The sequence below is a fragment of the Vitis vinifera genome, chromosome 8, assembly GCF_030704535.1.
Source record: "Vitis vinifera cultivar Pinot Noir 40024 chromosome 8, ASM3070453v1".
NCBI classification, from domain to species: domain Eukaryota; kingdom Viridiplantae; phylum Streptophyta; class Magnoliopsida; order Vitales; family Vitaceae; genus Vitis; species Vitis vinifera.
In genome coordinates, this window is record NC_081812.1 from 18,984,569 (window position 1) to 19,042,526 (window position 57,958).

General features: G+C 39.1%; 5 protein-coding genes across 9 annotated transcripts; 1 reads left to right on the forward strand and 4 right to left on the reverse strand.

Annotated features, from left to right (window-relative positions):
* The first annotated feature begins 8,571 nt into the window (after positions 1 to 8,571).
* LOC100256247 (trihelix transcription factor PTL) lies at positions 8,572 to 11,169 on the forward strand. The gene is made up of 2 exons (XM_002277271.5): positions 8,572 to 9,149; positions 9,617 to 11,169. The coding sequence occupies exons 1-2, from the start codon at positions 8,701 to 8,703 to the stop codon at positions 10,851 to 10,853; spliced, it is 1,686 nt and encodes a 561-aa protein (XP_002277307.2). The 5' UTR covers positions 8,572 to 8,700; the 3' UTR covers positions 10,854 to 11,169.
* A 4,048-nt stretch (positions 11,170 to 15,217) lies between these two features.
* Positions 15,218 to 18,739, reverse strand: LOC100245998 (fructose-bisphosphate aldolase cytoplasmic isozyme-like). Its single transcript, XM_002283345.4, has 3 exons — positions 17,977 to 18,739; positions 16,580 to 16,807; positions 15,218 to 16,308 (listed from the first exon to the last, which is right to left on the reverse strand). Exons 1-3 carry the CDS (start codon positions 18,002 to 18,004, stop codon positions 15,488 to 15,490), a joined length of 1,077 nt encoding a protein of 358 aa, XP_002283381.1. The 5' UTR covers positions 18,005 to 18,739; the 3' UTR covers positions 15,218 to 15,487.
* A 5,311-nt stretch (positions 18,740 to 24,050) lies between these two features.
* LOC100240905 (uncharacterized) lies at positions 24,051 to 31,332 on the reverse strand. 4 transcript variants are annotated; one of them, XM_010655744.3, is made up of 3 exons: positions 31,185 to 31,330; positions 24,502 to 25,170; positions 24,051 to 24,370 (listed from the first exon to the last, which is right to left on the reverse strand). In XM_010655744.3, the coding sequence occupies exons 1-3, from the start codon at positions 31,224 to 31,226 to the stop codon at positions 24,314 to 24,316; spliced, it is 768 nt and encodes a 255-aa protein (XP_010654046.1). In that variant the 5' UTR covers positions 31,227 to 31,330; the 3' UTR covers positions 24,051 to 24,313. The 4 variants fall into 4 exon arrangements, with proteins under 4 accessions (XP_010654046.1, XP_010654044.1, XP_059595170.1 ...); XM_010655742.3 differs by having other exon boundaries at positions 24,051 to 25,170; positions 31,185 to 31,332; XM_059739187.1 differs by lacking the exon at positions 31,185 to 31,330 and adding an exon at positions 26,053 to 26,222 and having other exon boundaries at positions 24,051 to 25,170.
* Positions 31,333 to 32,628: 1,296 nt separating this feature from the next.
* Positions 32,629 to 37,813, reverse strand: LOC100263161 (probable ribosome biogenesis protein RLP24). Of its 2 annotated transcripts, XM_010655741.3 has the most exons (6): positions 37,640 to 37,771; positions 36,830 to 36,921; positions 36,643 to 36,755; positions 33,363 to 33,476; positions 33,108 to 33,244; positions 32,629 to 33,030 (listed from the first exon to the last, which is right to left on the reverse strand). In XM_010655741.3, the coding sequence occupies exons 3-6, from the start codon at positions 36,721 to 36,723 to the stop codon at positions 32,856 to 32,858; spliced, it is 507 nt and encodes a 168-aa protein (XP_010654043.1). In that variant the 5' UTR covers positions 36,724 to 36,755; positions 36,830 to 36,921; positions 37,640 to 37,771; the 3' UTR covers positions 32,629 to 32,855. The 2 variants fall into 2 exon arrangements, with proteins under 2 accessions (XP_010654043.1, XP_002283418.1); XM_002283382.5 differs by lacking the exon at positions 36,830 to 36,921 and having other exon boundaries at positions 37,640 to 37,813.
* Positions 37,814 to 41,580: 3,767 nt separating this feature from the next.
* LOC100258024 (PAN domain-containing protein At5g03700) lies at positions 41,581 to 43,902 on the reverse strand. The gene has a single exon (XM_002283412.4). It carries the CDS (start codon positions 43,761 to 43,763, stop codon positions 42,306 to 42,308), a length of 1,458 nt encoding a protein of 485 aa, XP_002283448.1. The 5' UTR covers positions 43,764 to 43,902; the 3' UTR covers positions 41,581 to 42,305.
* Between the last annotated feature and the right edge of the window lie 14,056 nt (positions 43,903 to 57,958).

A 57,958-nucleotide genomic window follows, 5' to 3' on the forward strand; every position in this document is an offset into this window, starting at 1 on the left:
TGGGGCCAACATTCACCAACTATTATGGCAAGTTTGCCCTTTGTTACTTGCTATGCACCATCAATTTTAGGACAATCGATATTTTGTATTAAAATATTTATCGATATATTTTCGATATATCCATAAAATCAAATTATCAATACTAATTAACAATATTTTTATCCTCGACACCCTTTTAGTAAGAGAGTCCCTAGGACTAGGGTCAACCCTAAGATGGGCATCGCTCTTATAGGCGAACCAAACCCATGACTAGATACAAAGTGAGGATTCCTAGAAAGAGTATTGGTACCCTTGTGCCATACCTATGGACCGGACTGTTTAGACCTTAATAGAAGCCCAAGCCCACGAATCCCAAGTAAGTATATCTAGGTACGCCCTAGCCTATAAAAAAACGTTTAGGGATACCAAGGCCACGACACCTAGGCGAGCCAGAAGCGAGGTCTCGCCCAAAAAGATTGCACCAGTTGGCGCGCTTGGAGAAAAAATATATGACCAAAAAGTTGACGGTTATAATAAGCAAGACTGCAAGAACTAGCCCCTCCAACTCAGAGGGGAAAAAGTCTTGATCAACCAATGGATGTTTTGACACGATTACATGCCCCCTAAAAGGCTCTAGTTTCATAATTAGCGGCACCTCCATGAGATATTCGTATGCTGACACAATTGCCACCGACCCAATCAGGGTTGAGATTACATATAAAAGGCATTTAGGCCAGGGTAAGGATGTTCCTCTCCCCGCACGTTTTTCAACCTTCATCCTTTGAGCCTTGCTCCAATCAATTCTCATTGGTTTTCTTCCTTCCTATAGCACTTCCATTAAGTGGAGCCTGGAAGAGGCATTAGTTGAGGACACCCAACCATATTATCCGTCGGAGTTTACCTCGGTGCAGATGGACGATTCGTGTGGTCATCAGGTACCGTTTGGGTGTGGAGTTGCGCTCACCCATTAATCAACCAAAACCAACAATTTTCATCTTGGATTCTGAGTGTTGAATGCATGTTTTGAAAAACACAATTGAAGAAACGGTTGTGTATCAGGATAGAAGTTATGATAGAGGGTTTTGAATCATTACAGTGAAGGTGATGAATTCGGTATAGTGTCTTCTATCACTATCTGTTCTTGACCCCATGTGGCCTTCTTTTGCAGACATAGTTAGGGGCATCGAAGCTGTCTTTTTCTGGCTGTTCAGTGCACGAGGAGTGTCCATCTTATCGCTGTTTTACCTGCTCATATTTCATTGGGGGAATTTGGCTTGTATTCTTATGATCTTCTGATTCAAACGGATGGGTCAAACCAGACATATTCCTAATTACCTGGAAGCGAGAGAGTCAAAGAGCCCAGGCAAGTGGCATAAGAAAATACAATTCATACTACTACATTAAGCTATCTCCATTTATGCTCTGTCCAAAACATCCTTGTTGCTTTGAACTCACATTTATAACTGCTGTCATGTAGTCCCATTTGTTCAACTTTGCCTTTGCTACTTTTGATTGACCTTTTTAACTGCTCCTGTGCTGTGCCAGATCCCCACGTGGATAGTGAAGCATCGTCCTTGTAGCAATAAAGCCAAGAATGTGATGTGACTGGCCTTTTTTTTTTTACCCCTTTTTTTTGCTTAGTTTCTCAATTTCAATGTGTCTTGGCAGTGCAGTCTATTGAGACTTCCTTTTCCTGCTGTTGAACCCTTTGAATGGTAATTTTTCCTTCTCATGTTCTCTTTTCAATTCTTTGGTTGCGGGACCATGGTGGTAATTCTATTCGGTTTTTTCATATAACTAATGGATTTGTTGTACTGAATTGCAAATGGAAAACGCCCGTCAGAAAAATATTATACATTTACACCTTGGCGTAATGTGGTTTTGATTGTTTATGTTCTATTCTCTCCGAATTTATTTGTATTTTTCGGGATCAATTCTCAGGTATCTGCATAAGATACAGAGATGAACATCCAAATTTTACATGGCATCCACATTGCTTCTGGGCAAACACCCACAGAAATCACCCATTGCCTACGAGCATGATGTACATGGAGAGAAAGCAAGATTCATTTCCAAGAAAAACAAGTCTCTAGCATCTCATTGAATGGCTGCACCATAGTTGAAGCTTTCTCTTGAGACATAATAATATTCCAAGCCAGCAGCCTGCCTCATTGACCATTCAAATTGTCGGTCGAACTGCCTTTGCCTGCATTCTTTAGGATCCCAAATTCCTATGAAAAAATGGGGCCATATTTTGATGACATAACCTACATTGACCCAAAATCACACCTTGGAAATATTATCTTCATATCAAAGTATGGTTTTCATGCATTTAGTTAGACAGGAATTTTAGGTGGCAGTTCCCTTCCTGAGGAGAACTCCTGAAAGAGAGACCTCGTTACAGCCTTCAAAATTTTATCCATCTTTGAGAACACCTTGGTCCAAACAAACATTGTTTCTCAATCTCGTAATTTTATCTCCTCACAAGTAATAATTAAACCAACAAAAGGGAACTTTCTACATTTTTTTTTCAGTCACTTGGAGCCGGACATAACAAAAACTTGAACCTCTCCATAACATTCCTCAGAGGCTAGTTCGAGTGGAATCATGCCTTTCTAAAAAATATACTCATAATTATATTGGTACCCTAACTTAATCCTATGTTTAATTGGGTCTCCGATCTCCATCTGCGAGTGATTGTCATTTTGCAATAATAGTGATAGCGAAGATAGACTGCAAGTAAAAAGAAGCTTTGGTAGGTTTGTGATCTAGAAGTCCTAATGATTGGCTTTCGGGCAGTTAGAAGCACTTATTTTCCATTGATGAGTTTCTCTATTTTCTACATGATCAAATAGAAATAAATGCTATTTTAATTGTCCTACAGTTACCTCCTGTTTCCCCTGTCCTGGTCTCCATGACTGGTTGGCATATTGCTTACTGAATGACTGGTTGACGTGACTCTTTTTGTCCTGCAACCACAACCTTTTTTGTCATTTGGTTAACCCAAGTCAAGGAACCTTTATCCCTGTCAAATGGGTCAGTTTCACAATTACCCTCCAGCCAACATTCAGGTCCCCTTAAGAGTGCAATTCATAGAGAATTTTAGACACATTAACTAATGGCCACTGAACGCTCAGATTGACTGGCAACTGTCCGTAATAGTTGAAAAAGGAGCAAGTGCTTGAATTAGTGAGAGCAATTTCACCATGTCACTTCATTGAGGGCCTCTTTTTTCTCTGTCTTTCCCTTAAAATTCCCATGTATTTTTCCCCCTCCATACTCATTTCTATTTTCGTTGATCCTTAAAACATCTTCAACCTAGAATTTATTGCGCGTTCACTAGTTTTTGACGTATATGACAAAATCATATCTACAAATTGGGTTATTTCTTAGCAGCAGGTACTATATTACTTCCTGATTAATGTTTCTATTTCTAATACTACACTTGTCTTGCCCTTCATTTTGTCTGCACCTTCATTTAGGTTGTGTCCGAGTATGTTGAAAACATGATCTCTTTTGCAACTACCATATAAAATGCTTTCTATTTTTACAGAACTATGTTGATCTCACAACTCTCATGAAAGTGCATCTCCAATGGAGGGAGCACCCATTTGATTTATCATGTCTCTCTTCCTGGGGCCTGGGGCCATGTTCATTCAGTTGCCTGACATCATGTTTTTCATTGCTAAATCCCCATATATAGTCTTTGGCTTTCATCTGGATACGATGGTACAGTTTTTTGAGATAAAGACAAGGGCATTCCAAAAGTCCATTTGTTTTAATTTTCTGGTGGAATGACACTGAATGTTATTGTATATGATTGATTTAGAATCGCCTAGATGATATTATTGGCTAGAGTTGTTACTTATGGTTCAAAATGTGCTTGGCCGCTCTGGGCTTCATCCGTAAGGCCCAAAGCCTGTCTGATCCGACCCTGACCACTGCCTGCTTGAAAATATCAGGCTGAGCTTGGTGTACTGAATCTCAACGGAAAAAGGCAGGGAATTTTAGGGCTGCCAATGAAAGAACCAAGCTGAAGAATTGGTTTTTCTGAGCTTGGCTACCAGAATTAATGAGCTTCAAAATAAAATGGAGCTCAACTTATTTTCAAGGGAATAATTATTCTTAAAGAGGATCTGAACGCCCTCTGTTTGACTGAAAATTTTTATTAGGTCAAAAATGGAGAGATACTATTTACTTATTTCTTTTATGGTTTTGAATTTCTTTGTTGGATAAAGTGGGTTTTTAAATGGCTTTTGCATTTATGCCATTCCCATGGTCTTTTGGTTTTGTTTCACCCCTTCTGTTACAGGAGAGACCTACCACTTTTCATGAGTCATGAGCTTATGATATGTTCCTCAATTTCACTCCTATGTAACCAATACCAGGTCCGCTGTGCTGATTTTGATTTAGTGCCATACCAATCCAAACCCATACACCTCCAACCCCACCACTTACCCAGTTTCAAATCAATATGGGGAGTGGGATTCTTATGCTCTCTATTTTGTTCTTATTTGGCTTGGCCGGCTGGCAATGGATACTGTACTGCCAGGTCCAGCCAGGATAAAATCCCCCTTTTAGGCTTTGGATCTCAAAACAATGGGGGAAAGGATAAAAAGCAAATGAAAGTCAATACTTTTCTGTTTGATTGGGATGAAAATTAAGGTGAAAAAGTATGCATGGCAGAGGCTGATTGGGGAGGGGAAATTACTATACATTTTGAGACCCACCTTTTTTTTTTAAATAATAATAATAATAATAATAAAAGAAAAACCCAAGTAATGAAAATTGAAGAAATGGTGGAGGGAAATTTTGTTAGGGTCAAAAATGTATTTTGGTTTTACTTAATGTTGATTACTGTTTTCTGTCTCTAATCCTTATTATGATACTTTTTGAAAACCAAAATCATTCTTCATATTTTTCTTCTTCTCTCAGTGATGACAAGAAGCTTATTACACTGAAATATTATTGGAAAAAGGGCGTAATATCCAGCAAATGTGGTTGAATTGACCGGTTTTTGTGCTCAAATTAGTGACGAACACCTGTCTGCATTGGATAGGATTTGATGATTCGAACAAAGATACTTTACCAATAAAAAGATACTCCTTTCATTAGTACTTAAAAACTTTCTTAACTTTCTTATGTATCATGATTAAGCTTTTTTAGGTTGACAACTCACTCTCATATATCGATGAGACAACTTTTAAAAATGCAATCAACCAAAAAGGGAGGCCTGGTTGGAAAGCTCGGCGGTTTATGCCCTTGTGTTTTCCGGCCAGTAATCAAATCCCGGTTTGACTACTCCTGTCCTCTCCACTGTCTCTTTACTTAGTGCATCCATTGGCTTCGCTCGACACCCTCTTTTTTCATATCCCATAACCACTTGCCCAGACCCTTTATTTCATGTTATAATTATTGAACAATCCCCTCTTTGAGAGGCATCATTTTCATGCATATGGGGTCAGAACCCCCATCATCAAACCTTGGTCCCACAATGGATCTCGATGAATTGTGATCCTCCATCATCGGATGGTGACAACCATTCATCAATTGAATTTTAAAGATAACGAGTGATTGCAGTCCTTGAAAAATAAGCTTAGCTTTTTTACTCGGCTGGTATCCAGAATTCCTGCTGATGGACTCTTTATGAGTTGCTTTAAATTTAGAGACCTTTCATCTGTTTGTCCCATAAATCTTAGAGCGGCCCACCCCCCTGCAATTGCATGTCATATGTCATAAAATTGACATACATTCTTGGTATAAACCTAAACTTAACATAACATAACAATTGATAACATTTTTTGCAATTTTTACACATGATAATAATTGCAGAGGCTCAACTTTGGGGCCATCACAAAATTCACACATAAAGCATTTATGGGGATTTTATCAGGAGCAACAGTTTTATGTGTTGCTTTGGGTGCAGAATAGAACTGTGCAGTAGTACCATTGCTTCGCTGTACAGGTGCCGTCTGCCATTCATGTGGACATGGTTTTGGTTCGGACTCCCACATTTAATACTACTACTCAGGTCTTGGAAGGTAAATGATTTCACCGTTCACTTCAATAGTGGATGCTTACAAACCATCTCTGAGAGCTAAGTGCAATTTGGCAGGACGAGGGTATATATGATGGTGTCTATGTATATGTGCCATTTTGTTTTTGCCACATCTCGCATATAGAGTGAAGGTAAAAAGGAAAATTGGGGGCAAGAAAATGATTCACTTATTTCTATTTTTGTAATTTGAATTTTTATTTTTTTGGTTGAAGACTTGGAAGCGGGGGTGGGATTATTTACAGGTGCAAGACATGTCTGCAACCAGAAACTTGATATTGCCGCGTAGCGTAGAATGAAAAAGGGGAAGGGGGCTAGTTAAATATTATGACATAATGAGAGAATCTGAAGAAAGGAGTTGTCCATGGGATTGCAATGAAAACTTTTCATCAATTCCATTTCCATCTAATCCATCCATCCGTCCATTCGAAAACTCAACTCTCATCAGGAAATGATAGCCAGCTAACCGACCTCGGACCCCACCCACCCTGTAATATTGACTGTGAAAGACAAAACCTCACCTTGCTAAAGGGCCTCACCTTCTCTTACTAATAATTCAGTTTTTAAAGGATGCCACGTCAGGAGGGGGGTAGGGGGGGACTGGGGAGTAGGGTGGGGGGGTGCAGAGGTGTTGTGTAGCAGGGGTTGGCAGGGGGAAGCAGGAGGAGCAGAAGCAGCAGCAGCACCTGATCAGCGTGGATTATGGGCCACTCGTGCATCTTTTGTTGCATGGATGGAACGTTCTGCTCTTCCTCCTTCAAAAGCAAGCTATCAGATCTGATTTCAGTCCATCCCCTCCCTCAGTCCCACTCAGATTCTTCTCTCTATTACCCCTTCCCCCACTCTTACCCCCCTCTGTTCCCTCTGCCCCTCGGTTCCGATCCCCATACCCATCCTTACCACCCTCGCACCTAATTATCTCTTCATCATCACTCTCATCATTCTTTTTTTTATTCATAATTTACTATGTTTAGGCTCCCACTTTTTCTTTTTCTTTTTTCTTTTCTTTTCATTTTATTTATTTTTTTTTTAAAAAAATAATAATTATAAATAGAAATTTGCATGCTGTTATTAAAATAGAATAGACAAACAGGGTAAAAGAAGACGCACACTGCATACCCCTTTAGCGTAGCGAGAAAAAAGGATTACGGAATTAAAAGCTGAAAAGAACACGAGAAGTACTGCAGCCGTGATAAATGGAAAAGCCTAACATGTAGTATTTTATAGTACAACTCACTGTCACCCGTACGGACCGGGACCTATGCATGCATCACCGTCAATTCCCTGCGATCACATGTAGCAGATTCAACCCTTCTCTTCATCTTCATTATTCACCAATTCACCAATTCACCAATTCACCAATTCATTCTTATATACTATTTCTTTCTGTCTCTTTACCCATAATTATCCCTCTTTTTTGTATTATGTGATTGGCATAACCATTTCTATCCGCTGGCGGGAGGGTTTGTTATTTGTTTAGGGTCTTCTCTTACCCAAAACAACTATTATCATAGCCATACAGCACCAGTCTGTAGTCTTCCTTGATTAGCTTTGTCTTTTGCTGAAAATTGAGGCATTAAAACATAAGAGATAGTAACAATTCTAATTCACCCCCAAACCCTCCTTAAAATTGGAGAAACCTGACTTTTGAACTCTTTAAAGCAGAGGGATGACATTTTAATATGGTTGACCTTGACCCAAGGTTTTGGATGACATAGAAGGCAGATTGAGGTTCATTAAAAGGAGATATGTACCCAAAGGACATCCCTTTAATCAAAAGGATGTCCCATGTTTTCAAAACTGTTTATACAGGTAATGCATAGCATATACCCTAAAATCAATCCAATGCACCATGCTTTACAAAACAGAAGCAGCATGTTCTCAGAGTTAATGAATTTGGTCCGGGTGAACTGTGTTGGTTGCTAGAGAGGTGAAATAGTCCCAAACGGTGTAATATGAATATTTAGGAGTTTACCCCTCTCGTTTCTTCCTATAGCCCATACGTATATGAATATTTAGGAAAGAGGCTTTTTAGGCCAAGTTTGATCCCATTCCTCAGAAGGCAACCATCAAGTTAGGTTATGGTAGGGTGTTTGAATGGCGTGGCAAGCAGTGATGGGATGATTTGGTGGGGAAGATGTGATTGATTCCATATTGGATGGTATACGTAGAGATATATTGGATATCTGGAGACTGGATACAAGGATAGAGATAGAGCAGGATGTAGATAGGGAGGGAAGGAGGGAGAGGACGGTCAAAAAGGAAGGATCCTAGGCACTGTACACGCGTCAGCAAGGCACCACTCCTTGTACTCAATTCGTCGTCTTCTTTGCGACACGTGTCTCGGGTTTATTAGTCACTACGTCTACCTTGGCTACCGTCTCCAATCCTGTGTTGTGTTTTAAGGAGAGGAGGAGTATGTTAAATTTTAAAATAATAATAATTAAAAAAAATAAAAATAAAAATAAAAAAAAGGAAAAAACAAAGCAAGAGCGAGTTGTAGGAGAGTAGCAGTAGACTTTTGAACAAAAAAATGGGACCAATGTCCTGGGCATAAATTGGAGGTTTTTCGTGGACGACACGATCCGAGTCTAGCGCTCCTCCATCTTTTCTCTCTCTGTTAAAAGGAAAAAAGCTCTCATCTTTTTTTAGCCATTAGTCTTCATATGGCAATGGAAGATCATCATCACTATGGCATGGCTGATCTACGCCAGTTCATGAACACCAGACCCCATTTTCCGCCTATTCCACACCACCCAGACCTCTTCCCCGCCCATCATCACCACCGAACTCTCACTCCAGCTCAACCTTACGACTTGATGATGGTGGGTCGTCAAGTTACTCATGACATGATGTCTCGAGGCCTTCATGATTTTGTTACTGATTCTGCCGCTCCTCCTCCTACTACTACTGCGACCAACACCAACACTGTTGTGCCTACTTCCAATGCCACTCTCACTGGCTTAGATGCCGACGCCGCTTGCCTGGGAGGCGATGCCTCCACCGGAAGGTGGCCCAGACAAGAAACCCTCACCCTTCTTGAAATCAGATCTCGTCTTGATTCAAAATTCAAGGAGGCAAATCAAAAGGGTCCATTGTGGGATGAGGTTTCAAGGTATACCCTAATTCAACTTATTAGATTTTTTTTTTCTTTAAATTTTTGTGTCGGTTGAGGTTTTTTTTTTTTCTTCATCTTTTATTCAAACTTCTTTTTTCTTCATCTTTAGTTTCAACTTTTCAGTTCACTGGTTTTGAGTAAGAAAAAGTTGATTTTTTGGTACAAAAAATTGCTGAATATCTACTGCACTTAGTCCATCTTACACCCGTCGAGTTCAGTCTTCACTTTCTATGCAAAAAGAATAGGTTGCCTTTTGTATGCTAAGCTACACATTTACTGTGAAATATCTACAGAAGCCCCAAACAATCATCCTTGTTTTGATAGTTGCTAAGCAACAAAAGCACATAATATTAATTGTGCCTCTATGAAATCCTTTGTGGCTGCTTTATATTATTTTCTTAATTAGTTGGTTACTTCATTGATTTGTCTTATTTTTATTTATTTATTTTTTTTTTCTGTTGTAGGATAATGTCCGAAGAACACGGCTACCAAAGGAGTGGAAAGAAATGCAGAGAAAAGTTTGAGAACTTATATAAATATTACAAGAAGACCAAGGAAGGGAAGGCTGGAAGGCAAGATGGTAAGCACTATAGATTCTTCCGACAGCTTGAAGCCCTCTATGGAGACACCAGTAATGCGGTCTCAGTCCCAGAAAATCACCTTGCTGGAAGTAGTCTCACATTCCATACTGCAACCAACCTTAACATAGCCACACAGAATCAAGAAATCTTTCAAACCCCGAAGCTTTGTGATAGTCTTAGCCTCTCTAACTCCTCTGACTTTGATACTTCCTCTTCTGAAGATGATGATCACAATAATACTGGGCCGACGGAGAATGGTTCAACCGACAAGAAAAACAGGAGGAGTCGAAGGAGCTGGAAAGTGAAGATTAAGGACTTTATTGACTCACAGATGAGGAAGCTCATGGAGAAACAAGAGGCATGGTTGGAGAAAATGCTGAAGGCTCTTGAACATAAGGAACAAGAGAGGATATTAAGAGAGGAAGAATGGAGGAAACAGGAGGCGGCTAGGTTAGATAGAGAGCATAAGTTTTGGGCCACTCAGCGAGCATGGATTGAAGCTCGTGACGCTGCTCTGATGGACACCTTGCAAAAATTAACTGGTAGAGAGCTAAAGGTTCCATCTCCAGAGGAGCTAATGGCAACCCAACACCGAAATCCTGGGGAAAGGCAGAATGAGAATGGAAGTGAAACAGTGAGCAACTCCGTGAAGGGTGACAGCTGGCCAGAATCTGAGATTACAAGGCTAATGCAACTGAGAACCAACATGGAATCAAGGTTTCAGCAAGCTGGGTCTTCAGAAGAGGTTCTCTGGGAGGATATTGCAGGCAAGATGGCTTGCTTGGGGTATGATCGGAGTGCCATAATGTGCAAAGACAAATGGAATAGCATCAATAATTATCTTCTGAGAACCAAGGAGTGTAACAAGAAACGCAAGGAAAATTCTAGAAGTTGCACTTACTTTCTGAGCAATGAAACATTATACAATCAAGGAGGAGCCTACTGTGAAATCAGTGAGCCAGGCCCGGAGATGGCCAGACTTCAACCTAATGAGGGCTCCCCGCCTTCTAATTCTAATGCTGGCAGTGCAGTGCCTGATAGCTGCTTTCGCTTCCTGATGGCGGATGGGAATCTATGGGAGAATTATGCCTTGAAGCTCAACAAGGGAGACAACCAGTGAGTTAAAAACAAATGACAATTTCTGATCAGGAGGTATGTAAAGTGAGGGACAAGGTGGCTGACTTGTTGAGAGGCAAGGGATTTGATAATGCTTCTCTTTAGATGTGGGACATACTATGTCTAAGCAAGTAGCTGACTGAGAATTTATATATAGAGATTTGATGTTTAATGGGGTCTTAGGGGATGAACATTTCAGGAGGAAAAATAATGGATTTTTTCTCATGAGTTTAATAGGGAGAGGAGTCTCAATATTGATCTTCATTATGGGGTTTTCTGAAACTTTCTTTTTATGCCAAAATTTTCCTTTGTACATGCAACTGGTTTTATCTGTTTTTCTTCTTTTTTTTTCCCTCATTTTTATCTTCTCTAATTATCTGGGAAATACTAGGATTATTAACTTGTCTTTTTTTTTTGACTTTTAACTTACTGAATTACAGGTTAGCAACATGTTCATGTGTGAGTATATGTTTTAGATCTTTCTTATTTTAAATGAATTTGTAGTTGATTATGAGCAAGATTCGCTCTTTAAACTTATTGTTCCAGGACTCCCTAATTGCCCCTTCTATATTAATTAAACTCTGTCACTCTACTCTACTAGACTGCATGTTTTTGTTTTTAAGCATCATGCTAAAAATACATTTACTTTGGGGCTCTTTAGGTAAGTTTTCTCTATTTCCCAGTTGAAAAAGGACACATTGCAGCTGAAATTGGGCAGTAAAATTGATTTGGAAATTGAAGATCACAGTTTGGCTTCTCTGATGGGACTAACGTTTTAGGCAGTGCAATCAACGAGAATTTTCAGGCATTAACAAAACAAGAATGCCGGTCAAATAAGTACCAATTCCTTTATTTGAATTGATGGTAGGGACTGGGTAGCTCTTGAATTGACCATTATGAATGAGAAAATTAAATTTAGGTAAAGAAACAACCATGCTAAGCTCCCATGCAAAACTACAAGCCAACTTATATGTTCAGCGATGTTGAATTGTGATGCAGCAGGAGGACTTATACTGATCACCTTTACCCTTTCTTTCATGCCATTAAACAATGGTTTTGTTGCTAATATCATAAGAAACAAGAGAACCTAGTTGTCACTCACCAACAGAAGAGAAACCAAGAAAAGAAATATAGAAACACTACTTTTATGAGCCCTAAACCTTTCTTTTCCCTTTCGGTCCTAATCCTTTGAAACCCATCCTCAAACTAGCTAGAATAGTATTGATGAATGTCCTAAAACTAAAAGAGAAAGCACATATGTATATTCCTGATCACTTACTGCAGAAATATGACGCTTAACACAACATTTGCATCCCCACTGATCAAATGGAAATCTCTTAAGCCAATGAAGCCTCCCCTTCAGGAAGATGAAATCACAGTAGTCTACACCGAATGGTATGCTTGTGACCGACAGAACATACAAATAAATAATGGTAGCTTGCATTAGGCGATTAATCTATGGACAGATATAGAAATGGCATCCTTCATTTTCTACACGCTTGTCATGTTCATTGAGGTGTCTGTCTAATTTCAGATGTCATTGAACTTCAACACATGTTAATCAAACTTCAATATTTATTAGGTTAATCAACCCTGAATAAATGCCATTATGTTCAAAATTCAAATTTTCAAGATGGGATTTACAGATACTAATAAGCGGGGACATCCACAAAGCATGTGTGCATTATGGTGATATTTTCAAGGTTGCATTTGGTGGTAGAGGTATAAGGTACGTAGTGGTGTTGGTATGGCAGCCTGATGATCATGGTGATGGTACCCAAATTTAGTACCCCATAGGCAAGAACAGAAGACTACGGTCTGGCAAAGCTTTAATAAAAAAAATAAAAAATAAAAAGAAAGTGAAATAGAAGTATTTTAAAACAATGTCAAGATGAGGGTCGTGATGGTCCAATGATAGTTTGGAAGTGTGACGGGTCATGGAAAACTAAGATGTAACCCTAGCCTGTAAGGTCACTTTTTCTTTGGCAAATAAATATTTGAAATGAAAACTTTTAAATCAAGACTCAAACCTGTCATAGACATTTCATCAATAAAAAGGCAAATATATTTTAAATGCTAGTCTTCTTAAACACAATTTTTACCAACTATTTTTTTTCCTTATAGATATAGAGAGAGATGAAGGTGAAGGTTGTAAGGCTTGGCTTCAAATAATAGAATAGAATAAAGGAATGGGTGGGGAGAGGGGGCGTTTGAGGACTTATTACATGATGAACCAGGGGCAGGGGTGATTTAACTTGTGGACAGGAACTGCCGTACTTGGGAAAGAGTTAAGAAGCTTCCCCCAAGAAGAGCCAAACAAAGGGGAGACATTACAGTCATTATCACAGTGAAGTAGCAGAGAGCTTTCCTTCTTTCATCAGCTTTTCTTTTATTTCTTTCCATCTCTCTCTTTTCCTCTTTCCTGAACCCTGAACTCAGCTTGCTTGCTTGTCCCGAAGCCTATGGACATTAGCAGTTAAAAGGAAATCCATTTGCGTTTCAATTATTGAAAATATAAATGATATAATGTAAGTATTGTTATACAGCTTTCTAGTCTTTATTTTACTTTGCTGGTGCAATTGATTTGACTAGCTACTCCTCCAGCCATCTTCTGACATCCCCCTTCCTCATCTTTCTTCCTTTATTCATATCCCAAATTTGGAATTCTCCTGATTTCAATATTTTTGCCCACAAATAGCAACCCCTTTCATTTCTAATATTTTACTTCCCCTTTTTCTCTTTACTAAAATAGTAAATTTTTATTGGGCTCTATCTTTTAAGCCTAAAGTTCCTTGTTCTATACTATTTTTTACTCTTTTCTAACTTGATAGCCTAATATACAAGATTAGCACAATTTCTTATTTAATTAAATTTTTCCCTTGAAACAGACAGGGGCACCATGCTATTCATTTACCCAATGAACAAAATAATGAGGGAACAACAGAATTCCCAGTATTTCACAAATTCATCATCCAAATTTTATGTACAAGCCCATGTGATATAGTAAGAGTATATATATTCCTTTAATGTTTTAAGAGAAAAAAACAGGCCCAAGGGCCCAACTTTGCCTTAGGCCCAGTGAAATTCAGCTATGTAGGCAAAAGGCCATAGCTATCGGCTTATGAACACAAAAACAAATGAAAGGCCACCACGAAATACGGAGCCCATCTACAGACCCTACACATGGGTTTTGAGGTTTCCAACCTGCTAAAAAAGATCAAAATATAATTTACATCCTTCTTTCCCCCTCTTCTTTAGGTGCCAACTTCTTGTTTAGAGAAGATAAACAATGGAAACTGGGCGAGGAAAATCAGATGGACGAGGGAGCTGAGGAAACCGCAAGGCCTAAATTAAGATTTTTGGCCAGTAGGCTTCATTGGCTAGTCCCCACTATTTAAACGTTAACAGATGATAAAATCCAGAACACATTTACATCCACGCCCTACTGACTAAGATCAGAAATTCAAGAAAAACACACAAGTGGCTCTCTGAGACTTACCCCATAGCTGCTTCTACCGGCACTGCCCTGGGAGTGGAGGTAGAAGAGAAAATCAAGGGATTTGTTTTGTCCCAAAAATAACAAATAAACTATTGTGTGAAAACCTAAAATTAATACTCGCAAAAGCGAGGCAGAATATTATAGTGTCTCACCATTGTTTTATCAGCTGCAGGCCTGCACCTAAGCAACCATCCAAACGAAAGTTGGGAAAGAAAAGGGGGTGTGTAACACGTGCGAGGGTTGGCTTTCTGGTCGTGAGTCATGACGGGCTGAAATTAGGAAGTGGCGTGAATCCTAATCACTTTATATTGATGCTTCTTTTCCAAGTTTTTTTATTATCAAACCACCCACCATAACCCCCTCCATTTTCCTAAAATTAAAGGTTATTCTATGCTATGTCCTACTAGTTATGACCATTCCGAAACGCCCATGTCACCAAAATGGTTCGACTCCTGTCTCATTAACATTTTTTAAAATTTTTTTTACTTCAGTCTCTCACACAATACTTCTACCCTATTCTTGTTTTGGGGCTGGTTCAAAAAACCATCTTGTTCTCTAGTGCAGCTTAAACAATATTCGGGAAGATCAAAATCTCATGTCACAGAAATTATGGTTGATAACAGTCTAGAGGTTAATATTCAAAGCTTCATATCCTCCTCATTATACGATTCCAAATTCTATAGCTTTCAAAGCGAATATTAGAAGGCTATGAATTAGGGTAATTATGTTCATATTTCATTACGAGGGTCACACAATTGGACCCCGATAAGAAGCTTTCAAAGTGAATATTAGCAGGCTATGAATAAGGGTCACACAAATGGACCACGATGAGGAGGAAAAAGCAAAGTGCATTCTAACCACGGCAGTGATTGTTCCAAATGACAATACTTTATATATTAAAGGTGGAAAAACACATTAACAGAGTTTTAATTGAAAAGCGTTCAAACTCAACAAGGCAACATCGCTCCTCAAGCTGATTATTCTACCCCCATTCAACTACAAGCATAAAAAGATCCGGAAGACAACGAAAAACACCCTAAACCTATGATGCCTGAGATGAGACCTTTAATGTCCCCCATACCTGCACTGCATATACTCTCCAGAGAAAAACAGAAAAGCAAACCGAACCCAAAACTTCATCAGTACTTGTAGTCCTTGACATGGAGGCTTTCCGCGGCACCCTCTCCAAGTTTGGCATCACCCTTGTAGGTTCCAAGAGTGGCCTCAGAGTTTGCCTTGCACCTTACCAGGAATGCTCCCCTGGCCTTCACAACATTTTCCTCCTTTCCTGACCAGGCCTTGAGAGTGCTCTGCTGAAGTGCACGTCCAAAGGAGAAGGACAGGTTCCATGGCTTCTTCCCCTTGAGCTTGTTCATGGCATTGAGGTTGAGAGTGGCCTCCTCCTCACTCTGCCCCCCAGACAAAAACACAATAGCAGGAACAGCTGCAGGCACAGTTCGCTGGAGGGTCCGAACAGTGTACTCGGCCACCACCTCTGGGGAAACCTTCTTGGCTTCTGATCCAGGAGTCACCATGTTAGGCTTCAACAGAGTTCCCTCAAGCAGAACGTGATGGTCATTCAGTGCTTTGTAGCATGCTGCCAGAACACGTTCAGTTACATAAGCACACTTTTCAATATCATGAGGGCCATCCACCAGGATCTCAGGCTCAACAATGGGGACAAGGCCATTCTCCTGGCAGATCATTGCATATCTTGCCAACCCATATGCATTTTCATGGATTGCCAACTCAGATGGCTCAGTAGGGCCAATCTTAAGCACAGCACGCCATTTAGCAAACCGGGCACCAGCTGCATAGTATTTTGCACATCGTTCACCAAGGCCATCAAGACCCTGGGTGGTAGTTTCACCATCAGTGCCAGTAAGCACAACTGTGCCCTTGTCTACTTTGATTCCGGGAAGAACTCCACCTTCCTTCATAACATCCACAAAGGGTTTGCCTGAAATTTAAAAAAGACAATTTCAGTACATCTGGAATCTTAAGTTCCCAGGTGGGGGGAGAGGACCCACTCAAATAATGAATTTTTTTTCTTCAATTATTTAGAGAAACATAAAAATATCGCAGGTATTATACTCAATTTCACAAAACTTGTGTGCATTGGCAAATAATTTCATCATACTCCATACATAACATAATAAAATAACTTAATGAACAGAACTCACAGAAATATCACCCTACATCTAAAATCTCAACAGATAAAAATACAATACCAGAGGCAGTCTTCTGATAGAGAGTCTCCTCAAAGAGGATCACTCCACTAAGGTACTGGAGGGCACCAGGAGTGCAGAAAAGGAGCTCACGGAGAGCACGCCTGTTTCCTTCAACATTCTCGACATTGATGCTAGCTAGCCTCTTGCCAATTGTGCCAGTTGACTCATCAGCAGCAAGAATACCCTTTCCAGGAGTGCCAATGTAGGCAGCATTGGCAATAAGCTCGTCTACAAGGTGTAAAATGTTAATTATTTTATTTCCATGCACAATATAAATAATAACATTAATGACAGAAATTTATGACCCCAAACACAAGCTTGGTTTGAGAGAAGACATAATAAAATCACAGCAGGCAATAGAATAGAGGACAAAGTCACCCTATTGCTTATCGGGCATAGGAAATTAATAGTAAACACGAAATGAACCCACGCCACATACAGTGATCAATTACAGCATTGATAGATAACAGGTCATTGATAGACCAAGTTTACTAGACAATTTCATACAAACTATTATCAACATTTGCTCACAAATAAATTCATTTTAATTCAAAAAACAGATAGTTTGCTTTATATAAGCTTTGAAATAAGGATTATGCATGATCCATCCACAAATGATCTAATACTAATCCTTTATTCCAGTTAATGCAAGATTTCCTAACATTGAATGCAATTTTGATATAAAAAGTATAAATGATAGTGTGATACACATATTTTAAACTAATCATATCAGGTTTTACAACACTATTATCTTAAATCTTGCCACTAATATTGTAAATCTGAAATATCTTTTGAGGTATGAATAATATATCTCTCCTTACTACATCTTAGCATCTGGGATCAAACAAAAACACAGATACCCAAATCCGTTTCGGCCTCTATGTTCAATAATCACCCCCTTGGAATTTTTGAGTATTGAAAATCCCAAAGCTATTTTAATTTGTTTTACTGTAAATATACATGCAACTGAACCACCGTGTGCTCTTGTAGAGTTGTTAAATACAAATTCATCTGAAACAACAGATCGACCAAAAGGTTAACAAAGAACTGCGGAAAGTACCCTAATATCATAGATCTACATTACCAGCATACTAGATTCAAAGAAAGATGATAACTTTTATATCTTTTTAAGTAGCAGTGACAGAGGAACAACATTAAAAAATAAATTGGGAAAAAAAGACCATGAAAGAAACCGAAAACAACAGATTTGAATGTTGGAATTGATAATTGACATCAGATCCCAATCTTAAAGAGAATAATAGACGAAAAAGCTCAGATCTGAAGACAGAGAAACAGGGAAAAAGGACGAAGCACGGCATAAAGATCTAACAAAGAAAAAAAAAAGAGCTTAATAAACAAGAGCAAGAAAGCAGAGATTTTAGGGAATTGAACTATACCATGGTATTTTCCCTTGTAGCAAGTCATGGATGGATGATTAGATTTAGAGATTTGTAGAGAGAGTCGTTGTTAGAGATAGAAGAGGCGACACAGAGACTGAAAAGTGATGATCGGTTAGGGTTTTATTACAAGAGGGAGAGAGAGAGAGAAAGGGAAAGCGAGAGGGGCATCGAGATTTTCGCTATGCGCGTGGTTTATTTGGCTTTTTCATCACGTAACCGGTAACAACCCATGGGATTGGCCTTGGAGACTACGACCTTCCACGGGCGGTTCCTCACTTCTTTTACGCTTTTGCCCCGCCATCTACTGGGCCAGTGACGGTCTCGTATTGGGCTTGAAACATTTCTTTTTTTAAAAATTCATTCACTAACAATAACGGATAGTATCACTCCCCTAAAGCATTATATGATCTCCTGTATGACTATAAGATATGGAATTAGATCCTGACATGAAATTAATTAAATCGTTTTGAATCCAATACGATGAAAGCGGGGTTGGGCTCAAAGCTTGGCCCAATAGAAAGCCGAAATAGGAAAGGTCAAATACGGTAATCAAAACCTAAAGAAAACAAAGTGGGGACATCCAGAAAAAGCGTAGGAAAACAAAACAAAAGGCGAAAACCACCTGCGATGGAATAGGTGGGTCAAAACAAGGGGTAAAAAGACAAAAAAAACCAGGGGCATGGGAGGAGTAGGTGGAGAACGTAAAAACAGAGAGCGACGGCTTCACCGTGCGCTAGGGACCTTTAGGTTCCCAGCACCTTTCTTACGCCTGTGGTTTGTTCTCCTATTCCCTCTTCTTCTTACCCTTGCTGACACGCTGCCACCTTCCTTTCCTCGTCTCCCTTTTCCATTTCCACCACTTTTCTAAGCTATCTTCGTATTCTTTCCTCAATCCTATTTTTCATTTTTTATTTTTTATTTTTAACTGACAAATATAATAAAAATAAGTTTATATTTTCTCCGTTTCTTTTTTATACTGTGAAGACATTAACGTTAAAAATAAAAGGTAGGTGGATCAAAAATTCAAAATTAAAATTTATGAATGGAGGCGTGGTTGAGGCTGGCGGTTGGTGAGTTCTGCCCTGGGGGTCCGATTTCAACAACTCACAAGTCAACCTAACATTGTTAGGTACGCAGAACACTCGGCTCAGATCTACTTTCATGATATAAAATATAGTTGGGCAATGGACATCACTTTACAATAGGTCATCCTCTCACGCATGTGACCATATTAATATTTCTTTTCTCATCACAAAATTATAATCAATTTTCCACTCTCAGGCGCGTATATTATTATACGGCTTAATGAAGAGGAAAAAAATGAACACGGTGGACTGTCGTTTTAATTTGAATTTGACCTCCCTATAAAATTGGGGGAATCAATGCACAAACTCTTTGCCGGCATTTCTTATATGTCACTTTGATTTTTTATATATATGTATATATCAAAGTCTTGAAAAATAATGGTAATTTACTATTTTTAATGATAATTAACAGCTGGCATGAATTTTGAGACGTGGACATGATTTATTTATTCTTAAGAAAAGAAAGAGAAGTGGTGATGAGAATAAATCCGCAAGTGGCATGCATTATGCGTCTGGAAGATATAGACGTGATTTGATTTTGTGGCTTAGCCTGCTTTTGCGACCTGCCTTTTCAAAATCTATTAAGAATTGAATTGCTCCCTCTAGATTATAGCATTAATACTGCAGACAATTAAGAGTGCGTTGGATAGTAATTTAAAAAAGTGTTTCTAATTTTTTTTAACACTTAAATTTTTTTATTTTTCAAGTATAAAAAAGTTAAAACTAAAATCACAACCAAACGTATTATAAATCATTTGCTTTGGGGGTTAATATTTTTAAAATAAAAAATAAAATTCATGATTATATTTATTTCTTCAAACGTAGAGAGGAAATAAATTAAGATTGCATTGGAGTAGGGCTTTAGGACAAGTCGCTCTCATTCAAACCTTATCCTATTTATTAAAAATAATTTTCATCATTGTTCCATTAAAAAAAAAAATAAATGGGATGGGTAGCTGCCCTTCTCGTTATATTTTAATTTTTTTAATTACATTAAAATAATTATATTTTATAAATAATTAATTTTAAATTAAATTAATTTTATATATGATCAGGATGTACACAAAGAGCTAGGTGAGAGATAAGATAATACTTGAACTCATCCCTAACCCATAATGGGTTTTCAAAAAAATTTCACTCATCCTAAACCCATTTAATCAAATTTCAAACTCGTCTCATTAGGAGTAGAGTGAGACGGGTACCCGAAAAAACTCATTTTATTACCATCCCTGTTAATAAATGAAAATATTAAAAAAATTATTTTTTATGGTTGAATGTCATTATAAGAGATAAAAAAAGAAATGTGAAAAAATTTTAAAATATTAAAAGATTTAAAATTGTGGAAATTTTATACAATAATTTAAGTTTCGTTTCCTTTAACCTTATCATGCTTCCTTTTTATATTCTATTTTTTTCTCAATCTTGTCAAAAACCAATTATATTTTATAAGAAATATTGGTGGTGCGGTGATGGCGTGACAGTAACAAAAAACCACATGAGGCAAAAGGCAAAGTCTTTTAATGGATTCACGTGGGTAATTGAAAAGCATGGATCCAATTATAGAGAGCAGTCTGGTAGATGAATGATTTCTCCAAGACTAAAGATTGTTGTAGTCATAGGCTTGTGGGTTGATTCTTAATCTAGATCCATTGAATTAAAATCACATGGAACACTCATTAAGCTTCCAGAACAAGGCTTAGCGTTGGCGATTTCGACATAAATGTTTTTAAATTTATAATAATCAAAAAGGCAATTTTTTTTTTTATGTTTAAATTTTTTTATTATAAAAAATTAATTATTATTATTATTATTTTTAAAATCTTTCTAGAGTTGAGGTGGCTATGAGGTGGGATGATGGTTATATTTGGATGAATGATTCTTATGGACAAAGGAAATTAAAAGAATGAAGGTATATAATATTTTTTTGCTTTTAATTAAATTTTAAAATCAAATTAAAATTAATACTTACCAGTTACCACTTCCACATATTCCATTTGGGCTTGCCAAACAAATCATACTTGAATCTTTCTTGTGAATATCCAATGATTAAAAAAAAATCACTAACAATTATAAAACAAATTCCATGAATTTTTATTTATTTATATAATAATTAGAAATATTTTTTTATTTTAAAAAGTATTTGCCAAATTAAAATATTAAATGTATCTAATAATTATAAAAAAAAATAAATATATATATATTCTCGGGTTTTTCTATATTTCGTGAAGGGCATCTATATTTTGCACTCTTTGTTGTATTATAATATTTATTATTAAAAAATTATAATTTCTCTTACGTTTAATAATATTCATAATTAAAATTTATAAATAAAATTTTAAATAAAAGAGAGACCTATTATAGGTTGAGGATATGTTGGGTCGGATAATGGCATATAATAAAAAAAATGAAATTAAAATAATAAATTAAAAGAAATTGTTTTCCTAATTTCAAAATTCAAACTTTTAGATTTCATCAATTCCCCATTACAATTATAAGCTTGCTCATGATTTAATATTAATAAGGCTTATTATATCAATTTTAATGAAGGCGCCCACAGCCAAAGATAGCCTGGGCCCAATAGATATGACCCTCTACTTGTCGGCCCACTTGGCTACTGGGAATGATACGGAGGATGACCAACTTATTTAGAGTACGACTTATTTAACAAGAGAAAATAACAACCGCACATTTGTTAACTCGTGTCCTTAATAATTGTTGTATAATGTCTACATTTGTTAGAGATGGCCAGCTACTTGTTGGGAAAAAGGGTTTCTTGAATGTAAAGATGGAAAATAACTTCAATGACGTGTTGTTGGTGATACACAAAATAGGTATGTGAAGATTGAGTATTTTGTGAAGAAAGAAACTCATCTCAACCCTACACCAAGAAAGAAGGTATCTTCTAGGTACCACCGACTAAAGGGTACTTCCCTAAATCACCACTAAATTACTTATAAGATTGTACTGATAGAACCGTATTTTCTAATTTGGAATTTAGCCAAAAAGTCTGCAAACACCGTGAAGACCAATTCCATGCTTCCAATTGTTATAATAAATAATGATATTTCTAATTTTATTAAGTCACGTAGATATAATATGATATATGACAAAGAAAATGAGATATCATATTTTATTTTATTTTATGCTTTGAGTGATAAGATTATATAAGTTACATCATAATCTATCTTTATCTTTAATCAAACAAGGAATAGAATAACATTTATTTAGTCTCTTTTTTATATTTGAATATTTTAATTTAAGGATATTATATCCCATTATATCTTACCTAATGAGATAAAATATATTTCATCAATCAAACATAATTTCTTGTTATTAATAAATAAAAATTAATTCAAAACAAATTAGATACTCATATATTTATGTTTAATTTTTAAAATTTCAAATAAATTGTTTTTGATATTATATTATTTAAAGTTGTTAATAACAAAATATATCTTTTAAAGAAAATATATTCATTCTTATTAAATGAAATTAAATATTGCCTCCCACCCGAATCTCTGCTCCGCCCTTGTATGTAGCTACACCTACATCCAATAGTTTCAAAAGAGATATCATAACCTATGGCTTGTTTGATCATAGAACATTCTGACCCAAATTTCATAGATTTGGGCAAAGGTGGTGAAGAGCAGCCTAACTATCACATATGGTGTGGGCTTGGAGGTGGGAGAAAGAGCTTCTGTTGAAGCTTGTTCTCCTACCACATTCCCCTGCGCTTGGCCTGCTACCTTCGCAACAGGCCTTGCGCTACTACTGCAGGATGTCCCAGAGGCCTGTAATTTGACAAATGATGTTACCCTAAGTCTATTCGACTAGTTGTTAAAGAGATTTAGAAAGAGAAATGAGACAAGGTTCGACAAGTGAAGTGGAGATCTTGAATCTTGAGAGACTCCCTGAGAATTCATGAGGGTTGTTGTCTTTGGGGGCTTGAGACGATTTTTTCTCAAATATCCAATTCAAAGAGGACGGTCTTTTTATGCATCGCTCTTCAGTTTTGGAGTATTACAAAGTGGGTTTAGAAGCGTGATCCGAAGCGAATCAGGGAGTGTTGTTGATGCAAGAGGCTTAAATTGGGAGAGATTTCGGATTGTTTTGGTGAGACGTTGAGCTGCCTTGGACCATGATCATTTGTGAAGGATATAGTAGGAAGAGTGGTGATTCAAGATTACTCTTGAAATTATTGATTATCTCTACCTTCTTACTAAATAATTTTTAGATCTAAGTACAGTTGATCAAACCATGATAATCTCGTGTGTTTTTGTTTTGTATTTTAATTGGATAATCATATCGGAACTTGAACTTGAGGAAGAAATCCAGGGGGCACAAAATCAGATGAAATTGCAGTATCATCATCCCAGAGTTCCAGGATGTGATATGGGGAGCCAGAGTTATGACTGTGATTAATTAAATACAACTAATTTTCCTCACACCTTAAAAGAAGTTAACATGGAGATTCAAAAGCCAATTTATCTGAGCCCCAAAAATACATTGCTTTCGACGAAATTGACAGCATGTATGGATGAAGAAAGAAAGCATTTAGAATATCCACTTGCCGGTGTCCCCCCAGCACAGATGGAAACCCTCAACCTCAAGTAACCTAATGCACCTACATGCTACGTGAACATCAATGTCAAACTATTATGATAATGTATAAAAACAACAAAAATAAGATTCGGATTGGTGGTGCTTTCAAGAAGCAATTCTATAAAAGACTTGGTTCCAAATGCTTGAAAGACGCTTCATTAAATCAGTGTAAAAAAACTTTTAAGTAGCCTATCCAGGTTGAATAAAGCTGACCAAACCAGGGGACTTTAGATTGGGCACCAGACAGGCAGACACAGTTACACTGCCAATAGAGGAAAGAGCAAGATTTACTGTACGGGCTTAGGAGGGGTTTAACAATGGGGAGAAGAGTGAGGGGAAAAAATGTCAAATGAAAGGAAAATTTTGAATGTAGCCTCATACTCGAAAGTCAGAACGAGGAAGGTTTTGCTTGAGAGAGAACAATCTGAATGAATAGGGTTTATGTACAGAGTAAAATTTTTACAACTCAAATTCATTTTCTCCACTCCAGTTGAGCATATTTTCCTATAATTCAGAAAGCAAACAATTTGCTTTTTCTAGAAAAGAAAATTTATATAGAATAGGGAATTCAAAGAGAAGAAACTAAGAATCAGTCAGGGTTCTTACAGGCACAGATCAACAAGGAGAACTCGACCTTCTCTTGTTCCTTATTCGTCAAATTCTTCTCCTCCAACCATAGCCTGCTGTCCAGTCCGCTCCTTGTCCTAAACATGAAAACAGCAGAACCGGATGATGGATTGAAGAACCAATCATGAACATCCCACATCATATCCACTAGCAATCCATCCACAAAGATGGTCTGGTTTCCCCGAAAATTCCACCTTAATCGCTTTACCTGAATTACCTTCTTGTTGTCCACGCAGACAGATAATACCGGATTCCTAGACCCTTCATCTTCTCCGCTACACTTGATCAGAATGTCATGGGCTGTTCCAGTGTCACAGAATTGAACCTTAGTCAAGTAGACGGCGTTACCAGAGAAATGCTCGCTCCTGGAAACCAAGGAGAATTTTGCAACAGGGATTCCATTTATGAGTTTTTTCACATGGGGTTCCACATCCATGTCTCCAAGGAGGAGACTAAGTTCCGAGTCAGCCAAAACTATGACATAAAACCCATTGATTGGTTCTGGTCCACTGTCATACTGAGCCCTGGAAAGATCCCAGAAGACTTCAATTCTTGAGTCGCATAATTCGAAAGTCCTGGTGCCCCTATTATTTCGAAATTGATGAGAGACTGCATTGGATTCGAAAGAAGAGGAGAGGTCGTTGCTGATTTTAATGCTGAAGCCTTGTCCAACCAGGTTGTTGCACCAGTTGAGAGTGATCAGGAGCTGCTTTTGATTGGAGAGCCTAGCCTTGTAAATACATGTAACTGCCTTTTGGATTGAAGGGATGAGGCTTGGGGAGAGACAAGCCTGGTTTGAAGGGCCTGAACAGTAGGAGTCTGAAACTTTAATGGCGTGTTCGCTGTAACAAGATGCTATGGTTCTCATTTTAGAGAACTGCCAAGAAAAAGAAAAGGAAAAACAAAGATTAAATTGAGGAAGGGTACTTTTAATATAGAATTGCAACAGTCAGCACAGGGGGGAGAAGAGAGAGAGAGAGAGAGAGAGAGAGAGAGAGAGATACTTCTCTCCCTTGCCTTAGCTGGAAAATTTTCAGAAACTCAAGGCTGGGGAAGATGGGTGCTCTGTGTTTATCCTATGTGACCTGTCCCATCATTTTCTAACATAATTGTGGGAGCAAACAAGTAGAGACAAACTAAGGGAAAGAAAGGAAGCCCAAGTTCCTAGACAGCCCATTTACATTAAATAGGAATCCCCTTACCTTAAAATTTATTATATGAATATGGAAAGAAGAAGAGACCAAATACCACTTTATTCAGCTTCTTACGCTAGTTCACTCTGGTGTATTCAAGAAACTAAACAAAATATTTAACAAAAAAACAAAGTTTGACCTGATCTGATTCCTCTTATTAAAACTTAATTGTCTTAGTTTGGTGATTTCATGAATCTCTCTGAAGTAATCAAATAAACACACATCTGCGAAAAGGGGAAGAGTTGGTAAAGATTTGATCAAAGGGTTTAACAATTAATCTAAGTACATAACAACTAGTATTAAATTAATAGGAGACAAGCAAATGCCAAAAGTAGCCAGACAGTAAATTTTGAAAGATGCCATGTCGAAGCGTGGAATTGGACAACTTTAAATGCTATTAGATGAAACAGGATTGAGCTGACGATGGTGATGAATTGTCGATGGCGAGAGTTGGGGCCACAAATTTAAAATAGTCTGGAGATCCACCAATTGCAAGTCTAGAAGTTCAGATTTTGATATATCCCGACTCTATATAAATTGTTTATTCCAATGTGTAAGATTAAGACCTTGAACTCCTCAAATAGTTGAATACAAACAATAATACAGTTGTAGTTGAAGGCACATTAAATTCTGCTTGAACTTCCTTGGAAGAGCTCTGAGGAGAAGACTGATCAGAGCCCCAACCCCACAGAGTGAGGAACCATATTTCACCCATATGAAAATCCCTCTTATATTTCTGATTTGGATTAAAGTTTTATACTGGAGATGAGGTTTGGGGTAGGAGTGAAGCTGTTTCTGCATGTGAAATATCCCCATGTGTTTCTGATTCACATTAAAGGCATGCACTGGGTGTGTCTGATTTGGGGGGTTTGTGGATAGGAGTGAAGCTGTTTTTCCATGTGAAAATTCCCATATATTTCTGTAACGTATTAAATTTTTGCAATGGGTTGTTTTCAGGGTTAGGGTAGGAGTGGAGTTGGTTGGATTTTGGTGGAAGTCCTGCGCTGGAGATTTCAGGGTTGGGGTAGGAGTGGAGTCGTTTAGTTATTGGTTAGTCAATGGGTGGGTTTGAAATTTTCAAATGAGTCTCAGTATTCATCTGGCCTCAAGCTCCCATTTTGGAAGAAGAATAACATAAAAAAAACACCCATGGACAGATTTTAATAAATTGCAATTGTCAATGTTACCATCACACCCCAGTTTATATTTAAAATCTATGACAAAAATGAACCAAAGAACTGGTTATGCTACACTTCCTTTTGTGCTTGAAGAACCTTTTTAGCTAGAAGGGGACAAGAAGAGTCAGGTTAACCGAGAGAGAAAAAGTTGATGTACATGTGATTCGAATCAGTATCGTACATCAATGCACTGATGTACATGTTTTTTGATGGACCTTCACTTGGTTGATAAAGAAGTAGCACGGTGGGGTTCAGTAGTTTTGATTCTTTTCAGCTATGTCTATACATAATGTTTAGGCTGCAAAACAGGGTAGGTCTAAATTGAGTTTACACAATAAACCAGAATTTGCAGTAAAATTGGGCATTGGTGAAGGGAATCCTCAGTATTGAAGAAGCAAAAACTCTAACCCGCAAGAATTGCCCCCCCATAGCAACCCCCCAAATACATCTAACTATCAACAAGTCCAGTTTTCTGCATTTTGAAAATATTTCAAGGTGTGGTGCGATATGCCTCTTAACTAAAATTGATCAGAAGCATCAGTTTGATGCGTTTCAAGGCAATGATTGTTCATTGAACCGGTCATGAGCAGGGAAGACAATAAATGAGAAAAAGGTATCCTATTATGTCTAACAATCTGTGTGATCCAAATATTCATATAATCACATATCACTAATGATCCTACAGTCTGAGGCAAAATAAACATACACTTCTATAATCATAGAATGATGTACCAGTTACTACTAGGAGTTCTATTTTTTTGGTTCCCAAGTTTTTAAAGCAGTCTTTTTCTATTTAGGGCTACTTAGTGCACAACCTCAAATGAACAAAAACCGAAATAATCCAAGCAATTACCTAATCACCCGTATATACATTGCTTATGATAATATAAATAAGAAATAGAAGCCAACTAAGGATATTCTTTACTTATGAAACCTCTGTCATCCTCACAAGCTAAGAAGCATTCTTTCTTTTGCATAACAATCTGTTTTAAGGTGGGAATGGCCCACTCCAATAAATCTTCAAGCAAACAATCATAACAATTTAACCTAAGGGAATTTTAGGCAGAAAGACTTCCTCAGCCAGCTCACAGATTTTTGTTCTTTCAGAAGTTGGAATTTATTCTTACATGATACAAGTAGTTATCATACTTTTGGCAAGTTGCAACAGCATAACATGCAAATCAAATAAATTCCAAATGCCAAATCAAAATACTAGAAGATAAACTAATGGACAAACAAAGTGATGACTCCCACAGTGGAGAAAGAGTGAGATTCACATATTTTTTAACTGAATACTCCTATGATGCTGCTGCTATAATTATCGAACTTCCAGATTTGGAGATAGAATGCAGCTCCAAAAATCTTTAGAACAGTGGATTTTAAGAATTTTTACTTGTGCCACAGCAAGAAAACTCCCTTTGTTTCAATGTAAGTCATTTGTAGACAGAACTCGTGTTTTAGTAGGTTGCCCCATTAAGCAAATTAGTTCAACTTCACGTGATGGAGACTCTCATCTATAAAATCTGTGTGGTCCGCCTAAGTTCTCTACCTCAAGAAATGGTAAACCACTATGAATATTGGTTAATTAAAAATTTAGAATTAATTACCAAAATAGTATATAAACTACGTTGCACAAACGGATATCCAACAATGAATATATTTTTTCGGTAGTATTTTAAAACGTGAAGGACTTTGTGGAGTGGTAGGTTTGGCATGGGCCAACCAATGGTCTTTTATGTATATTAAAAAAAGCTTCCTCACCATATTAAGGGAATAAATAGAAATGTTAAACGTAGAAGCTGCCACTTTCTCAAGTGATCTCCATGGCTAGAAATTGAAAAGGTTATATGTGATCCAGAAAGGAACTCAATATAGCTTTGGAATTAGCACTAATGACACAAAACAAAAGCAGTGAGTGATTCCTAGCAGCATCTCTAATGCATTAGGCAATCAGCAAGTTGATTGTTCTCCCTAAAAGTATGCTTAAAGGTACTTGCTCTCCACTCTGCCATTACCTTTCAATACAAGATTGTACATTTGAATAAAGCTATTGGATTTGTGAACCCCATCCGAGAGATAAGAACTTCAGTGTTACGACCCATCAATCATAGGGTGTGGAAGTTTTATCCACCTAACTCCTTTTCCTCCCCTGTTCCCATTCAAGGAAAAGCCACACATTCTCACAACTATAATGCCCACAAGAAATCAGGGAAAAGGGACATCTTTATGGTGTCTAATTGCCGGAAGACTGCTTCCAGATAAGAAAACGACTTCCTTTTCTTGAAGGAAAATTAGACAGATTCCAAAACGTTGAGTCAACTTCAAAAGAATAAAGAAATAAACAAAATGGGGTGGCGTGGTGCTCTCCACCATCTACCTTCTGGTAATATGAATATCCCCAGAGCCACATGAGGGGGCAAACCCACTAGATACGCCAACTAGGAACCTCTAAAATACCATGTTAAGCAATTATATGCACTCAATGATGATGATCATGGCACAAGTCAACTTGCAGAACCAAAAAATGATTGTGACACCAACAACACCTTCCTTAATCCAGAACAAACAGTTTGATCTATCCCAGTGAAAACCGATTGTAGATCATATAACAATTCCCATAGCTCAGAGTCACTGTATAATGAACTGTGGTATCTATGCGTTGGCTGGCTGACATTTACAATCATTTTGGCATACAAAATCTGAGCCCAAGGAGGGCATAATCCAGGATAAGTAAATTACTCAATCTATGCTTCCAATAGCTTCTCTTGTAGGTCTCTGCTCAGGGACCCTTGTGGGAGAAACTAGCATGCAACAGGGGTGGGTCCCCTGGAAGAGTTGAAGCAACCACCCACAAAGCAAGATCCTTCAGAAAAAGCAAACAAAAAATGTTATTCCAACCTCATAGCCAGGGCCATGTTTATTCTTCCCCGTTCTGCAGAAGACTCTCACATTCTCCCACACTTCTTAAGTTGTAGGAATAATTCTTGCAACTAGGAGCATTATGACAACATCCTTTTATCATTCCAAAGATTTGTTGACAACTATCACTCATGCTCAAGGACCATGATTTCTCCCACAAGGTTTTTCTGGTCTGGAAAATAAACATTAATCTCTTAAACCCCTGGAGAGCTCAAATGGCCATGTTCCCCCTACCCTTTCTTTTTTTTTTTTTAATGTAGTTTACATGGCTCCAGAACTAAATCTACCATTAAAAGAAACGAGGATTTCAATAACAGTAATTGTGGATTGGTGACTTCTTTTCTTAAGGGGAGAGTTGGATACCTTGATCTCTATGTTTTGGCATTTGTCGGCTAAGCTAATTCCAGTACAATCTACAGTAACAAGTTTTGCTGGCCCCACAATCCTCACCTATAATAGATCCTAAACAATTTTAATTTGGAGGATTAAGAGGGGGAAGTAATACAAGATGAAAAACTTTAGAAATCAATTTGGAGGATCCAATGGACTTCAAGTAGTTGATGTCTCACTATTTCATGCAATGTGTCTACCAATCTAATGACAAGCTTGTTCTTGAGCCTTCAAAGTGAATAGGCATGGGTCCAAATCAAAACTAAGGATGACCCATATGGAAAACCTTGCAAGCAAACCAGGTTTCAGTGGAGGCAAAAAGTCACTGCATTCTTACTGGAGTGCAACATAATTACCATAAACTATTTGAGTGTGACATGCCGACTCCATTGATGAGAGGTCTGTGACAATGCAGTTAGTGCAGGAGATGATGAGATCCAAACACATGATGGAATACCCATGAGATAGTACTTGTTTCAAGAATTCTACCTATGCTTCAAACCTTGGTGCGGAAAAGCCAGGCAGACTTGTTTTTGGTCCTTACTTGTACACACAGCCAATCAAGCTGAAAACTTGCTGGCTAACTCGGGATGCTGATTTGAAATGGACAAAAAAGACAAAAATTTCTTCAAGGGCTGACGAGAATTATTATATGATGGTTGTAGATGAAGCATTGTCGGGGTGTGCCCCCCTCAGTATCCCTTTCAATAAAAGAAGAAACTTACACTCCAACTACTATAGAAGCTAATCCATATAAAAGAATTAATTATAAAAATAAATAAATAAATAAATAAATAAATAATCCTGAAGATGTAATTCATCCATCAAACTTGAGTTATAGTGTGGGTCAACTAACCCACCTGTTCAACTAATTCAAGGGGCTTATAAAATCATTAACCGGATCACTGAATTGATGATGACCAATTTGTAGCTCGGATGCAGATTAAGGAAGTTGGGTTCAGGCATTGTCTTTGTATCACACCCTACAGCAGTCTTAAGACTTGTTCAAATCAGAAAGGAATGGGCCTCCAGCAGTCACAACCAAGCTTAGTGGGGCAAGTAACACTACTTTTCAGAGGACTCTAAGCTCTCATAAAAAGTCTAAAAAGTCCTAAGAAATGCTTAAAAATTGCTTAAATGGTGCAATTTTTAAAAGATTCATTTTGTGCCATGGGTGAGAATTGCTTAAAAATAATAAAGGGAATAAATACCTCTTTCATAGAGCCCAAATGGTGCAACCATTTTGGTGGCATCACTGGAAAATGGAGGAACAAAGACGGACCCCTTTTTGGCTTCTTCACTCTCGGAGGATCGAAATCTCATCCAAACCAAATTCTAAAACATGGCACTAATATGTACCTGTTAGACAATAAATATGTTTAACACCAATGTCAGCCATGTAACCCAGTTTGTATGAGGGCTGGAAATTCAGATTTTTGAGTGAAATAAGATCTTTGATTTTGTATTTCTTCTTTTGCCTTTTGTTTCTTCCTTAGGCTGGTTATCGTGGCCCCATAATTAGTGGATTTCTTGCGACATTCCTGGAAATTGTAATTTTTAAAGAAAAAAGAATCAAATAAAAAAAGGGAAATCAGACATTTTTGAGAAGTTTCAGCCGTGGATTTAACCATGGAGGGATCTTCCGATGGACTATTGCTGGAAAATTTTCAATGCTGGAAATCTAATATTCATAACTTACCTGATTTGGGCACCGTTTTCATTCAAGATGATTATGCAAACCTGAGAAACTGTCCCATGCCTTCCTTTTGAGTTTGTATCAGGTACAACTCTCCTTCATCTTCTGTGATACGGTTAAAAATAGGTCAATTATTTTATTTTAAAAAAAATTAAATTAGTATTATTTATTTAATTCAAAATTTAGTAAGGTCAAGAGATTTCATATAAAATCAATTATTTTGTGGCTTTTTTTACCTCTGCAAAGTTTCTAAAAAACTCATAAATATTGTGTGATTGATTGTAATTATGTGCGAAATTAATGGATTTTTACTTCTGAATAGTTAGTTGATCAACACAAAACTTTCGGTAAGTGTGTAAAAATAGTTTGAAGTGATATAGAATATGAAAATATACATCAAATTAATAAATAAGATTAGCAATAATAATATTATAGGTGTGCAGAAAATATTTACGGTTTGATTCAGTTTATTATTGATTCCTTTTAAATAGAAAGCTTTGAATCAATTAAATTAAATTTTTTTAGAAACATTTTGCCCACCCCAAGCTTTTTATTTCTTTTTATTTTTTCTTTCCTTTAAACTTTCTAAAAGCCAACCATAGCAGTTGGAATTTCTCTTTCAAGTAATCCACGCACGGTTTATCACATCTATGTATATACACACACGGACATGGGCACATCGGAAGACATGAATGAAGGGTTTGCCATAAATATTGAGGATTGGTGTGTATGGTTGCAGAGAATGGACTTGCAGATCATGTTCTGAATCCACGGGTTTACTGCTTTATACACTTCGTGGATTGGGCCCATGTCTCTTTAAGTGGTGAGTTTTTGGGACTTCCATTTTCAATTGTTGCCCTCGACTCTATATGGTAGGCAGAGGGGAGGACATTAGCCTATAAATGCTTGAAAGCTTCTAAGCGTAGACACCCTAGGAGAACCAGAGAGAAGGCAGCACATCCTTCAAAAGGTCTATCATGAGTAATAAAAACCACCACCAGCACAACAACTTTCTCTGGTTTGTAAATGAAACTAAGTAATGAAAAATGGTTCTGAGATACAGGTTTCTTCTCCAGTCCCAAGCAAAACTTCTGCTTCCACACACTATGCTTTATAATAAGCCGCCAATTTAAAACCACACGGTGGATGATAGCTAAATGGAGCAACAACACAGAGACCACTGGAATCATTCTTCCATGGGGTGATTCTCCTCGGCCTGAGGTCGAGATACCTTGACTTTGATTTTTGGGAGGGTAAGAGATGGCTCCTTTTCGAGAACAGCTGGAGCTTTGACCATGTGGATGCCCTGCTCCAGTTCCTTTGCTGCCTCCCTTTGCTCCTTGGCTTTCTTTCCCTTCATCCTGCCAGAAATTTTCATTGACACTTCAGTATGAAGCAAAAATAATCTTACACTAATGATGAGGCAAATATGAAGAACCTGAGCGCATGGTGTCTGGCCTCCCTATCTACTCTAACTTTGTCAATCTTCTTAATTGCCTTTAGAGTGTTCTCTGCAAGATTCCTGTCATATCTCTCTGGCCTATTCCGCTTTCTCTCAAACTCAAAGGTTGAATCCTAGAAAATATGAAAAGAAGCAAAGAAAAGAACAGATCACCACCCAGTTTTATGGCAATGCAGTGGTAACTGCTGAGGAAGATCAAAAGAGAAAATAACCATAATGAACCATATTTACCTGTGTCATATCCTTTCCATGCAACCGCCTGTAGGCCTTTGTCCATTTTACTTTACGAGGATTCCTCTTCATCTTGAAGTTCTTGTGGCATTTAGATCTACAGAACCGAAAAATCTGCCAAAGGAACACTATTTAGGAAGTAGTGGCACTACAGTTGGGGGTATAAAACATTTTTTTGATGAGCAAACAATAATATATAAGAAGTGCCAATCAAAAAAAGAGGGGGCACACCCCAGGTACACGAGACATATTCAAAGGATGCCAAAATAACAAAAAAGAAACCACCTTACCATACATGCGCTCAATCACAGTCTCCCACTATCTAACACTCAACCAATCAATAAAATCTAGCAAGGATACAAGATCATCTTAGATACATTAGCGAATGCATTTGAATAGGGTACAAATAAGGGAGTCCTATAGCACTTGATCTGAGCATCAAATTCCCTCAAAGGAAGGGACCTTCGGTTTTGTTCTTGCCAATTATGCAAAACAAGTAAAGAGGAGCTATCCTCCAAATCTTCCTTCTATTTTTGCTCACAAAACTCTTATGCCATTATTTTAGCAAACATTTCACTGAAAATGGGAGGACCCAAGGAATACCAAAGAGAGAAAACAAAAAATGCCAAAGATCCTTGACTTTCCACAATGGATAAGCATTTGGTTAGCTGATTCTTTGGAACTCTTGCATGAACAACAATGATTAGCCAACAACCATCCTTTTCTCTTAAGCTAATCTAAGGTCATGATCCTTTCCCATGAAGCCTCCCAAGCAAAAAAAAACAAAAAAAAATCATTTGTAAAGGTGCTAAGAGATACTAACTTCAAGGAAAAAGATATTTCTCCATCCAACACCAGGATAGAGTAGAATGATTCCACCAAGAATTTTTCACTCTTGCTAGCCTCTCAATCAGCATATCTTCATTTTTGTTGCACTTCTCAAACACTTGAAGCTTCAAAAATAACTCCTCAATGCTAACTTCCAATCTTGAAATTGTCTTATGAAGCCCAAGTTCCAAACAACCTGCCCATTTACAACCTTTTTTTTGATAGGTTACCTGCCCACTTACAACCTCCCAGACATTCGTCACCCATGCCTCCTTATTAGCAATAAAATAGAAAAGAAAGGAGAAGACACACTTTAAAGGAGCATTCCCACACCAAACATCTTGCTAAAATTTGATTCTTCTTCTATTGACTACAAAAAACATTGTTCTAACCTTAAAAGCTCCCAACTTCATCTTATTGCCTTCTACAAGTCAACAGCATTTTCCACTATGACCCATCTCCAAACGAACTCATCCTCCAAAGCAAATCTCCAACACCATTTTCCAAGTAAGGCTTTATTGAGAGAGGACATAACACCTAACCCTCCTAACTTCTTATCTTTGCAAATGGACAACCAATTGACTAGGCAAATTTTTTCTCAATAGCTCCTCCCCTTCCAGCCCACACCCCACCCAAAAAAAGAAATCTCACTAAATTTTTTCCAAATCTTAAAGCCACTGCCTTAGGAATGACAAGAAGATAGATAAAATAGATAGGCAAATTGCATAGCGCACTTCAACGCAAATTGAGTCTACCACCCTTAGAGAGGTATTGTCTTTTCCAACAAACTAACCTATTATTAAACCTCCCATCAACCACATCTCACACAATTAGATACTTGAAAGTAGCCCCAGGATAAGCTTAAATAAGTAACTGAAAGCTTCCACACCCTACAAGCCAACAAACAAGCGAACTCCTCAACATTAGGGACAACCACCACTTGGATTAATTAGCTTTGGTCCTAATTAACTTTCAAGCTTGAAGAAGCTTCAAATCAAAACAAGACCCAATTCACGTAAATCAATTGATCTAAGCAAGGCTCCCAAAAAAGAAGGTATAATCAACAAATAGAAGGTGGGAAATCTCTACTCCCTCTTCTTTTCTACCTTCCACCTTGAAGCTGCAAATGAAGCAACCCTTCCCTACCTTTTGAAAAAGAATAGTAAGGGCATGCATGACCAACACATAAAAATAAGGGGATAGAGGATCCCCTTGCCTCAAGCCCCTCAAACTTTCAAAGAAACCAGAAAGTGTTCCACTTACCAAGACCAAAAACCACGATGTTAAGATATAGAACCAAATCCAATCAACTAACTTCTTCCTAAAGCCCATTTTACATGAGGCTACAACAGAAAGTTCCAGTTTCCATGGTTGTATGCTTTCTCAACATCTAATTTACAAACCACTACCACCTTTTCAGCTCCTTAATCTTAAATTTACAGCCTTGTTTGCAATTGAGCCGCATCCAAGATTTACCTCCCTTGTACAAAAGAATCCTAGGAATCAAACACCCCTCCCACTATCACTGTCTTCAACTTGTTTGTCAAAACATTAGCCAAAAGTTTATACAAACTTCCCACTAAATCAATATGTCTAAAATCTTTCAAATCTTCGGCTCCTCCTTTTTTAGGAATTTAAACTAAGAATGTGGCATTTAGACTCCTTCCAAAAGTTAAAAGTTTCCTAGACATGAAATTCCTGGAAGAGGCCCAAGACTTCATTCTTAACAAAGTCTTAACAATGCTGTCAGAATGCCATAGGAAAGTTGTCAGGACTAGGGGCTTTGTCCCCTCCTAATTCTAGCAACACCACACGAACCTCCTTTTCAGTGAACAACTCTTCCATCCTATCAGATTCCTCACTACTCAAACTCGAAAAGGACAACCCTCAATACTCGGTCTCCAGTCGCTTCCTCAGTCCACCAAAAACAGCTAAAAGAAACTTACAATTTTTTCTGAAATTTGAGACTCCTTGGTTACCCACTCTCCATGCACCTTAAACCTTCCTATGAAGTGATGGAACAGTACCAAATAGGTTTGACAATCTATGGGTTCGTTATAATCTAGAACTGAAAGAAACACACTCCCTCCAATTAAAATAAAATCAGAATTATGTGGGCCACTATATATGTCTTTCCATAATTCAATGAGAATACTTGATTTGGAGGGTTAAGAAAATATGATTTTTGGGATATGGGAATATGAAAGATTATCCTAAAACAGTACACATAAAGCATGGCCTAAGAAACTAACTCATATGAGTTCACACCATTGGCATGAGGCCAATCGTAAACAAAATTAACTTGATGAAATCCAATCCAAAGGGTGTCATTGAATTCTTAGACAAATATCATACTGTAAGAGCAAATAAAGAAAATACAGCAAGAAAGGCTCCATTTAGCAATGAAATTGACCTACAAAGAAAAATAGAAAAGAATAGAAAACTTCTCTACCTTGGCATCATTGCGAACAAACTGAATACCATGCCCTGGATATACAGTGGAGGAACAGAACCAGCACTTCTCTAATCTCATTTTATGTCCAGGTTAGTAAGATATCCAATCTCCTGAAAAGTAAACAGGATGTCATGAGGGAAAAGCAAAAACCAGCAATAAGAAAGGCAAGGAAAACATCTCCCACCTTATAATTCGTTGTCTATTAAATCTATATAACAAGGGGACCTTCCAGTATCAGAATTTTGTCAACTGTGCAAGCCACTTGAGGTATTCAATCTTTTATGGAATAAAAAATGAAACTTGATGTTAAGATCGAAGGATACTAAAGGCAGGCAGATTACTCATGCAATTATTGTATTTTATGGAATGTTTTGAGAATGCTGGAAATCATGACTGAAGGGTAATGTCATTGGAATTCTTTTAAGAAAGCCAACGACCAATTGACCACATGAACGAGAAAAAGAAGCATCTGCACATGAATTAACCATTTCATTTTAAGAAACTAAATATATTATGTATATCACCAAAAATAGATAGATATTTTGATTGAAGTGCAGTATCAGATGATATATCATATTAAACTAACAGAAAAATCCACATTGTCAGATAGCTCTGAATTAATTTGAAATTTCAATAGGAATTCACACAAATAAGTTTGAGACCACATAAAAACCCTAGTATAGCTAGTTCAAAGTGTACAGAATATAGAGATCCAGCTCGAAAGCAACAGTGAACTAGGGCAACAAGCCCCCCGGCGCCTGACAGAGAAAACCAGGGGAAGCAGCCTTAAAACATTAAATCATTCTCAGAACGAAAAAGAAAAATGCAAAATAAATAACAATTTTGCAATATGATTCTCAGGTGAAGAAGACATGCAGAGTCACTCGACAAGACAGCAATTATACGCCGGAAACAGTGCAACCCGTCAAAAGAAAAGGGTTTGAGAGTGTCGCAAAGAAGATTTAGAGAGAGAGAGAGAGAGAAAATTGAATACCTGCTGTTTGGAGATAGAAATCGCTCGTTAATTCACAAAGGAAGAGCTTTGCGAATCGTCGCAGAGAGAGAAAGTTCTAGGGTGCTGGCTAGGGTTTCATTAGGGTTTTTTGTGGAAGGCTGAAGACTTTTTTTTATAAAAGTACGGTATTTTTATAAATAAAATTTTAAAATACAGCATATTGAAAAATAATCCTAATTTTATGACATCCAATACCATGTCGGTTTCTTACGTGAAAACTTGTGATAAATGTCCCAAAAAAAAAAAATTACCTTTGATATAAATTCAATTTTTGTCTTTTTAATATAAATTTAATTTTATAAAATGATGAAAGATGGTTTTGAAGAAACATCTTTAATATAAATATAATTTTTTTATTGTCTAATATGAAAATTATGTAAAGTGTTTCTTGAATATACGTTTTTAATGTAAAATTATTTTTTTTATTTGATTAATATGAAAATTGTGAAGTATGTCTCTTTAATAAAAAATCAAATTTTTATAATCATACTGTTAATATGAAAATTGTGAAAAGTATTTCTCAAGAAAAACATTTTCAGTTTAAATTCAATTTTGTGGAATTATAAAAAATATTTTTTTTAGCATAAATTCAATTTTGTAAAATTATGTCAATATAAATTGAATTGTTTAATATATTAAATTAATAAAAATGATATGAAAATATGTCTTTTCCATGGATACCTTTAATATAAATTTAATTTTTTAAAGATATATAACTGATAAAAAATTATGAAAATATATCTCTTGTAAAATTATAAAATGTGTCTTTTCAAATGATACCTTCGATATAAATTTAATTTTGTGAAATTATGAAAAGTGTAGGTATCACTTAAAGATACACTTTTAATTTCAATTCAATTTTTTTATAATATGAAAATTATAAAAGGTATTTTTGAAGAGGCACTTTTCGGGCTAGCAAAAAGTGTCATAAATTTATCAATATTTTTTCAATTACTATTTTATTTTAAAGTTGCCATAGAAGTTGAAAAACGACGGTAAATACACCCTCCTAAATTTTGTTCACAATCTCCTTTTTATTTATTTACTTTTGACATAAAATAATAACAATCACCTACTATTTTTACCTTCACTCGTTTCCCTATTTAACCCATAAATTGGTTTTTATACTAATATTACCTCTAAATTATGTACCAATATAAGATAAGTTATCCAATTAAATTTTTTATATAAAAAATACTAAATTTTTTTAACAAAAATTAAAACATAATGATCTATTAGATATATGAGGAAAGTTTAGATTTGACATTAAGAGAGTTTGGTAATTAAATTTAAACTATAAACATGATTTTTATATTTTATACTTCTTTTTTTCAAATAAGAAGCGAAGTGAAAAGCTAAAAATGTATTCATCTCCTTTGTCAGATAACTTGCTGACCCATAACTTGCTTTTCTTTCCATTCCCTTTTGTCTTCTTTCTTTTGAAGAGGGTGCAACCCAACCCAACTACAGTGGCTGCTAGGAAAGCTCAACCATGACCTATTATAAACATGGCTAAGTTACCCTTCTATTCTAGCAGCAGTTTATGGGCGGATTACACCTTCCTTTCCCTTTTTTTTTTTTTTTTGATTTTGCTTTGTAGTTTAAAAAAAGAAAATGAAGAAGAGTTCCTCTGTATTAAGTAGGAAGTCGAGGAAACTTTTAGAACATGGCCAAATTAATTCATATTCTTTAAAACACGGGTAGATTTGGTCTTTTCAATCACCACCCATCCAACAATCAAGTTAATCATGGTGCAAAGGAGAAAGAAAGTATCAAATAAGTATAAATTAAAATGAGAGATAAAATAAATTTTCTACCACTATTGTTACCGTCTCTATTGGTATTAAAAAGGCAGGGTTAGGCCTATTAAGAGCAATTATAATGCTAATTGTTAACTAGTGCTTAAATGACCTTACTTCATTAGTACACCATCATGATTTGGGGTGTGGTCTTACACAATTGGATTTAATACCTTATCATATTAAATTAAATGTTCATAAAGATTGATTGACAAACATTCTCATTAAGGATGAATCATCATGAGATAGACCAAATGTTCACTCAATGGATGTCCCTAATTGCCCCATTTTTCACATGTCATTCACTTTTTATTTATATAGTTTTCCATTTCTTATATATATAGAATTTACTAGCCAAGAAAATCCAAATCAATGTGACAATTGGACTCTTTTTCCAAGACACTTGACAAGCATGTCTTGACCAGGGTGTTCCTCTTGATTCTCGGAATAGTTCTTGCTTTTCAACCTATATAAAAAGGGGTTTCCTCACTAATTTTCTTATTCTACTTTCCCACTTTTGCTTGCTCACCTTCCCTACTCTTGTTCCTTTCTTCCAACTTCTTTCCCATTGTCTACAACCTTATAGTTACCCTCAAGGTAGCATTAATGGCTTCTTTTAAAGACATTTCTATATCACTTCAACAATTCCAAATCCCTTATATGGTGAAAGGTTTTGAGGTTGCTTCACAAGGACCTTGACCTCAATAAGCTAGCAAGAGATACATTTTAGTGGAACATTAGAAGATTGGATCACAATTGCTTCTACCATTATTGAGGCAATTCTTCAACTTTGTGAGAATGACAATACTCCAAATAACCATCCATAATTTGTTCACGTTCTTGAGACCTAGCCTAAGTTCTACCACCTATCTTGGCAATTTGTTGGTCCTTAACCTCTCCTTAAGTCTTATCAAATGTCTCACACATTTTCACCTTACTTACGTATTACCAAGTTGTTCACACGTTTCTGGAACATACTATTTGTTGATGAATAGGGGGTCACCTTTTTATGCATCATTTATCTTTGTAACTGCCTATACTAGCCCAAGATGAGTGATCTTGTGGATATGTGCTTTGTATGCATGGTTCCCTTCCTAAGGTGTGCATGCATGCATCATATGTCCATGTGTGTCTTCCTAAGCTAACCCTAGTTTAGCATAAAAACCTTTCATCATGTGTTGTGAAGTCTCATGACCTTGGTTGTGCCCAAGGTTCATACATATAGGATTGATCACATACAACTTATACATCCAAGTTGCCAACATCTTGCCTTCTCTCTACCACACAACCCACATTTAACATGCACTATATTTCACTCATGGCTCCATGTTCACACTCCTATGCCCTAATCAAATCATTGCATAGTTGGGTGTGTGAAAGCCCTAAAGGTATTTTATACTTGTTCATGAAAAGTTTTAGTGTGCCTTAAGTATGGTAGTCAAGTGAGACTACCACTCCCTCCTTAAAAGTGCATTCTAAATTGTTCTTAATACGTCAAGAGAAGACACTAAGAACGTTTCCACGAGTATACATTTTATCTAATTATAAGTTTTTTTTTTAAAATATGTCATCATTTGGAAAGCGTTCAACAACTTAGAGGACCTATTAAAGTGGAAACACTCAACACTTGTTGAGTTGTGCCCACATGAGTGTGTCATCACACACTACCATCATTGTACCTTTTGCCCACAAGTCATGCAACAGATGTTGATATTGTTGTGTATATTTGCAATGAGATCTATTGTCACGATGCACACCCTTGTTGCAATTTGTATCACTTAGCCCACTTTTATCCTTCAAGGCTACCTTGAACCAATTCCCACCATTACACGTTGTTGAAAGCTGCAACCTTTGCCACGAATATGTTTTTCAAGTCATGATACCTTGTTTGAGTTTGGGCATGCCACCACTACTATGCCTGAAACCATGTGGGCACAAGGTACCCCTGCACCTGCCCATATCGATCACGCTAATAGCTATGGTGCCAACAACCAGGCTCAAGGTGTTCTAGCTCATAATGAGAAGGGAGGCCCATGTCATGAGGCCTCCATCATGGGTTTAGAGGCCCATTATAACCCTGTTGATCATGTTATGATATTTGTAGTTGAATCTTGAAGTTTAGCTTAAAGGTGCTTACATTACATGTCGAGTTGATAAAATACCATGCCATAGTGTTTTGATGATCTGCCAAATCGAACTCAATGTTGGGTAGACGCTGACTTTTTTTTTTGAGGGGGAATAAAAATAAAGTACATTTTGAGAGAACAAATCTAAAATTCTGGGAGAGTTTCGGTATCAAGGTTTGGTCAGGTCCCGTTAAGTATCGGTCAGCTATGCAGACAAATTTCATTGAGCGCTTCCAACAATGCCAACACCCACCTCAAGGAAAAGCTAAAGTTGATTAGTGGATAAGGAATAGGACTTGCGAAATGAGATTCGATTTGAAATCACAGCTCTGGTGGGGACTTGAATCCACTCAAATCCTTCACTAAACAAATAACAAATTAGGAAACCACTTTGAATTCAACTTGTATTCGAATCATTCGATTGCTTGGCCCCTGTCCTTACTTCGCAGACCCATGAAGCGGAAAGCGGATTCAAATAGGGTTAGGAAAAAAAATATACTACATATACTCGAAATAGAATGCCCGAAAAGAATAATCTTTATCCTTCAGTTAGGCACCCCCAGTCTAGAAAAGGCAAACTTGGACTTTCAGCATCATCTATTTTAAAATTTGGGGTGGCCACTGGCCACATCTTCTCCACTAGGTCCACCACTAGACAACTAAAGCTTAGTGATAAATATCACTGTCCGTCAAACCCAATCCACAATCAGATGTCATCCCTTACGTCATCTCAATGGACCTAAAGCTGGCTGCACCTAACGTCTTATACGGACCCGGGTTCACCCCACCCGCCTCCTCACTCACCCCCTTCGCACCTTTCCTCCTCCACACTTTGTAAACCCCAAACCCAACGACTCCACCAAAGGCCAAAACTGTGGCCCCCAGCAACCCTATTACAAACCCAAACCCGGATTCCGCCTTCTTCTGTGGACCCTCCCTCACCTTAAAATACCCCACCTTGGTGTCGTCTCCCACGCCCAGCAGGGTGCGGATCGGGTAATCCACCCGGTAGCAAAACCCGGATGCATTGTTGTACACAGAACCCCAACAGCTGCAGTTATTTTCACAGGACCTCTCACACTGCTCCAAAGACGACGTCGTTTCGTACCCCATCAGCTCTTTGTACGGTAGCTCGATCCCTTTCCTTCTCAACACTCGGAACTTATTTTCACCTTCTATGTCGCTACAGAGGTTCCCCGTCTCTGGCGGCAAACATTCCTTTTCGGAGTTGTACTCCGTCGAGTTATCTATGCAGGAGCAACCGGAACCTGGTCTGCACAAACCGTAGGAACCGCAGGATCCCGGAAGCTCACACTGGTCTTTGATAGCCTGGTAATCCAAGACCCAGTTTGATCCGGTCCAGTAGTATCCTTTTAGGTTGCCGTCGGGTTCTAGTCGTAGGAGGCGGAATCCGGCGATAGGATGTTGGAAACTGTAGAAGGCTTCCACGTCGACGGGAGTGCTTCCAATTTGGTACATGCCCAGAAACCCGCCCGAGTCAAGTCGAATGTAAATCGGCCCTTGTCCTTTCACTATTTCTGCTTTGGCTTCTAATGCTCCGTGTTTCCAATAAATCTGATCTGGGTTTTCTTTAAAATTTTCGTATAAACCGATGAAATCTTCTCCTAAGCGCATTGAATAGAGGCCATTGGAAGAAACCAGAGACATGTTAACTGTGAAATTTTGATTCTCGACGAGGGTATTTGTAGGAAAATGAAAACTTTGCCAGAGTACAGTCGGGGACTTATCGAGCTTCTGAATTTGGAGATTTGAAGTGTTTAAGAGCAAAATCCGGTCGCCGTTGGTTCCAGTTGACCAAAACACCTTCGTGCGTGGATCAGAAATAACAAGACTTCCATTGAAGAAGAAGTGAGTAGATTCAGACCATCTTGCCAAGCGAGCCATGTCGGCTTGCCAGAGTGGTTCTGCTGATGGGACATGCAAGACTGAGAGGGCGAGTTGGGTACGGTTAACTCGAAGAAAACCCATGGAATAATTGCCGGTGGGATCTGTAAGAAGAGGCTGGAATGACGAGGTTGATGGTTCTGGAGTGGCTGTGAAGCCTTTGAGAAGCTCTTGACTGGTGGCGGCAGCCGTTTGGATTTGTGGCCATTTGATGGTGCAGAGAAAGGAGATGGCAAGGAGGAGGAGAGAAGGGGTCGCTTCAGGCCTTTCCATATTGAGCTACACGGCCAGCTTTTAGCGGAGATGGCAGATTGAGAAGAGCGCAGAAGCGGCCATGAATGGCAACCACCCCACGAGGAAATATATATGTCAGATACCATATTAATTTTAAACATCAATATATTAATAATTCTAAACATCATTCAGCATTAATTAATAGACGAAAATCTTGCGGATCTACCCAAAATTATTACATTAATTAAAAATGCTGCAAGTTGCAACTTCTCGAACTCATTGCCACTTTGGTATGGAGGGTCATCAGTTCAACTAGAAACAAGTCTGTCTTGAGATAATAACTATTTATGACAAAAGAATATTCTTCAGTACCATACTATCGTGTCATCAAGAACATGATTATGTAACTATGTTCTAATACTACTATCGCACATCATGTAAAAATAAGATGGTATTTGTTTTTATGATTTTTTATTGAAAGTAATTTAGTTTTAAAATTTAGATGGTTTGTTTTTTTATTTTTTTATAATTTATTATAAATTTTTTATTAAATAAAAAGATAACATATTAATTTTTTTATTTTTTAATACTTAATAAAAATAAAATACTATAAAAATAAATAATCTAATATTTAATACTAATAAGTATTAAGGTTCTATTTAAAATTAAGTAAAAAAACAAACATCACTTCTACTAACGTGTCAAAGATAATTGCTCTTTGGTTTATCATGATGTCCACTTCAAGAGCGGCTTAAACTAAAAGAAATAGTAACTGTCATTACAAGAAAACAATCAAATGCTAATTTTAGCTTTTTTTTATATGTGGTGTATGAATTAACTGTATGCTCCATTTATTTCCCCGGCGTTTTTTCTTACCGGACTTGTGAGCCTAGCTTGAGGGACCACCTTGGAAATTGTGGGGAAAGCATTTATGTAGTAATTAAAATGGCTCAAGTGGATGAAATAAGCGTTGGTAGGGTTTGGGCAGCGTCCTTGAATAATTGATGACAGTAAACAACTAATCTGGTCATCCACCCTACTGGATTCAAACCAGCAAGAGGTCAAATAATCACGCACTTCTCTCTCTATAGCATGTTTCAATACTTCTTCCAAAATAACAAAAAGCAAGCTTAAGGTGTTTATCAATATGTTTTTCTCTAATTAATTAATAAGAGGACAGCATCTTTTTGGATAAATATTTTTTTTTAAAATAGCCGTGATTTCTATATAAAAAGTAGAATTTTTCATTTTTTTGTTAAAAAAAATGTAAATTTTAAAATTATTGTCCTTTTAATATAATTCTTTAATTTTTTTTTATCTTATATCATATATAAATATTATTAATATTTAAAAAAAGGAAAATATTCAAAACATAGTTTAAAAATATTCATTTTAATTTTTATATAACGTAATAAATTCGATTATAAAAAGAGGGATAAACAACCAAAATGGAAAGAGGTTTCCTTGTTACAACTTTCTAGAAGAGTAATTCATCGATAATTAAAGATGGTCAATGAGTACTCCTTATTGCACATGGAGCTACAATGTTTTTCAAAAAGGCACACACCATAATTGTCTACTTATGTTGCCAAAATTGGGGGGCGGGGGCGTTGACATAGAGAGTCGGCATTGAATTAAAATTTGAAGGCTCTGATGTTGGTTGACTTTGAGACTTAAGGATCCAACCAAACCCACACCCCCACCAGACAGCCATGCTAGTCACATCTTTCTCTTACCTTTAAGTAGTTTGACCTTGGCCTATTAAATGTTCTCCATATCTCTCTCGACCAACTTCTGAGGTCACAAACTATCCAACGCAGTAAGAAATGGCCTTTCCAAGATTAATAGTTTATCCTATACTTACCAAGTTGGTTTCAGAGTCATTTTTTAATCGATTTACTTGGTTTTGGTTAGCTAAACATCATCCAACTGACGAACGCCCTGATAAAATTTTCTATCTTCTATCTTCCCCAACCACTATTTGAAGGACGAAGCGTTGATCCAATCCAATATGCCAAGTTGACTTGAGCCATTTTTTTTCATTAATGGCATTAATGACGAGAAAGGAAAATAGGGTGAGACTCGTTCTCATTGAATAGTCGAAAATTGAATTTGAAAATGATTGGGAAATTATCTAAATTAGAGACGATCAATTTTCAGTAAGATTTGAAATATACATTCATGGTGTTGAAATTGAGGAATTTTATGTAACATCCTCTTTGAAGGTGATCAAAGTTTGATTCACTTTGGATTTAAAAAAAATATTGTTTTGATTATACCATTTAGCATGGGTCATGCTCAACCCTTCTCATGCATACATACATGCATGGGGTAACCGTGGGACACCATTGTTGTCACCTCGCGTATCAGGTGGGCCGCGTTGCTGCTAGATGGATGGACACGCGATTCTCAACACACAAGGGGTTCTTGATTCAGTGGTTGTACCTGCAAAAAGGCATCCGGACAGGGTGTCCGGATGCACCCTCCGATGATGTTGTTAGCCATGGTAAGAGAATAAGATATATGAGGCAGTTGGCCTTTTACTAGGTATCAAGAGGTTACCAGGAGATCATCCCTTTCTTCTTCGTGTGAAGTCATATATATACAGCTTCAGGGGTATTGTTCCTCTCATTAATGGTGGGGAGATATTTTCTGTTGTGATGATGACAATAGGTGTTAGTAGGAGCACTATCATCCTACGAATGGCTGTCAGAGACCATGGTAGGTGATGCGGCTGTCAGAGATCGTGGGAAGCGATTATGTAGAATGATCGTGGGAAGTGACTTGCTGTCACTTCCTCTTGTCTTCTCATTCTGCAGGTGATGGGATGTGGGCCATGGCTGCTTGTTGTGATTGCGTGTAAGACTCGCTTTACTTTAATTGACCATCCAGACGATTTATATCCGGATGGATCATGCTGAATATCCGGATGTGTTTGTGGAGACTATCCGGGTGTCTACGCTCTGCCAGCGTCGTTTGCTCTTCCTTGGATAGGAGAAGCTGAAACGTTGTTTGTCTTTCCTTGGGGGGTTCCGGATAGGATAGTCGCACCATACGTATCTGTAGGGGAATCCGGATGATGATGGTCCGGCTGACAGCACGTGCCACGCGTCACCATGAGCCGCGTGCCACGTGTTTCCCAAGGGGAGGGGTCCCTACATTGCCCCCCTTTTTAACTTGCCTATTTTGCCAAAAAATGGGCGGGTTAAAAATAACTGGGTTTTTGAAAATTGAAAAAGTCCATTCGTCTAACTTGGCCACGTGGCGAGTGGGGGTGCGGAAGCCAAAAAAGGCATTTATGGCGAGCCGCCGACCCTGTGTATCCCCAGGCAATATGTCGTTTCAATGATAACACGGCTGTTGGTTTGGCTTTCCGAGGGGCTGTCCTGCTATAAATAGGGCACTGTACCTCTTTTTGTATTTTTTCTACTGCATTCTCTTGAGAGCCTTCCTTCTTCTTACTTTTTCTGCGTCCTTTGCTTTTCTGAGAAAAACTTCGAACGACCTCGTTTGTTTGTTGCCGGTGATTTTATACCGAGAGAGTAATCGTTCTTCTTCTCCAGATCTCTATTTGGTACGTACCTCTTTGCTATTGTCATTCCTTTGGTTGCGTTTGCCGGTTCTTTAAACTTGGTTCCTGGCTTTGTTTTGAACAAGTCGTTTGCAATTGTTTGTTTAATGTTGGTACTTTGTTGTTTGTTTGGAGGGGTTTTTGAGGGGTTTTTCTGATTGCTTGGTCTGGACCGTTTGCATTGTTTTTGCGTGTAGATTTTGCTTTGGCTTTGTGGTAAGAAATGGCTCCAAAAAAGACTGTTTCGTCTGTCCGGGTCAGCGAGGCTGGCGAAAAGGCGATAGATAAACTAAATGCGAAGGAGTTCCGGGAGCGATTCCGCATCCCCCATGACGTATTGATAGACCTGGTGAACGAGGAGGCGGCTATTCCTACTGAGAAAGGTGGAAAAAACGCTATCCTCTTCACAAAGGAACAATTCAACGCGGGGCTCCGGTTCCCTCTGCCAGCCTTGTTCAAGGAATTCCTCCACTTCTCTCAGATTCCACCCATCTTCATTCATCCCAACCTTGTCCGGGTGCTGATGGGATGCAGCATTATCAACATGCTGTACAGCCTCGACCTTACGCTACTGGAATTGTTCTTTGTCTATTCCCTGAAGAAAGCAAAGAATGATATCTTCAGTGTGTCCGCTCACCTGCCCTCCCTTCAAATGGTGACAGAACTGTCAGATTCGACAAACGGAGGGGCGAAGGGGCTGGTGGCAGTCTGGGGTGGATGGGCAGGGCTATCGCAGCATCCGTCGAGGCCTTTTTCTCCGAATTATACCTTAAAAATCCCGGGTAATCTTGTTTTGCGATTTTTTATCCGGATTTTGCTTTGCTGATTTTTTCTGATTTTTCCGGACAGAATTCTCACCATTTGTTGCTGATAATGCAGGTTTGGAATTGAGGGGCCACCTTGTGGATTGGGTGGAAAAGGCGTCATTTGCCTGCGTCTGCAAATTATTTGAAATAGACCCCAAGGAGAGGGCCTACAAAACATTGCTTTCCGCGCAGAATTTGACGGAGGTCGTCCGGGAGCCCCAGGAATATGTTATCAATATTCTTCCTAGGAAACTGGCAAAGGATGAGATAGTGCCTGGGGAGCATTATACTGTGAAGGAGCTCCCCCTCTATCAGGAAGCCAAAGAGGCTGACGCTGAAAGGCGGCGAAAGCTCCTGGAGGATAGAGATCAGAAAAAAACTGAAGGCACTATCCGGAAGGCTCCCGGACAGAAGCGGGGTCCGGACTCTCCTCCAAAGAAAACTTCAGGAAAAAGGGGGAAGCTGGTGAAGAAGCATGGGAAGGACATGAAGGAACCCACTCCTCCCAAGGAGTTTCCTCCTCCCCAAACTACCTATGAGGGGGAAGTAATGATAGAGGAGCCAGTAAATGCTGCTCCGCACTCTATCTCAAGCGGCCCCGGACGCATGTCGGGGTTGAATCACTCAGGTCCTTCCTTGGTCGCGGCTGCGCGTCTAGCTAACGTGGCTGAGGAAGCTGCATCTATCAACCGTCCGGGCAACCTTAATCCGGATGCTGATGCAGCTGAAACGGCCCCGTTGGAGGAAGCGGGAGCAGAAAGCCAAAGTCAGCCTTCCGACGACCCGGATCGCCTGGCTATAGTCCTGGTGAAAGGGCCTCCCCTCAAGAAGCCGCGTTTGACGCGCGATCTACAGTCCGGACTCTTTGAGCGGCTTCAAGAGCGGCAGCAAGAGATTGAAATTAGCTGCGCTTCTGCCCATGACGCTCATCCGGATGGAGGCGAGGTGGAGATGGCTATTGAGACCTCAGCCGCCCCGGCAATAATTCCGGCTGAGGATGCATCCGGACCTATGTGTCCGGACGAAAATATGGGGGCTCCGATTCCGGGACAAGAGTTACCCTCTACTTCCTCACCTGAGGAGGAATCTGCTGACGATGCCGCTCCTGCTAGCCCTTTCAGCTACGCGGAGTTGGGAGTTAAGTTAAAGCAGATTACTCCTGACTGGAAAGCCATCAAGCCCTCTGCTCAGATGTTTGATATGATAGAAATGGTATATCGTTGTCTTGTGTTTTTGCTTTTTGATTTTTTGTTGCACTGATGTGTTTATTGTAGTATGATTTATGTCTTTGCTTTTCTTGTTTGTGTGTCAGCTGGTGAGGGGCCTCCGCAGCATGTCTTAACAACACGATCTTTTTACTCAGCTGCTGCAGACTGCAGACTATATGAGGACCTTCTCCTCTCGGCACCAAGAGATTGAAAATCAACTGCGTCTGAGAACGGAGGAGGCTGAGGCCAGTCTATCCACCCTGCGAGAGGAAAATGAAGCCCTCCGGGTGGAGTTGGCTGAGGCAAAGGGTCGAGAAGAATCAACTGCGGGCCGCCTTCATGAGGCGGAGGGTGAGGCAGCCCGGCTAAGGGATGAATTGAGTCGACTCCGGACAGAAGTTTTGAATGAAAAGAAACAGAAGGAAGACTTGCAGCTGCGTCTGGATGTGCAAAAAGAGGAACTTGAACGGGAGTTTGCTGTGGAAAGGGAAGAACTTGCAGCGGATTACCAGAAACAAGTGGATGATACATTTATCTTTGGGTATCGCTGCTGCATGAAGAAGAACGGTATAAAGCGAGATACTCCTTCAATTCCTCCAAGTGAAGAAAAGAAGCTCCATGAGAAACCTGCTCCCTGATAGTTTATCTCTTTTTGCAATTTTTCTGCTGTAATTTTTCCTTCTGTATATTTTTGTGGTCCGGATGTCTCTTTGTAATTACATTTACTCATATCAATAAAACTTACTTCTTTCTCATTTGCACTCGTGTACACTTTCTACTGATAATACTGCTTTAAATTGAACACATTCCATGGTCTGAGTAACGGAGTGCCATCTAGCTTTTGTAAATGATAGGCTCCATTTTCATTTGCCTTAGACACTATGTAGGGTCCTTCCCAATTGGCTTGGAATTTTCCTGCGCCTACTTCAGCAGTATTTTCAAAAACTTTTCTAAGTACTAGCGTACCATTTTTGAAGTTTCTGGGCCTGACTTTTCGATTGTAATGCGCTGATGCTCTTTGTTGATAATCTGCCATCCGGATGGATGCGCTTTCTCTGACTTCGTCTGCCCAGTCCAAATTTCTTCCTAGTTCCGTGTTGGTGTCTTTTTGCTTTGCTGCATCAGTCCGGATAGTAGGGAGACCTATTTCAGTGGGAATGACCGCATCCATTCCATATGTGAGGGCAAAAGGGGTATTTCCTGTTGGTCGTCCGGGTGTGGTTCGATAGGCCCATAGGACGCCGGGTAGCTCCTCCACCCACTTTCCTTTGGCTTGCTCCAGCCTTTTCTTTAAGGCATTGATTAAAGTTTTGTTTGTGGCTTCCGCCTAGCCATTGCTTTGAGGATAACGTGGCGTGGAGTATGAATTCCGGATATTCAATTCCGAATAGAAATTCCTGAATGCAATGCTGTCAAATTGTGGACCATTGTCAGCTATGATGATTTGGGGAATTCCAAAGCGGCAAACAATGTTCTTCCATACGAATTTGGTGACATCTTTATCTTTGATGCTTGCATATGCTTCAGCTTCTACCCATTTACTGAAGTAATCAGTGGCGACAAGAAGGAATTTCTTTTGGGCAGGTGCTGCTGGGAGGGGTCCCACTATGTCCATGCCCCACTGCGCGAAAGGCCATGGGCTTGAGACCGATTTCAATGCTGCTGATGGCACATGTGGAATGGGGGCGTATCTTTGACATTTATCACACTTTTGGACATATGCTGCCGCGTCTTTCTTCATTGTTGGCCAATAGTATCCTTGTGAATGAGCTCTATGTGTTAGGGATCGTCCTCCCGTATGATTTCCGCATATTCCTTCATGTAATTCAGCTAGCACATACTGGGCCTCTGTATGCCCAAGACAGCGAAGATAAGGCCCTGTGAAAGATCGCTTGTACAGGTGTCCCCCGATCAGGGTGAAGCGGGCAGCCTGCACCCGGATTTTGTGTGCTTGTTTAAGATCTTTGGGTAAAGTGCCTGTCCGGATATATTCTGCAATATCCTGCGTCCATTCTTGATTATCCGTTTGGGTTGCCTCAATGGTGTTGCAAGTGGAATTTTCTGCGACAGAGGGATTGACTTGCACATATATGGGCAATAGAATGGCTTCTTTGATAGGTAGAGAGGCAGCTATGCCGGCCAAAGCGTCAGCGTGCCTATTGTCAGCTCGCTTAATTTTTTCGATTGTCCACTCGGTGAATTGCTGTAAGGTGCTTCTTACTTTGGCTAAGTATCGCGCCATGCGTGAGTCCTTAGCCTCATATTCTTTCTGGATGTGCCTTACCACTAGTTGCGAGTCGCTGTAGATCCGGAGTTTGGAGACAGATAGAGCAAGGGCGAGGTCCAATCCGGACAGGATGGCCTCGTATTCTGCCTCATTGTTAGACGCGGAGAATCCCAGCCGGATGGCTTGCTCCAGATGTTCCCCAGTTGGGGACTGTAATACGAGCCCAACTCCAGAGCCTGATGAGCGCGAGGCTCCGTCAACTCGTAGTGTCCACCACTCCTGTTCACTTGATTCGTGGTGCTGGTTGGGTCTTCGTGAATATTCGAGCACAAAGTCGGCCATTACTTGGCCTTTTTTGGATAATCTGGGTTGGAATTCGATTCCAAATTCGCTCAATTCGATGGCCCATTGTAGCATTCGCCCAGTTAAATCTGGTTTGTGTAGAATGCTGCGAAGGGGTTGATCGGTCAGTACAATCACTGGGTGGGCTTGAAAATAGGGGCGGAGCTTTTGGGCAGCACTTCGAAGAGCTAAGGCTGTTAGCTCCATTTTTGAATACCTGGTTTCTACATCTGCCAATGCCCTGCTGACATAGTAGACAGGTTTCTGCTCCTTTGGTGAAGGGCAGCGGAATAGAGCGGCGCTGATTGCCCATTCTGAGACAGCTAAATACATATATAGCTTCTCCTTTGGGATGGGGCTGCTCAAGATGGGTGGATGCATAAGACAATGTTTAATTCTTTCCAACGCGTTTTGGCAATTGTCCGTCCATCCCTGGGTTCCAGCTTTTCGTATCGCTAAGAAGAAGGGTCGCAACTCATCAGTGAAGCGGGCTATAAAACGTCCTAACGCAACGAGCTTGCCTGTGAGGCGTTGTAACTCCTTTTTGTTCCTGGGGGGAGGTGTCTCCATGACTGCTTTGACTTGATCCGGGCTGACTTCTATGCCTCTTTGGCTGACCATAAATCCCAGAAACTTGTCAGCACTCACGCCAAAGGCACATTTGGAAGGATTTAGCTTCATGTCATACTTTCGAAAGAGGTAAAATACTTCTTGTAGATGGAGGATATGCTGCTCTCGAGTTTTGCTTTTAACCACGATATCGTCAATGTATACCTCGACCGAGCGGCCTATCAGAGGTTTGAAGATTTTAGTCATCAATCTTTGATACGTGGCGCCAGCGTTTTTGAGTCCGAATGGCATGACTTTGTAGCAATAGAGGCCGTGTGGCGTTATGAATGCTGTTTTTTCTTCGTCATCCGGAGACATGGGAATTTGGTGATATCCGGAGAAGGCATCCAAGAAAGAGAGCATCCCTTGCCCGGAAGTGGAATCCACAATTTGATCTATCCGTGGTAAGGGAAAACTGTCTTTTGGGCATGCATTATTGAGATTGGTGTAATCAACACAGACTCGCCATTTGCCCTCTTTCTTTGGTACCACTACTACATTTGCCAACCAATCCGGATAAGATACCTCTCTGATGAATCCTGCTTCCAACAATTTGTTAATTTCATCTTGGATAACTCTTTGTCTATCCGGGTGAAAGCGTCTAATCTTCTGTCGAATGGGTCTGGCTGCTGGAAGGACGTTAAGCTTGTGAGAGACGATAGAGGGATGAATTCCCTTCATATCCGAATGTGTCCATGCGAAGATGTCATGGTTGCTTCGAAGGATATTTTGTATGCTCTGGGTTTCTTCTTGTGTCATGAGGGAACTGACGTTTGTGAGGTGATCATTCTCTTCTGAGATTTGGATTGTTTGTAAGGGATCTGCTACCGGGGGATCCTTGTCCACCGAACCCAATAATTGCTATTGGTCGTGCGCAATGCTAGGTTCAGGGGGAGATGCATCCTCCTGGTTAGCGACTGCTTCACGTGCTATTTGGTAGCACTGGCGAGCGGCTAACTGGCTGCCATACAAGTCAGTTTGCCCTTCGTTGGTGAGGAAACTCACCATTTGATGATATGTGGAAGGGATGGCTTTCATGTAGTGAAGCCATGTGCGTCCCAAGATGACATTGAAGGGTGACAACTCTTGTACCACCGAGAATTGCACGTTGAGAGTGACTGGTCCAGCTCGAACCGGCAGTATAATGTCTCCTAAGGATGTTGTTGATGATCCGTTGAATCCGGATAAGATTCGTCCGGGGTTTTCGAGACCCGCGGGACTATGTCCCATATGGCCAATGACTGATGCTTGTACTAGATCAGCTGAACTGCCTGGATCAACCAAGATACGTCTTACATCAAAATCTCCTATTTCTAGAGAGAGGATGAGGGCGTCGCGATGTGGCTGTAGCGTTCGGGTGGGATCTACTGGTGGGAAAATGATTGTCCCATCAATGGGGCGAGGGCCCTCCCCAGTAAGACCCGGCCGGATGGAATTAATGCGTTCGCGTATTGACGCGGTTCGCAGCAATTTCTGTCTTTTCCGCCTGGAATCGTATTCCTCGTCAGATGGGCCCCCGTTGATATAGTTTATGACAGCCTTGGGGGCGACTGGGGCCCTCGGGGCCCCAGAGTTATGATGCTGTGATGCGTCCCTTCCTCCAGTATCTGAGCGGAGGTACTGTTTTAAATGTCCTGCTTTGATGAGCCTTTCAACTAGATACTGGAGGGACCGACATGTCTCTGTTGTATGACCATGGTCTTTGTGGAAGGCGCATTTCTTGCTGCGGTCTCTTATAGATGGGTCCGTTTCGAGGGGTCTAGGTCACCTGAAGTCGGACAACCCTTGGATCATTGGGAGAAGTTTTTCGTATGATATGGATAGGGGTGTGATGGACGGCCTATCCGGACGATTCGGCCCGTCCTGCCTCCGGTCAACTGGTTTTGGCCGGTCCGGAGGTTTGGCATGTTTGTCCACGTTATCTCTAGAAGCCCGTCCGACAACCAAAACTTGCTGAGTGGCTGCACGTACGTCATCTTCGAGCATTGAATATTTGTTAGCGCGTCTGAACAAATCGTCCATCGTTGTAGGAGGTTTTTTTGCCAGCGATTCGAAAAATGGGGTGCCTGGACAGATGCTTCTTTTGAAGATCTGTAGGACAGCGTCCATGCTGCAAACCTCTATTTGGAGTACGGCTTGGCCAAATCGTTTCACAAATTCCCTCAAGGATTCATTGTCTTTCATTTTTATGTTCTGGAGGGTGCTGATATTCTGCTTGTGTCGAGCAGAGCATAAGTACTGTCCCACGAATGCTTCAGAGAGGTCCCTGAAATTGTCAACAGAGTTAGGAGGTAGGCGATGAAACCATGAGAGGGCCTGCCCTTGAAGGCTGGCAGGGAATACTTTGCATAACAATGCATCGTTGCCAATATCGAGCGTCATAAGCTATCGATAGTGCATGATGTGATCGAAGGGATCGTTGGTCCCATCGTATGTGGAAAACTTTGGTACGAGAAATCCTCTTGGGGGCTCGTAATGGGTGATATGAGAGCAAAAGGGCGTGGAGAGCATGTCATCCAGCCTTTTGCTGATGGAGCCAATGGGTGGCTCGTTTGGGAGGTTTCTCTCAACTGGTCGTTCCGCTAGGTGTGAGTGAACGTTCTGCATCGCTGGGGTGACCATGGGGTCACGATGCGGAGGTACGTTCTGCACCATGGGAGCAATCATAGGATCGGGGCGTGGCGCCCGAGTTGTGGCTACTGGTGGCCTTGATCTCCCAGGCTCCTGTGGGCCTAATCTTGCGCGCATAGAACTTGACAACTGTGATTTTCTATCACGTTGTCTTTTTGCTGAGAAATGAGTGGAATCTGAGCTTTCCTCACGGGGAGCTCGAGGCATGGGTGTGCGTGGCTCATGGGGCCTTGCGTTGTATGTTCCTGGGACAGCTCCTGTTGACCCAGGATATATTGATTCTGGCTCTGGCCTTGAGTTTGCCACTTGACCTTTTGAGCGCTGACCACGAGGAGGTCCTGATGTTGAGGCTTGAATGCGTAACACAGCGTTTTCTTCCCTTAACCTCTCCGTCTCCTGGAGGAGAGCTCTTAGCTGTTTTTCGCTCGCCAACTGTCTTATTTCGATGGCTTGACGCCATTCGTGATTATCTTCTTCCTCTCTACCAGATGATCGACTTTGGGAAGGTGTGGTCATCTTTGCTAGTGACTGAATCAAAATAAAAAGTAAAAGGTTCCCACAGACGGCGCCAATGTTGTCACCTCGCGTATCAGGTGGGCCGCGTTGCTGCTAGATGGATGGACACGCGATTCTCAACACACAAGGGGTTCTTGATTCAGTGGTTGTACCTGCAAAAAGGCATCCGGACAGGGTGTCCGGATGCACCCTCCGATGATGTTGTTAGCCATGGTAAGAGAATAAGATATATGAGGCAGTTGGCCTTTTACTAGGTATCAAGAGGTTACCAGGAGATCATCCCTTTCTTCTTCGTGTGAAGTCATATATATACAGCTTCAGGGGTACTGTTCCTCTCATTAATGGTGGGGAGATATTTTCTGTTGTGATGATGACAATAGGTGTTAGTAGGAGCACTATCATCCTACGAATGGCTGTCAGAGACCATGGTAGGTGATGCGGCTGTCAGAGATCGTGGGAAGCGATTATGTAGAATGATCGTGGGAAGTGACTTGCTGTCACTTCCTCTTGTCTTCTCATTCTGCAGGTGATGGGATGTGGGCCATGGCTGCTTGTTGTGATTGCGTGTAAGACTCGCTTTACTTTAATTGACCATCCAGACGATTTATATCCGGATGGATCATGCTGAATATCCGGATGTGTTTGTGGAGACTATCCGGGTGTCTACGCTCTGCCAGCGTCGTTTGCTCTTCCTTGGATAGGAGAAGCTGAAACGTTGTTTGTCTTTCCTTGGGGGGTTCCGGATAGGATAGTCGCACCATACGTATCTGTAGGGGAATCCGGATGATGATGGTCCGGCTGACAGCACGTGCCACGCGTCACCATGAGCCGCGTGCCACGTGTTTCCCAAGGGGAGGGGTCCCTACAACCATGATCACTTTAGAGGTCCATCAACACCGTGTGAGTAGGAGCTAGAAGGAGATAAGCAAACAATTCCATCAAGGTTAATCTATTACTTGAAAAAGAATTTATACAAATTTATAAAAAAAATGAACCCAATCAAGGGAAAAAATTCATAAAATCATTCCTCTCCATTAAAGTCTACAAATAAAAAATAATAATAATAATAATAATAATCACAATTTCATAGTGTTGGAATTGGATTTGAGTGTCTAAATGGTTTGACTCGATCTGAATTAATAAAATAAAATATGATAGGAACAGATTTTAAGAGTTAAAACTGTTGAAAAATTATCACTATATAATCATTAAAAAAAAGTTATCTTGCTCACTTTCTTTCTCTAAGAAAATGTAAAATAACACGTTCCTTTAAGAAAAATCTCTTTTTTAAGTTTTTTCTTTTTATTTGTGTTTATATAAACAAAAGTTAAGACATTTATGATATGAAAATAAAATGGTTCTCATTTTTTATAGTTCAATTCACGACTTGGGATAGAGAATTCATCAGTGAAACAATCAATTTAGATTTTAAGCATTTCAAATATATTCTAAAATCTTATTTCTATCACATAAAAAAATCATAAATAAGAGCCATATAAAAAATTCGATAAGAAAAGTTACTTCCCATATTTTGTAAGATGAAAACGAAAGCAACAAATAAAAATAAAAAACATGAAACAGGATTTAGGAGAAAGTTCAGAAGCTAATGACATTTACAACAAAATAAAATAAAATATAAAATAGACAAACCCATCGGAAGAGACCGTGACTGTTAAAATTTAATAATAAGCTTGTCCATGAAACAGGACAAAAACAAAAGGAAGTGAAGTAATATTAGCAATGCAAGCTGTCGTTTTTGTTCATATTAAACATATAGAAGATTAAATCCACACGGAACCGTAGAGAAAGGTCACAGAACCCGTGAATATCACCGTTAAGAGTTGTAAGCTAACTAACATCACCGCGCACATGTTAGGATATAGAATTTTGTAATTTGAAGTTTGAACTGGGTTGGGAGGCAGACCGCATGGTTTGAATGGAGAATAAAATAAAATAAAGTTCCAATTCCAAACAGAAAAGTAAGAGGCCAGGCAGTGATGAGTGGAAGTCATTTGGACTGTCTGGATCTAATACAAAAATATAACCCTCAATGTTCATATCACGGCATTATCTTTCTTTTTAATGTCAAATCTTCATGCATTTCAGCTCAGCCAATTCAGGAATCAGGGGAAGGTATGGAGAGACTTTATAAAATCTCAGGAAGAGCTACCAAACCTACCGAAGGATTCTTAAAAGTCTAAGCCACACGCCAAACCAATACCACAAAATCTACTGACTTTTATATCATGGTACAATTTTTCAGATCTCTCCAAATGTGTCCATGGCATAAAAATTGTCAACTAGTAATAGGAGTTGGATTGAAA

Bases quoted from the DNA above. Each gene is read 5' to 3' on its own strand.
- LOC100256247 (XM_002277271.5), top strand. From the start codon at position 8,701: ATGGCAATGGAAGATCATCATCACTATGGCATGGCTGATCTACGCCAG. The intron at 9,150-9,616 runs GTATACCCTAAT...TTTCTGTTGTAG, and splicing joins TTGTGGGATGAGGTTTCAAG to GATAATGTCCGAAGAACACG.
- LOC100245998 (XM_002283345.4), bottom strand. From the start codon at position 18,004: ATGACTTGCTACAAGGGAAAATACCATG. The intron at 16,808-17,976 runs GTATAGTTCAAT...TACACCTTGTAG, and splicing joins CTACAAGGGAAAATACCATG to ACGAGCTTATTGCCAATGCT. The intron at 16,309-16,579 runs GTATTGTATTTT...TTTAAATTTCAG, and splicing joins CTATCAGAAGACTGCCTCTG to GCAAACCCTTTGTGGATGTT.
- LOC100240905 (XM_010655742.3), bottom strand. From the start codon at position 31,226: ATGCCACCAAAATGGTTGCACCATTTGGGCTCTATGAAAGAG. The intron at 25,171-31,184 runs GTATTTATTCCC...TTTTCTTGGCAG, and splicing joins ATTTGGGCTCTATGAAAGAG to TTCTCTAAAATGAGAACCAT.
- LOC100263161 (XM_002283382.5), bottom strand. From the start codon at position 36,723: ATGAGATTAGAGAAGTGCTGGTTCTGTTCCTCCACTGTATATCCAGGG. The intron at 33,477-36,642 runs GTAGAGAAGTTT...TTCCTTTGGCAG, and splicing joins TTGTTCGCAATGATGCCAAG to ATTTTTCGGTTCTGTAGATC. The intron at 33,245-33,362 runs GTAAATATGGTT...CATATTTTCTAG, and splicing joins ATGGAAAGGATATGACACAG to GATTCAACCTTTGAGTTTGA.
- LOC100258024 (XM_002283412.4), bottom strand. From the start codon at position 43,763: ATGGAAAGGCCTGAAGCGACCCCTTCTCTCCTCCTCCTTGCCATCTCC.